Source organism: Mobula birostris, chromosome 1 (assembly GCF_030028105.1).
Source record: "Mobula birostris isolate sMobBir1 chromosome 1, sMobBir1.hap1, whole genome shotgun sequence".
NCBI classification, from domain to species: Eukaryota; Metazoa; Chordata; class Chondrichthyes; order Myliobatiformes; family Myliobatidae; genus Mobula; species Mobula birostris.
The window spans coordinates 75113361-75185449 of record NC_092370.1 but is presented as its reverse complement, the minus strand read 5'-3'; the positions used below and the strand labels follow the sequence as shown (position 1 = coordinate 75185449).

At 43.5% G+C, this 72089-nt stretch overlaps 2 protein-coding genes and 1 pseudogene across 6 annotated transcripts in view; 2 read left to right on the top strand and 1 right to left on the bottom strand.

Annotated features, from left to right (window-relative positions):
* The window catches only part of ttc19 (tetratricopeptide repeat domain 19), a 22182-nt gene extending 11790 nt beyond the window's left edge, over positions 1-10392 (bottom strand). For 2 of the 5 annotated variants that reach the window (XM_072257411.1, XM_072257417.1), the window contains exons 1-8: positions 10189-10392; positions 9313-9401; positions 8511-8621; positions 7790-7828; positions 7200-7256; positions 6552-6613; positions 4559-4653; positions 1175-1297 (exon numbers count right to left, since the gene is read on the bottom strand). In XM_072257411.1, coding sequence (XP_072113512.1) covers positions 1175-1297; positions 4559-4653; positions 6552-6613; positions 7200-7256; positions 7790-7828; positions 8511-8621; positions 9313-9401; positions 10189-10366 — 754 coding nt within the window. In that variant the 5' untranslated portion in view covers positions 10367-10392. Of the gene's footprint in view, positions 1-1174; positions 1298-4558; positions 4654-6551; positions 6614-7199; positions 7257-7789; positions 7829-8510; positions 8622-9238; positions 9402-10188 lie in introns of those variants that run through there. The other 3 variants (XM_072257422.1, XM_072257425.1, XM_072257433.1) reach the window with 2 other exon arrangements.
* Positions 10393-39536: 29144 nt separating this feature from the next.
* LOC140197340 (actin, non-muscle 6.2) lies at positions 39537-50963 on the top strand. Its single transcript, XM_072257295.1, has 3 exons — positions 39537-39626; positions 39819-39967; positions 49655-50963. Exons 2-3 carry the CDS (start codon positions 39842-39844, stop codon positions 50657-50659), a joined length of 1131 nt encoding a protein of 376 aa, XP_072113396.1. The 5' UTR covers positions 39537-39626; positions 39819-39841; the 3' UTR covers positions 50660-50963.
* Positions 50964-59053: 8090 nt separating this feature from the next.
* Positions 59054-71769, top strand: LOC140188866 (actin, cytoplasmic-like; annotated as a pseudogene).
* Positions 71770-72089: the final 320 nt, after the last annotated feature.

Below are 72089 nucleotides of genomic sequence, written 5' to 3'. Positions count from 1 at the left end.
GAGAAGTTAAAGTCAGATGTACCAGTTTTACAGCAGAGTAAAGGGAATTATAAAGGCATGAGAGAGAAGCTGGTGAATGTTGATTGGAAAGGGATGACAACAGAACAGTAATGGCTGGTGTTTACGGGGGAAATTCAGAAAGTGCAGGAAAGATACATCCCAAAGATGAAGATGTATTCTAAAGGGAGGATGAGGCAACCGTGGCTTTCAAGGGAATCAAAAGACAGCATAAGAGCAAAAGGGAGGACATATAATAGAGCAAAAATTAGTGGGAAGGTAGAGGATTGGGAAGCTTTTAAAAACCAACAGAAGACAACTAAAAAAGCCATAGAGAAAAAATACGAAGGTAAGCTAGCCAATAACATAAAAGAGGATATTAAAAGTTTTTTTCAGATATATCAAGAGTAAAAGAGAGAAGAAAGTAGATATTGGATGACTGGAAAATGATGCTGGAGAGGTAGTAATGGGAGACCAAGAAATGGTGGAGGAACTTAATAAGTATTTAACGTTAGTCTTCACTGCGGAAGACACTAGCAGAATGCAAGGATTGCAAGTGTCGGGGGAAGAAATAAGTGCAGCTGCTATTATTAAGGAGAAGGTGCTTGAGAAACTGAAAAGCATGAAGGTAGTTGAATCATCCGGACCAGATGGACTACACTTCAGAGTTCTGAAAGAGGTAGCTGAAGAGATTGTGGAGGAATTAGTCATGATCCTTCAAGGATCATTAGATTCTGGAATGGTTCCTGAGGACTGGAAAATTGCAAATGCCACTCCATTCTTTAAGAAGGGAGGCAGGCAGGCAGAAGGAAATTACAGGTCAGTTAGACTGACTTCAGTGGTTATCATCACTATTATTATTTCTTTTTGCATTTGTACAGGCCATTTTCTTTTGCACATTGGTTGTTTGTCCATCCTGTTGGGGTGATCTTTCATTGTGTTTCCTCTATTTACTGTGAATGCCTGCAAGAAAATGAATCTTAGTGTTGTATATGGTGACATATATGTACTTTGATAACAAATTTACTTTGAGTTTTGAACTTTATAAGGCTTTGGTCAGACTGTGTAGTTTTGGATCTCATATCCAAAAAAGGAAGTCCTGGCATCAGAAAGGGTCCAGAGGAAGTTCATAATTCCAAGAATGAAAGGGTTAATGTATGAGGAGCACTTGACGGACCTTCTTCAAGTACATGGTTGGCAAATGGTGTAGTGGCATCTGCACTGGACTTCAAGGCGAGTGGTCCTGGGTTCCAATCTCGCTGGTTCCTTGCACACTTTCCATCCATGCTGGGTTGGTTTGCTTCATAAAAAAAAACAGACAAATGCCAAATAAATGGCAAGGTCATTGCCCGATGCGCCACAAGGTGCGGAGAGGAACAATGACAACTCCAAGTACATAACGTATATGTCATCATACACAACCCTGAGATTGATTTTCTTGCCTGGATGGTAGGGATCCCTGATGGATGCTGAGTTTATGTGACAGAGTTCCAAGTAGATGTGCTCGGAGGTGGGGAAGGGCTTTATGCATGATGGACCAGCCACATCCACTACTTTTTTTGGAGGCTTTTCTGTTCAAAGGCATTGGTGTTTCCATACTAGATCGTGATGCAACCAGTCAATGTATTCTCCACCATACATCTATAGAAGTTTGTCAAGTTTTAGATGACTTGCCAAATCTTTGCAAACTTCTAAGAAAGTACAAGCGCTGCCACTCTTTCTTTGTAATGGCATTTACGTGATGGGCCCAGGACAGATCCTCTGAAATGATAACACCGAGGAAAGCATAGAGGTGCTGAACCCCTCCACCTCTGATTCCCCCCGACGAGAACTGGCTCACAAACCTCTGGTTTCTTCCTCCTGAAGTCAATAATCAGCTCCTTGGTCTTGCTGACATTGAGTGAGAGGTTGTTCTTATGGCACCACTCAGCCAGATTTTCAGCCTCTCTCCTAAAGGCTGATTTATGATGTCATCAGCAAACTTAAATATGACATTGGAGCTGTACTTAGCCGCACAGTCGTAAGTATAAAAGGAGTACACCAAGTTGCAAAGCACACAGCCTTGTGGTGCACCTGTGCTTGGAGACTGTGGAGATGTTGTTACCAATCTGAAATGACTGGAGTCTTCAAATGAGGAAATCAAGGATTTAGTTGCACAAGGAGGTATTAAGGCCAATGTCCTGAAAATGGACATTAGTTTTGAGGGTATGATAAGATTGAATACAGAGCTGTAGTCGATGAAGAGCATTCTTTTGTATGCATCTTTGCTGTTCAGATGTTCCATCGGTATTACATCCTTGCTTTTATATTCTAGTCTCTCAATGAGAAGGGACCGGAAGCTCAAGATGAATTGAGCATGCATAGCCAGTGAAACAGTCACCTGGTCTATTCTTAACTTCACCAGTATTTCATCAACCCCACGATGTGGTCTCCTCTGCCCAATGTAGACCAGACAACCAGAGTATCTGTCCAAGACTGCCCTCTAGAGCTTCCCTTCTCACCCCCACACCAACCCATCTGTCCTCGTACTTCTCTGTTGCTACAGAGGCCAAATGCAAACTGGTAAAACAACATCTGTTATCCTATTTTGGTAGTCTAAGGGTACAAACACTGAACTGACAGATAGAACACAGTGTAGGGAAGTGCATGATCATACAATACGATAGAAGGATTAAAGGCATAGACTATTTTCTCAAGGGGAAAGGATTTCAGAAATCAAAAGTGCAAAGGGACTTGGGAGTCCTAGTGGAAGATTCTCAAAAGATTAACTTACAGGTTGAGTCAGTAGTAAGGAAGGCAAATGCAATGTTAGCATTCATTTCGAGAGGACTAGAAGTTAAAAGCAAAAATGTAATCTGAGGGTTCATATGATGTAGGTCAGACCACATTTGGATTATTGTGAGCAGTTCTGAGCCCCATATCTATGAAAGAATATACTGGGATTAGAGAGGGTCCTGAGAAAGTTCACAAGAATGAAAGGGTTAACATTTGAGGAGTGTTTGATGGATCTAACCCTGTACTTTCTGGCATTAAGAAAGAGGGGAACGTATTGAAACCTATCAAATATTGAAAGGCCTAGATAGAGTGAACGTGGAGAAGATGTTTCCTAAAGTGGTAGCCTCTAGGACCAGATGGCACAGCCTCAGAATGGAAAGATGTCCCTTTAAAACAGATACGAGAAGGAATTTCTTTAGCAAAGAGGTCATGAATCTGTTAAATTCACTGCCACAGATGGCTGTGAAAGCCAAATCATTGGGTATATTTAAAGCAGAGGTTGGTTAGTAATGGTGTAAACGTTATCGGTAGAAGTCAGGAGAATGGGGTTGAGAGGGAAAATAAATCAGCTGTCATCAAATGGTGGAGAGACTCGATGGGCTGAAAGGAGTAGAATTAGACCAACCTCTTATGGTATTTTCCGATTCTGTTTAACATGAGAAGATATTGAGTTGCCTGGGACTATATTCACTGGAATTTAGAAGAATGGGAGGGGATCTTATAGAAACTTATAAAACTATGAAAGGGATAAATAGGACAGAGGCAGGAAAGTTGCTTCTACTGGCAAGTGAGACCAGAATTAAGGAACATAGCTTTAAGATTTGGGGGAGAGGGATAGATCTGGAACAGAGATGAGGAGAAATTGTTTTTCTCTGTGGAATTTTCCGCCCAGGGAAGGAGTAGAGGTTACCTCATTGAGTCAGTAAGATGTGTTATATTTTACTTAGAGCGCAGAACAGGCCCTACCGGCCCAAAGAGCTGCACAGCCCAGCAACCCATCTATTTAACCCTAGCCTAACCACAGGACAATTTACAATGACCAATTAACCTACTGACCAGTACATCTTTGGATTATGGGAGGAAACAAGAGTACCCAGAGGAAACCCACATACTTACAGGAAGAACATACAAACTTCTAACTGATGGCACCGGAATTGAACACACCCCGAGCTGTAATAGTGTCACTCTAAATGCTACACTATCATGGTACCCCATTTAAGACATAGTTACATAGATTTTTGCACAGCAGGGTTAAGGATTGAGAGGAAAAGGCGGGAGGTGGACCCAAGTCATCACCCATAATCTAGATCAGCCATAATCTTACCAATGACGGAGCATGCTCGATGGACCAGATGGCTGACTCCTGCTAGTTCTGATGTAACTGTTCAAGGACACCTATCCCACTGTTGCAGGGCTCTTGAATGGATGTTATAAGCTCAAATAAGAACTCTTGCTCTCCTCGCTGTGGCCCTTGCACATTGTCTACCTGCACTGCACTTTCTCTGTAACTGTAACACCATATTCTGCCTTTTATTTTCCACTTGTACTACCTTGATGTATTTACACATGGAAATGGACGACACACAAATGTATCTCAGTACATGTAACAATAATAAACAAATTACCAATAGCAGTGCATTCCAGACAGCATATCCTGCCGTCACTGGGGGGGCCTGGTGTGAGTATTTACACAGTGGGGGAGCCAAGTTCATTGTGCTGCAGGAGACACTAAGGCTGACCAGCTGTGGACAAAGCTGCAAATGATCCCACAGACCAACAAACCTACCTGACAAAGCTTCCTCAGGAACTGCTTCCTCATGCTGAACCTTCTCCTCCAGTGTCTCGATGCACCACTTGTATCCTTCAACTGCCAAATAGTGCCTGTGTCAGAAAGTAAAAGAGCACAAACGTCAGCCATTCATCATAGGTAACTGCTTCAAGAGACAGAAGGAACCAGAATTAAATATATTATCACTGACTTAGAATATGTGAAATTTGTTGTTTGGTGGCAGTAGTACAGCGCAGATGTAAAATCACCATAAATTACAAAGATAGTCCATAAAACCAAATTGTTTATGGACTGTTCAGAAATGTGATGGAGGAGGGCAAGAAGCCATTTTTGAATTGTTGAGTGTGGGTCAGGCTCCTGTCCTCCTCCCTGATGATCATAAGGAAAAGAGGACATGTCTTGGATGGTGAGGGCTCGGAGTCTGGAGGTGATAGGAGAAGGAAACGAGGTGGGTAGTGAGAGTGGCACCACCTCTTGAAGATGTCCTCGCTGATGCGGAGTGTTGTGCCTGTGATGGAGCTGGCTGAGTCTTCAACCCTCTGAAGCCTCTTATGATCCTTGTACATCTGTAGTGATGTGCAAGGGTCTTTGGCAACGTATCAAATCTCCCCAAACTCCAAATGAAGTAGAGCTTCTGGTGCCCCCCCCCCTTTCGGACTGCATCATTGTGTTGGGCCCAGAACAGATTTTGGAGATGCTTACACCCAGGAATTTAAAGATGCTCACCCTTTCCACTGCTGACTCTTCCATGAGATCTGACTGCGGCTCAATGAGAATGTCTGACTGAGGGATTAAAATACCAAAAGCAGTTGGTGAACTCGAGGGGAACCCTTTCCTCAGGTAAGAAGGGAAGGAGCCTCAGATAAAGTGGGTGTTAAAACCTGCTTCAAACAGTCAGGGATGGAAGTCAAGAAGCAATTCCTCATGCAAAGGGAGTGAAAATTTGGGACTCTACCCCCTCACACCCTGATCCCTCCTTCCAGTAATTTTATTACAGCAGATTCTGTATTTTTCTGGAAGATTCTGAATTTTTCTGCAGCAGATATCATGCCACTTGAATGTGGCTATTTCATAGGCTACCTCTTATCACAGTAATGTGCTTTATCACTCTAGTAAGCTAATTTTTAGTATAATACACCCATAATTTATTTAGTCTTTTCTTTGTTCATTTTTTCTCTCTTCCTTAAAGTAGTGTGAGTTGGTTACCATTATTTTCCATTGTTATAAACACCTAATAAACTGCTATAATTACAAGATTTACGCCTCATTTTGACTTTTGAAGAAACTCTGGATCAATATCACTGGATCCAAAACCCTCTAAACTTTCTTACACATGTACCCTGTCCAAATATCGTTCAAGTGTCATTATTGCCATTATCTTTGTAGCTAAATTGGAATTGGTTTTTGTTACATGCTTATCTTGCATTCTTTTCATACAGATGAATTAATTACAGTGCATTGAGGTAGAACAAGACCAATTTCTCTGACAGCTTATTCCACAGACCTACCACCCTCTGGGTGAAGAAGTTGCCCCTTTTAAATTTTTTCAAGATGGAGTCAATAGAAACGCAGAAAACTGAGATGGATGAATACTAATAGTTATCAGGGTTCACTGAATCAAAGGGTGCAGAAGGAGATACACCACGTTGATCAAACAGATTTCAGGGACTGAATGGCTTCGCCCTGTTCTAACTCCAGAGGATGCACCTTCCTCCTGTCCCAAAATTAACTTCAAGTTGACCAACAGCAAGTTCTCACCCCTCTCAGTGGAGCTGCTCGGGTTGAAGGTTGGAGCAGCAACTGAACCCTCCCCCCCACCCCCTGCCTCAGATAGAATGCTTGAGTCACTCTCCAATTCTGAAAGTGCCCCTAGGTCCTGTACCTGGTTGCTGGAGGGATTGAGCAGAGGAGCAGCTATAGGGAGGAAGGGGGACCGGTTCTTCAGCTATATCAAGCGGAGATCTGGCAGCTGCCTTTGTTTCACACTCACCGGTCAGTGGTGGCATAGATGTTGCACAACTTGAGGGATATCTCAATGAGGGCGTTGTCATCCTAGAGAGACAAAGAGGGAGGGAGGGAGGGTCAGAGGAGAGGGGAGGGAGTGGGAGGGGTAGGTGGGAGAGGATGGGTGGGGAGGTGGAAGAGGGGAAGGGGTAGAGATGAGTGAAGGGTACAGAGGGGATGAGAAGGTGCAGAAGAGGGAGGCAAGAGACAAATGAAGAGACGAGGAGAAACATAAAGAGATGTGTCAGGACACAAAGTAGCGAGGGCTTTGGGGGGATGGTCAGTGGACGACATTCCAGAAGACAAAACGTCTATCTGGCTCGGCCCCAAGCATTTCATCCCCCACAGTCTACAACACACTCTGTAGTTACTCACCTGGGCTGCTCTGACAGCACCTCCCAAATCCCAGACATCCCCCACACAAGGACGAAGGCAGCAGGCACACGGGCACACCACCACTCACAGGTTCCCTCCACATTCCTGTAACTCCCTCCCCACCAGCGCCTGGGAGCATCTTCCTCAAGGGACAGTTTGATGTGGCACCTCCCCCGACCCTCTCCGGGGTATCACTAGGGATGGACACCCAAACCCAGCTGTGATTCCTGCCATTGAAGACCTGTTAATCGACGCTTACCTGCTGCATTCCCGACCCAAGTAAGTGACTCATTGTTGCTTTGAAGAGACGTTCAGCCTGTGAGGGAGAGAATGAGAAGTGAGCTCAAGTTACCAGCGTAGACCCAAGGAGGGGGATGAGATATAAAGATTTAAAGTTACATTTGTCACATGTGCATGAAAACATTGAAAAATGCGGTGAAAAGCTTTGCCTGCAAACACAACCAACACAGTTTGAGGATGTGCTGGGGGCAGCCCACAAGTGTTGCCATGCCTCCAACGCCAACGTCGCATGCCCACAACTTACTAACCCTAACACTCTTTGGAATGCGGGAGAAAACTAGAGAACCTAGAAGAAAACCACATGGTCATGAGGAGAATCCACAAACTCTTTACATATAGCAACGGGATTTGAACCCGAGACGCAGGGGGCACTGTAAAGCATTTTGCTAGCTGCTACCCAAAGCTGTCCAAAGTTCAGGTTCAGTAGTGATTGGCAAACAGGTGATATCTATATTTGGGAGTCAAGAGGTTTTGGAAGGGTGGGTCAAAGGACTGGAGGAAAAGATAAGATCAAGGATCAGGGAGGCTGCCATTGTTGATCTCACTTACGCTAAGGAGGTCTCCATGAAGGAAGGCCAGGTTCGCCATCTGCACAGAGTATAAGAGGGAGCAGCATTAGAATATAATCATGGTCAACAGTACGCAGGTCACAGTTTCTGGGCAACAAACAGTGTAACGTCCCCGCTCTCGTGTATCCAGCCACAAACAATCTGCTGGAGAAATTCAGTGGCTTGAGCAGCATCTAAGGAAATGCTGACATAGGATGCATTTTTCAACCAAGTGTCGACAATTCCTTTCCCTCACTCCCCCTCCCCAAACAGATGCTGCTTGACACTCGAGTTCCTACAGCACTCTGTGTCTTGCTCCAGATTCCAGCATCCATAGTCTCGTCTCCACTTTATTACTCCATTGCAAAGTCTCGTTAACATGTCATATGTCCACTCTCAGAGATTTTCTCTTCACTCTGATGGGAATTCTCAGATCCTCTCTCACTACTCTTCCTCTGTGATCTCTGCTCTCTTCAGCCCTCAGCTCGTTATACCGTCCATCTCCCATCTACTCTTTCAGCCCAGCTAATGGGTCACAACCCAAAAGGTTAGCTGTCTGTTTCCTTCTACAAATGCTTGTCTGACATGCCAAATTCCTCACCTCTCACTCCTTCACCAACTCGTCTTCCCTCCCCAGATACAGAGCTTCCATTCCACATTGTCTAGGAACTGGTGTCAGGAGTCGGAGTGACCATTGTTGGTGAAGAGCCCTTGCCCCTTACCTGGCAGTAGATATAGCTGATGGCCTGATTGTTCTGTGCCTGTTGGGCCATGTGAAGGGCTTGGTGCAAAATCCGCTCTGCATCCTTCAGCTCTCCCTTGGCTGCACTCAACTACACAGGAAGATACAATGTCACACTCACCCATCAAAGAAACAGATCCCCCAGTAACCGCAGGCTCGAGGAGTCACTGCAACCAGAGTAATTGTGCCCCATTGATGTCTGTCAGCCCTGCCTCTCGTACAGTGTGATGCGCCCTCAGTACAAACCCTCCCACAATGCGACCTTCCCTCAGCTCCACCCTTTAGAGTGACCCTCCCTCAGTACTGCCCCTTTTTTACAAAACTACAGAAGTTCATTTACACAAAAAATACACATTCAGTATTTACAACAGTGAATAAATTCAAATAAAGATATGATTACTACTGTCTATAAAAGTCAATTCCCTGCCCCCCCCACTCCCAGAAAACCCCCATTGTGACTGCATACTCCCTCTCCAAGGACAGCCAGGCACGGATGTATCCTTGGAAGAGGGGCAGGCAGTTAGCCCTGGCTGAAAGTTACTATCTCCACATTGGGGAATTGAACCCTGGTCTCTTGGCATACAGGGTTACTAACAAGAAAGTGTGAGCTTCTTCATGCAGTGTGACCTCCCTCACTACCAACCATCCCTCAGTGAAATGCACAGCCAAAGAAGAATGACAGATGTCCGTCCCATTGTTTGAGAGAACCTGAAATCTGGCTGAGGTGGGAAATCCCATCTTGACCAGGAGAGGAGGTGCCCGAGCTCATAGGAGAAGCAGACCTTTGCGTGTTTGATGAGGAGTATGATCTCATCCTCTGATGCTAACTGTTTCTCACCCCACTGGAAGATGCCGATGGTAGCCAGCAGCGCTAGAGAGGAAACAGAAAGCAGACCATCAGCAAGGAGGGGACAATGGGAAGGGCAGATCATGAAACAGTACTTAAGGAAATGCATGGGGGGGGGTGGATGGAGTAGAAAAGGAAAATTAAACCAGGTTGTAAACAAAAATGACAGAAGTGGGGGACCGACACACTGGGGGGGGGAGGGAGGAATGGGGAGAGTAGACTGAGGGAAATGGGCTGGACTAAACTGGATACATGGTAGAAATAAGGGCTGAAGGGGCAGGTGGTGAATAGGTGGGGTTCAGATGGGGAACAGTGGGTGGTAGATAAGGGAATAGGTCAACTGAGCAAATTGGGAGTCATTCACATGTGATGTGCTGGTTAGTGCGTCAATTTCCCGCTGCAAGTCCCCCCTCCCCACCCCGTGTTCAGCTAAGTGGTAGAATTGGTGGGGGGGGGGCAGTTATGGAATGTAGGAGATGGAATTGCTCCTGTCCAGCATTGACTCAATGGGACAAATGGCCTAGTCCTACGTTGCAAGTGATATGGGCCGGTTAGCCTAGTCTGAGAGCAGTCTGGAACGCGTCGCCTCCAGCCAGCCCAGTGCGGGTGTAGACTGGCTGGGGGCTGGATTCCAGGGTTTGCTCTGCCAGGTGTGGAATCTAGAGGGGCCTGTGAAAGGGGGGAGACGGTGGGGCACCTGGCCTGTCTTGAAGTGGGGTGGGAAGAGAAGGTAGGCGGGCTTTGCCCGGTTGGGGGGAGGGGTTCTATCTGGTGGGGGAGGGGCGAGTCTCTCCGAGGCCCTCCCTCTCACCCAGACTCGTTCCACTCCGGGACCCAAGGCTTCCTCTCCTTGACTGAACATTGGGCCGGGCCAGGCTGCTCCGGAAACCGGAGGCTGGACGCAGCGGCGCCCGACAGGAGCGACCTGAAGCTGGAATCCAGAACCGGCAGCCGGAGCGCAGGCCGCGACTTGCTGCCGTTCGCAACATCACGGAGTCACCAGCAGCCCCGCCCGGACACGTGACTGGCAGCTTAAAGGGGCGGCCCCTGACAATTAAAGGGTCAGGGAGGGGCGAGGCGCGATGGGAAGAGCTGAAGGGCCGTTCACGTTATCCTTGCGCAATATGCCGTTAATTTGAGGCCAATCATAGGGCTCGGAGCCTCTTTACCCGATATCACAAATCATTCATGACCTCTGGCACCATGGACCAGGGCAGCACACACAGGGTCTCCATTTCCGCAGGTTCAAAGTAAATTTATTATCAAAGTACGTATATGTTACCATATACTACCTTAAAAATAATTTTCTTCCAGGCATTTACAGGAAAGAAAAAGATACAATAGAGTTTATGAAAAACTATACGTAAACTGATAGACACTGACAAAGATGTGCAAAAGAAGGCAAACTGCAAGTAAAGAAATACCAAGAACATGAGTTGTAAAGTGTCCCCGAAAATGAGTCTGTACGTCATGGAATCAGTTCAGAGTTGTGGTGAATTAAGTTACCTACTCTGGTTTAGGAGCCTGATAGTTGTAGGGTGATTACAGTTCCTGAACCTGAGTTGTGTACCTCCTGCCCATAAGACATAGGAGCAGAATTCTGCCATTTAGCCCATCAAGTCTACTCCACCATTTTATTATAGCTGATTTATTTTCCCTCTCAACCTCATTCTCCTGACTCCTACCAATAACATTTGACAATGTTACTAATCAACATAATTTCCAAGTCCACTCTATCTAGGCTTTTCAATATTTGATATCTTCAATGAGATCCCCTCCTCATTCTTTTAAACTCCGGTGAGTACAGGTTCAGAGCCATCAAATGATCCTTATACATTAACCCTGCCATTCTTGCGATCATTCTCATGAACCTCCTCTGGACCGTTTCCAAGGCCAGATAAGAGCCCAGAACTGCTCACAATACTCCAAGTGTGGCCTGACCAATGCCTTATAAAGCCTCACTACAGCCCAGTTGTAGTAGTGAGAAGACAGCATGGCCTGGAAGGTGGGGGTCTTTGATGATGGATGCTGCTTTCTTGTGGCATCACTCCATGTAAATGTACTCAATGGTGGGGAGTGCTTTCCCTGTGATGGACTGGGCTGTATCCACCACTTTCTGTAGACGTTTCCATTCCTGGGTATTGGTGTTTCCATACCTGGCCATGATGCAACTAGTAAAGACACTCTCCACTGTACAGCTATAAAAGTTTGCCTAGATTTCCTCACCAAGACATCCACCAGCTATATTTGAAATATTTCACCATCCCTGTAGATGTACTGCTGAACGTGCACTGACTGGTTGCATCACTACCTGGTACAGTAGCTCAATGAGAAGCTGCAGAGATTAGTGGACTCTGCCCACTACACAGGCACATCACTCTGCACCGTCAGTAGTATTTACAGGAGGTTCTGCCTCAAGAAAGAAACAGTCATCATCACTGATCTCCATCATCCAGGCCTTCTCACACATGGACAGAAATTTTAAGTCCCACACCACCAGTTTCAAGGACAACTACTTCCTTTCAATCATTTCGTTCTTGAAGCAAAATGCACAACCCTAATCACTATCTCAGTATCACAATACTATGACGTCCCTGATCACCTTTTTTTGTTTTGTTTTAATTGTTCTTTTTTCTTGTAGAAAATGTGTATAATTACTGTTTTGTCTTTGTTGTGAATGTTGCTTATCTGTTGAAAAACTCACCCAAGTTTTTCATTGCACCTGTGCACACATGTACCTGTATATATGACAATAACGTTTGAATTTGACTTTTGATTTTCTCCTGGGTCCCCAGTTTCCTCCCACTCTCATTGCTGCTCTAAATTACCCCTGGAATGTAGGTGAGTGGTAGAAAGTGGGAAGAAATCAGAAAAAAAGCAATGTAGAATTGGTTGGTTAACAGTTGGCACTGATGCAGTTGACTGAAGGACATGTTCACTGTGCCATATCTCTCTGGTCCTAAAACCTGCTGGAATAGAGTGTGTTCCCTGAGACCCTGGCTTGTGCCATCCACTGGGTACTCAGATAGGACAACACTGATCCAGTGACAGGTGAGTCTGTTTGACTCCTCAGGTGGTGTATTCCGCCCTCTCTTGACAGAGATCGGAATTGCACGAGCTCCTTTTGATGAACACTTGTCCTGTCCGTGCCATTAGCAGATGTCAGCATTGAGATGATCCTGCCATGCTACACTGTGGGCAGATTTCTCAACAATCCATGAACACTACCTCTCTATGCCTCTTTTGCACTATTAATTTATTTGTCTGCTTATTTGTGTTTTCATTGTAACTTTTAATATTCTATGTCTTGCACTGTACTGCTGGGGTCTTCTTCTTCTTCATGTGCCTTGCGCGTTACACACTTGGGCAATCATGGCTTTCCACATCAAATGATCCCACGCAGCGTCAATGATATTTCACACACTTAGATCTGTTAATTCTTTCACGGTGTCCATATATTTTCTTCTTTGCCTTCCTCTTCCACGTTTCCCAGGCATACGGCTTTGTAATGTAAGGCATTCTGTTTCTCCCTTTCTGATGACATGGCCCAGGAATTTAAGTTTTCTCTCATTTAATGTTCTCATTAATGATCTTTTGTATGGACACGTTGGAGTACTGTCTCATTAGTTACCGTATCTCTATATGATATTTTCAGCATTCTTCTAAGAAACCACATTTCTGTTGCTTCTAAGTTTCTTTGGAGTTCTGGTGTTATAGTCCATGTTTTGGAAGCATACAGCAAGATTGACCAGATGTAACATTTTAGTAGCCTAAGCCTTGTTGTTATAGAGATGTGTCTATTGGTAAAAATGGGTTTCTTTTTTTGGAAGTTGGTTTTGGCAATGGCAATTCTTCTTTTTATTTCTACTTTACTTCTAGCATCTTGTGATATAAAGCTACCAAGATAATTAAAGCTGGTCTTTTTTCCAATCTCGTGGTTACCGATGTACAACTGGCAGTTGGGAGTATCCTGCGGTTTTGATATTACCATACATTTGGTTTTTTTACAGTTGATGGTTAGACCAAAATCTGCACTTGTTTGTACTACTTCGTCTAGGAGGATTGGTATTGTCTGCATATCTTATATTGTTGATGTTAACACCTCCAATTTTTATCCTACCTAGGTCTTCTATTTCTCTGAGAATCATTTCACGATAGATATTAAATAATTCCGGTGAGACAACATATCCTTGTCTAACTCCTCTTTGAATTTTAGTCCAACTGCTTATATTACCATCAATTTTTACGGTTGCCATTTGGTTTCAATACAAATTTCAGTGGAAATGATACAAACCCTAGAAGATCTGGGCATAGATATTCTTTTTGAACTGTTTAATGGCATATATGAGTCTGGTGTATTGCCTGACGATCATTTGAAATCAGTATTTATAACTCTGCCAAAAATTCCTGAAACTATTGACTGGGAAAATTATAGAACAATCAGTCTTATGAGTCACATAATAAAGATTTTGTTGAGCGTTGTTCTGACTCGAATTAAAAACAAGTTAAGGCTAGAAACTTCTAAACTGCAATATGGGTTTATTGAGGATAGAGGAACTAGGAATGCAATTTTCATACTATGAGTGCTTTCAGAAAAGGCAATCGAATATCAAAATGATGTCTTTTTATGTTTTATTGATTTCACTAAAGCATTCAACAAAGTGCAACATGAAAAATTATTTCAAATTCGCGCTAAGCATCGACGGAAGGGACCAACAACTGCTGCTATAAAACAACAAATTTCACGATATATTCTGTTTTGTTCTGAATACATGTGTATCTGTATTCCCACTGAGTTCAATGGTCCTACTGTGAACAAGATGAATCAATCCCCAGGGTCTAATGAGATATATCCCAGGATAACATGAAAGCAAGAAGGTGATTGCTGGAGTCATAACAAAGATTAAAAAACTTACTTGTTGCAGATGAGATATGAGATGACTGGAGGACATCAAAGGTCCTTTATTCAAGCCAGCGATTCAAACTTCATTGGCAGAAAAGTTATGGATCAAAATTCTGGGGAACTTAATTAATTCCTAATTACTTGGCAGTGGACTGTTGGAGATAGGCAACATGGCTTAGCTGGGGAGAACTACTGACCAATTTGTCAAAAGGATAACAAATAATTTGAAAGTGAAGTGTTTCTATGCGAGACTCATCTGTGGATCTGAATGAATACAGCATGATTATCACGGACTTTATTAAAACAGTCATAGATGAGTGTGTCCCCACAAAATCATTCAGAATCTTGCCCAACCAGAAGCCCTGAATGAACCGTGAGATCCACAATCTGCTGATGGTCAGATCAGAGGCATTCAAGTCTGACAACCAAGACAGTTACAAGAGGTCCAGGTATGATCTCCAGAAAGCCATCTCATGGACGAAGTGGCAATTCCAGACTAAACTTGAATCAATGAAGGGTGCTCAACAGTTGTGGCAGGGCATGAATGCTGTCACCTCTTATAAAGTTAAATTAAGCAGCATAGGTGACAACAGGGCTTCGCTTCCAGATGAGCTGAATGCCTTCAATGCTTGCTTTGACCGTCAAAACATGGAGGAACCATCCCCATCCCAATGATCATGTGATTTTAGTCTCAGAGGCCGATGTGCGAGCTGCCTTCAGGAGGGTGAACTAAATGACTGTCATCCAGTATCACTTACATCCATGGTGATGAAGTGTTTTCAGAGGTTGGTGGGGAAACATATCAACTCCTGCCTGAGAAGTGACTTGGATCCACTCCAATTTGCCTACAGGAGCAACAGTTGCACAGCAGATGCCATCTCGTTGGCTCTTCACTCAATCCTAGAACCAAAGATACATACATCAGGATGCTCTTTATCGACTACAGCTCAGCATTCAACACCATCATCACCTCAAAACTAATCAATAAGCTTCAAGTCATTGGCCTCTATACCTCCCTGTGCAATTAGATCCTGGATTTCTTCACTCGCAGACCCCAGTCTGTTCAGATTGGCAACAACATCTCTTCCACAATCTCCGTCTGCACAGGTGCACTACAAGGTGCCCCCCCTGCTCTATTTATGACTCTCACTTATGACTGTGTGGCTAAGCACAGCTCCATGCCATATTCAAGTTTGTTCACGATTGTAACTGGGACACACACACACACACACACAGTGCGTGGCCAAGTGGTTAAGGAGTCGGTCTAGTGATCTGAAGGTCGCTAGTTTGAGCCTCAGCTGAGTCAGTGTGTTGTGTCCTTGAGCAAGGCACTTAACCACACATTGCTCTGCAATAACACCGGTGCCAAGCTGTATGGGTCCTAGTGCCCTTCCCTTGGACAACATTGGTGTCGTGGAGAGGGGAGACTTGCAGCATGGGCAACTGCTGGTCTTCCACACAACCTTGCCCAGGCCTCAGTCAACACTGAAAATCGATGGACAGCCGAAGAAGAAAAAATGGGGGAAACATACAGAGTTCACAGCCACCAATATTGAGTTAGGGTTCACTTTAAGAAACTGGTCTGATGTGATGATGTAATTATGTAAAGTAGATTTATCATGCTTTGTGTTCAGTGTTTGGAGTACAATAAATAAATTGTTACTAGATAATTTAAGCATAAAATGCGTCTGCCATTTTTATTTGCGAAAACCTATATTGGTGATCCCAATGCTTGAGGGATGATTCCAGAGTTATTAAACATGTCAGCCAACGCAGTTTCTTTACAACTGCCGGAGTTTGGGGAGCAAAATGCCATTGCTTGGTTCGTACAGGCCAAGGCCCAATTCGTGCTGTGAGAAATCACTGCCCACAACACCAAATATTTCTATATGGTAGCGTCGCTCAGCAATTCCACGGCTGTGAGAGTGGTGAGTTTATTAGAACACCCATCTGAACATGATAAATACTGATTGCTGAAAACTCACCTTTTACAGACTTTTGGACTATCAGAGTCTGAGCACGCCAAATCAGTGGTGCTAAGTCCTCAGAGCTAATGGACCACATGCTGTGTCTTCTGGGAAATCACCATCCTTGTTTTATTTTTTAAAAACTCTTCATGCACCAAATGCCTGATCAAGTTCGTGTTACCCTTGCTAATGCACCTGTGAGGGACTATAGGGAGCTTACTGCAATGGTTGATAGTCTACACTCAGCCAGACAGCAGTGCATCATTCCTCCTCCTTTCTTGACCTCAATAAGGTCAGCAAGGCCCCCAACATAAGAACATCCCTGGCTGCAAAACAGATGGTGCCAGGCCTGTATTTATACCACTCTCGCTTTGGCACAAACACTAGGAAGTGTTGGCCGCCTTGCAGCTTCGACAGTGCCAGCGCATCAGGATGTCAGAGGTCTGTGAACATCGTGGGTTTTCAGCTGCCAGGGTCGTCTACTGTTCATTACGGACAGCCTTTCAGGGCGATGCTTCCTGTGTGACATGGGTGCTCAAGTGAGTGTGCTGCCAGCATCGCCTATTGATCAGAAGGCAAAGAGGCAACAAAACTTCGCTGGAGGCCGCCAACAGCAGCAAGATCCAAACATACAGGACACAACAGGTGACACTATACTTCACTGGGCAACGTTACACATGAGACTTTGTCATGGCTAAAGTGGCTAGACCTCTGCTCGGTGCAGATTTTCTGTGTGTTCAAGAACTACTAGTTGATCTTAGGAACTGCTGGCTTGTGGATTTTAAGGACTTTACCCTGATCCCCCAGTAAGTTTCCCACTAGAGCACATGCATACTGAATGTGAGGTTACTCAACTGCTGGGAGAATTCCCAAACCTCACCAAGCCCAAATTCTCCACTACAGTCACAAAACGTGGGGTCGAGCACCACATTTCTACAACTGGAGTGCCAGTCCATGCCCATGCGCGTAGACTGAACTCAGAAAAGCTGTCAACCACAAAGGCTGAGTTTGCCAACATGGAGAGACTTGGCATTGTACGCTGGTCAAATAGCCCCTGGGCTTCAACCCTACATAAAGTCCTAAAATGGTTACCGCCCATATGGTGATTACTGACACCTTAACAAGGCCACCAACCCTGATTGTTATCTAGTCTCACACAACCAAGACTTCTAGGCACATTTAGCTGGATAGTTAATTTTTTACGAGTTGATCTAGTTAGGGGCCTCCATTAGGTGCCTGTGTGTTCAGAGGACATTCTCAAAATGGCTGTGATAACCCCATTTGACCTCTTTGAGTTTCTGTGCCTGCCATTTGGGGTGAAAAGTAAAGCACAGACTTTCCAACAGCTGGTGGACTCTGTATTAAAAGACGTTGATATTCTTTTTGTTTACCTGGCTGAAATAATTATCATCAGTGCATCAAAGTCTGAACACGTATCTCATTTCCACATACTTTTTGAATGCTTAAGCCAACACAGGTTGATTATTAACCCTGCTAAATGCCAGTTTGGGTTGTCAACCATTGACTTTCTTGGCCACCGTATCACCACAGAAATTGCGACCCCCCCCCCCCCCATCAAAAGTAGCCACTATTATGGATTTCCCAGTGCTCCACACTACTATGGTCAGGTCACTCGTCTGAGTGCTACTGGTACCATGTAACCCAGTACTACCTGTCGCGTGGTCGGGTGGTCGCTAGACACCCTGCAGGATGAAAAACCAGATCTGTCAAAGGGCAGATGAACCCTTTTGTAGGGTCAACGGCCATCTAGCAAACGCGTGCCATGAAGCGCAGAAAGGGTATCCCTTGCATCGAAGCTTGGTCTGGCCATTCACTGCAACAGAACTTCCCCCAGCCGTCTTGGACCCCACCATGCCACTGGATCCAGGAGGGGATGTCGAGAGGGTGGGTCTGGACCTGTGCAACCCCCTAGTCACCTAAAACCCACGCACGCACACGCTGTTCCTTCCTGAGGAGTGGGGTACCACCCCACTAACTGACTGAAAGGAACCATCATCATCCTATGAGATGAATGGCCAGAGAGGAGAGAGACACTACTAAAAAGCTACAGGAGTTTTTAGGCATGGTGAATTTCTGTCACCACTTCATTCTGTGAACTGCTGAACTTATGCTTCCCCTGTAGAGTGAAGTTAAAAGCAATACCCCAAAACATGTGCTTGACTGGTCAGCGGAAAAGACCAGCACATTTGATGATACCAAACCAGCACTTTCCAAGGTGACCCTGCTGGTGCACCTAGTCCCCAACACACCCATAGTCATTACTGCCGACACTTCAGACTATGCTGTGGGTATTATCCCTGATTAATGACATGAATTTTTTTTTGTGTGGCAGCAATACAGTATACGGACATAAAATCAAAAAATTACTGAAGTAAATAAATAGTGTAAAATGGAATAACAAGGTAGTGTTCATGGCCTGTTCAGAAGTTTGATGGTGGAGGGGAAGAAGCTGTGACTGAAAGGTTGAGTGTTCCTGTACAGCCTCCCTGATGAAAAGAGAGCATGTCCCGGGTAGTGAGGGTCCTTAGTGATGGATGCTTCCTTCCTGAGGCACTGCTTCTTAAAGATGTCCTTAGTGGTGGGGAGAGTTGAGCCGTGATGTAGCTGGCTGAGTCTACAACCCACCACAGCCTCCTGCAACCCTGTGTCTTGGAACTTCCATCCCAGGCGGTGATGCAACCAGTCAGAACACTCCCCACCATACATCTGTAGCAGTTTGCAATTTGGCAACATATCAGATTTTCTCAGACTCCTAATGAAGTAGAATCACTTAGTGATTATATCAACATGTTGGGGCCAGGACAGATCCTATAAGAAACTTGGAGCTGCTCACCCAGGAACTTGAAGCTGCCCACTCTTTCCATTGCTGTCTCCTCAATGAGGACTAGTGTATGTTCCCCCAATTTCCCCTTCCTGAAATCCACAATCATTTCCTTGGTCTTGTTGATGTTGAGTCTGAATTTGTTGTTGCAACACCACTCAATCAGCCAATCTATCTTACTCCTGTACATCTCCTTGTCACCATTTAAGATTCTGCCAACAGCGGTGGTGTCGTCAGCAAATATATAGATGGTATTTGGACTGTGCCTAGCCGCGCAGTCATTGGAATTGCAATTGTTTTATAATTATCACATGTACTGAAATACAATGAAAAGCACGTCTTGCATACTGTTCATTCAGATCAAGGTACACAGTGAGGGCAAAACAATAACAGAATGCAAAATAAAGCGTAACAGCTACAGAGCAAGTGCAGTGTAGAAAGAGTTGAGCAGCGGGGGCTAAGCATGCATCCTTCAGGTGTGCCTGTGTTGATTGTCAGCGAGGAGGCACGCAGAAGGTTTGCAGTTAATCCCAACGAGTGTGAGGTGTTGCATTCTGGGAAGTCAAGTAAGGCTAGTGCATGCACAGGAAGTGGAAGGATCCTGATAAGTGGGGGCATCTTGGGGTGTGACCCATAGCTCCCTGAAAATTGCAACCTGAGTCGATGGGGCGGTAAAAAGGCAGGTGACATGCTTGCCATTGGACAAGTAAAGAATATAAGAATTGGACTTTTATGTTGCAATCTCATTAAAAACATGGAGTACTGTGTGCAGTTCTGGTTACCACACTACAGGAAGGATGTGGTTGTGCTGGAGAGGCTGCAGAGGAGATTCACCAGAATGTTAAGCAACAAAAAGAACAAGCAGTTAGAGGAACATAGCATCTCTGAAGGCAGAGGGAAGGTCGATATTTCAGACTGAGACTTGCCATCAGGACTTTACTTCACTAGGATGTTTCCTGACTTGGAAGATTTCAGTTATAGCGAGAGATCAACTCAAATCAAATCAAGTTTAATTGTCATTCAAACCATATATGGATACAGCCGAACAAGACTGCGTTCCTCTAGGGCCAAAGGTGCAAAAACATACACATGAAATCAAAATAGTGAGAAAGGAAACAAAAAGAACATAGTCACTTTAGAAAATCCATTTTTAGTCCAAGACCCTGAGTAACATCCTGCAAAATTGATGGTTCACAGCAGTCCAGCCTGTACTTCCACTGATCTAACACCAGAGGGCACCACTGACACAGAAGACATGGTTGCCATGCTGCATCGCAAGTCGATGGTTTGAGGCCTAGTCCTTGCTACAACTGAGGTGCCACTGCTGCCTTGCCGCCTGTCTCACTCCCCCCCCTCCACCAAACAAGGGAAGTAGGCCTGTGGCAATGTCCAGCAGAGTCTTGTGGTTGCAAAAGAAACATCCAAACCAAAACAGACATGGTTTCACTACACGCCACCTTCGCACCAACTCAAAGGCAACTCTGGTGCCTCCGAGTAACAAGTGGTGGCATGGTCTCCACCCAGGTCAGCTCTTCGAACCAATCCATCTCCTCCTTCAGCCCTAAGGCTCAACTAGCATGACTCCCCTCCCTCATCCCAACCCGACTCTCTCAGCCTGACGACCCAACTCGCCTTCCATGTTCCCATGGCCCAACTCACCTTCCTCAGCTCAGTGGCTCAATATTGGATAGGCTAGGCTTGTTTCCTTTGAAGCATAGTATGAATCGATAAAAGTGTATAAAATTCTGAGAAACATGGATGAGGTAGTTAGATTCTTTTTCCATATCAAAAACAAGGGGGTGTGGACTGAAGGTGAGAGAAAGGAGTTTTAATGGGGATTTGTGGGTATTTGATATTGGGAAAATATTGACAGAAGAGGTAATAGATTCAGAAACAATTACTAAATTGAAGAGGCACTTAAATACTTAACCAGGCAAGGCCTAGAAAGGTATAGTGTACATGTGGTTCAGCAAATGAGATGACTATAGATGGGTATGATTGTTGGCTGGAGAACCTTTTTCTGTGCTGTATGACTGAGTCTGAGGGTGAGAAGGCAGAGTCGATTCACCAGGTATGTGTGGAGAATAAAAGTAGAATTTGTCTAAAGTTGTCCTTGATAGTCAACATGGACCTGGTAGGCCAAGAGACGTTTGTCAAACTGACTTGGGTTACATAAATTACCACAGAAACTTAGTTAATTCAAAATACACATGTTATTGTACCTACACAAATATCCACAGTTATTATGTTGACTCTTGGCTCATAATTTAAATTTCTGAATACTACGTTGCTTTTAGTCCCAGTACACATCATTATGTCAACCCCTGACCAACTAACACAGACATCAAATAGGGTATCTCCCATTAGTCAAATGATTGCTCCTTCTGCTCCCTGCTCCAGGGATGGATGTCTCCCTTGCAATAGTTAGTCTCCAGATTTATTTCTACTTTATTGCACCGTGAAGCATGCAGCAGTGCAGCAGTAGCCGGAATGCACCCGGCACATCTTTAAGAGAAAAGCCGAAATAAACAATCTAATTAATTAGGTGCCGCCTGGCATGTAAATGTTGGCCCAGGTCTATGTGCTGGGTGCGTTTCAGCTACCGCTGCACCCCTGCATGCTTCGCGGCCTGGTATCGGTCCGCGGCCCAGAGGTTGGGGACCACTGCATAAAATACAAAAGCCTGAAAGCACATATCACCAGGCTCGAGGCCAGATTCTACCCCACTGTTATAAGACTACTGAACTAGTATGATAAGATAGACTCGACCTCAATCTACCTCATCTTGACCCTTATTGTCTACCTGCATTATACTTTCTCTGTAACTGCAACACTTGATTCTGCATTCTGTTATTGCTTTCCCTTGTGCTACCTCAGTGCACTGATGTGGTGAATTAATCTATATGGATAAATTCTCTGTATGGACCCGGGAGGCCGCGTCGAGCCAGATGTCACTCCCCACGGGAGGCCGCTTCTTGGTGCATGAAGGCCCCATGGAAGGAGTATGTTCAAGCTATTGCTCTCCTCGATGCAGATGAAGGAGGTTTTCGAAATTCCGAGACATACAGTATGTGATTATCAGTGTGGACTGTAGTTTATATTGGTCTCCTTCAGTTTTTCTGTGCTTTCTTTCTTATTGCCGATTGGTGGGTGGGCGATATGTTAATTTTTTGGGTGAGGGATGGGTTGGTGTTTGATGTGATTGTCACTGATTATTTGCATGGGAGAAGCTTTGGGGTTAGGATTTGATGTTTTAGCTGCCTTGTCCAGGTGGGTGATCTGTTAATTTTTATGTGAGGGAGGGGTTCGGGGATTTGGGGTTTACGAGTTTTGTTTCTTTTTCTTTTTCCTGTGGGAGGGGTGCCTCGACAACTTCCATGGCATTTCTGTATTTTATGGCTATCTAGAGAAGACAAATCTCAGAGATGTATCCTGCCTACATACTTTGATAATAAAATTAACCTTTGAACCTTTGATATGCAAGGCATGTTTTTCACTGCACTTCAGTATACGTGACAATAATAAACCAATTTTATAGCTTTTCTGCTTAGCCTGTGTAAATCTTTCATTAGTTCTGGCCCTGGGCCTAATGCAGCATTACCCTATTGTTCTCTTACCTAATAAGGACTGGCCTCTGTTACACCCCTGCTTCTGATCATTTTCTTTGTTTCTCCCAAAGTCGGGCCCATTTAAACTAATTACAGCCATCTTAGCCCAACACTAGGCTTGGGTTACTTCACCTGACGTACACAAAATACCCTTCCATATATCTGCAATCTTCTACTTCTCCTCCCTGATGGTAGTAATGAGAAGCGGGCATATCCTGAATGGTAAGGGCCTTTAGCAATGGATGCCACCTTTTTAAAGCACTGCCTCTTGAAGATATCCTAGATGATGGGGAGATTCCAGCTTCTGCAGATTTGAGTGTCTCCAATGACATTTGTTTTGTCTCCTTCCACTGTCCTTGACTCATTCCAGCTAGTTGTTTTACATACATATATTCATTTCTTCATGAATAACAGCGAGGACAGAGTACTTGAGCTATGAGAGACCGGGTGTGTTGAGTTTTGTACTGTTCTGTAGATTCTAAAAGCATTGAATCCAGTAACAGTACCTAGCTTTAGGAAAGTTGTTGACATCACAAGGTAAATATGAAGATGTCCCTGTCAGATGACAAAAGATAATTGGGTTTCCATGAGTGCAAGAGTTCACAAAAGATTCTCTGGTTTTAAGTGAGTATCTTTTTTTTTTGTAAACTCAACTTTTGTCTCATTCCTCCATTCTAGGATGTGATGGTGGAAATAGATCAGAAAGATAACCATGTTGATGGTGAATCACAGAGCAAGAGGGGCTTCTTAACCCTGCAATACCCAATTGACCACAGGAATACACACATCATTATTCTGCTCCCCCCCTCCACCACTTCAGTTGGTTACTGTGACACCAAACACCAAATTAGAACAGTTACCTGTCAGAAAGTTAGGCAGGAAGCTGAAAGCAGGACCCCTACGGTAGTAATTTCTGAGTTACTGCCTGTGCCACATGCCAGTGAGGTAAGAATAGGATGACTTGGCAGATGAATGTGTAGCTGAAGAATTGGTGCAGGGTTCAGATTTCTGGATCATTGAGATCTCTTCTGGGGAAGGTATAACCCATATAAATAGGATAGGTTACATGTGAACCCAAGGTGACCAATATTCTTGCAGACAGATATGCTAGAGCTTTGGGAGAGTGTCTAAACTACTTTGGCAAGGAGATGGAAACCAGAATAATAGGGCTGAGGATGGGGAAGTTGGTAATCAAATAGATGCTGTGCATAGTGAGGCTTTGAGGAAGGACACGCTGATGATAGGACAAAATTGCAGTCAGTGGGATGAGTTAAAGTGTAACAGTGGGTCAAAATCAAAAAGGGTGATGAATACAGGACTGAAGATGTTATATTTGAATGCACACAGTATACAGAATAAGGTAGATGATCTTGTAGTGCAGTTAGAGATTGGCAGGTATGATGTTGTGGGCATCTCTGAGTTGTGGCTGAAAGAAGATCAAAGCTGGGAGCTTAACATCCAAGGATACACATTGTATTAAAAGGGCAGGCAGGTAAGCAGGCAGGGTGGTGTGGCTCTATTGGTGAAAAATGAAAACAAATCCTTAGAAAGAGCTGACATAGAATCAGAAGATGTAGAATCCTTGTGGGTAGAGCTAAGAAACTGCAAGTGTAGAAAGACCCTAATGGGAATTACATACAGGGGTCCAACATTAGCCAGGATGTGGGCTACAAATTAAAACAGAAGATAGAAAAGGCATGTAAAAAGGGCAATGTTGTGATAATCATGGGGAATTTCAATATGCAGGTTGATTGGGAAAATGAGGTTGGTGCTGCATCATAAGAAAGGAAATTTGTAGAATGCCTACGAGATGGCTTTTTAGATCTGCTTGTGGTTGAGCCCACTGTAGGGATAGCAATTCTGAATTGGGTGTTATTTAAGACCCAGATTTGATTAGGGTGCTTAAGGTAAAGGAACCCTTAGGAATCAGTGATCATGATATGATAGAATTCACTCTCCAGTTTGAGAAGGAGAAGCTTGTATCAGTATTATAATGGAGTAAAGGGAATTAGAAGCATGAGAGAGGAGCTGGCCAAAGTTGTTCAGAGGTAGGCACTAGCAAGAACAGCATAAAACCAAAAATTGGTGCGAAGACAGAAGACTGGGAAGTGTTTAAAAATCAACAGAAGCCAACTAAAAAGCCATAAAGGGAGAACAGATGAAATATGAATATATGCTAGCCAAAAATACAAAAAAATTCAGATACGTAAAAAAAAGATAGATGAACATGAATGCTAAAAATGATGCTGATGAGGTTGTAATGGGGACCAAGAAATGGCAGACAAACTTAGTAAGTATTTTGCGTCATTCCTCACCGTGGGCAGAAGTGCTATTGTTAATATTCATTACTATTGTTAAGGGGAAGGTGCTTGGGAAGTTGAAAAGTCTGAAGATAGATGAATCACCTGGACCAGATGGACTACACCCCAGGGTTCTAAAGGAGGGAGCTAAAGAGATTGTGGAGGCATTAATAATGATCTTTCAAGAATCACTAGATTCTGGAATGGTTCCAACATACTGCAAAAATTGCAAATGTCACTCCACTCATTAAGAAGAGAGGGAGGGCAGAAGAAAGGAGTTATAGGCCAGTTAGCCTGACCTCAGTGGTTGTGGAAACATTGGAGACTATTATTAAGGAGGAGACCATAAGACATGGGAGCAGAATTAAGTCATTTGGCCCATTGAGTCTGCTCCACTATTCAATCACAGCTGATCCTTTTTCACCTCCCCTCTTCAGACCTACTCCCCGGCCTTCTCTGTAACCTTTGATGCGGTGTCCGATCAAGAACCCATTAACCTCTGCCTTAAGAGCTCTCCACAGCTGCCTATGGTAACAGATTCTACAAATTCACCACCCTCTGGCTAAAGAAATTTTTCTACATCTCTGTTTTAAATGGACGTCCCTCTATCCTGAGGCCATACCCTCTTGTCTTAGACTCCCCTACCCTGGGAAACATCCTTTACACACCTACTCTGTCTAGGCCTTTCAACATTTGAAAGGTTTCAATGAGTTCCCCCCCCATCCCTCTAAATTCCAGCAAGTACAGACCCAAAGCCATCAAATATTCCTCATATGATAACCTTTTCATTCCTTGTGAACCTCCGTTGAAACTTCTCCAATGTCAGCACATCTTTTCTTAGAAGAGGAACCCAAAACTGTCCACAGTACTGAAGGCAAGCCCTCACCCATGCCTTATAAAGCCTCAGCGTCACATCCCTGCGCTTGTAATCTAGACCTCTTGAATTGAATGCTAACATTGCATTTGCCTTCCTCACCACCGACTCTCCCTGCAAGTTAACCTTTAGGATGTTCTGCACAAGGACTCCCAAGCCCCTTTGCATCTCAGATTTTTGGATTTTCTCTTCGTTTAGAGAAGAGTCTGCACACTTATTTCTATTACCAAAGTGCATGACCATACATTTTCCAACATTGTATTTCATTTGCCACTTTATTGCCCATTCTCCTAATCTGTCTAAGTCCTTCTGCATCCTACCTGTTTCCTCAACACTACCTGCCCCTCCACCATTCTTCGTATCATCTGCAAACTTGGCAACAAAGCCATCAATTCCATCATCTAAATCATTGATGTACAGCTTAAAAAGAAGCGGTCCCAACACCGACCCTATGGAACACCACTAGTCACTGGCAGCCGACCAGAAAAGGATCCTTTTATTCCCACAAGCTGCCTCCTACCAATCAGCCAATGCTCTAACCATGCCAGTAACTTCCCTGTGATGCGATGGGCTCTTAACTTGGTAAGCAGACTCATGTGTGACACTTTATCATAGGCCTCTGAAAGTCCAAATATACAACACCCTTTATCTATCCTACTTGTAATCTCAAAGAATTCCAACAGGTTTGTCAGGCAGGATTTTCCCTTAAGGAAACCATGCTGACTTTGTCCTAGCAACACAGACAAAATGCTGGAGGAACTCAGCAGGCCAGGCAGCATCTATGATAAAGAGTACAGTTGATGTTTTGGCTGAGACACTTCAGCAGGACTGGAGAAAATAGGTGGGGGGAGGGGAGGGAGAAACACAAGTTGATAGGTGAAACTGGGAGTGGTAGGGGTGAAATAAAGAACTGGGAAATTGATTGTGAAAGAGATACAGGGCTGGAGAAGGGGGAATCTAATAGGAGAGGACAGAAGGCCATGGAAGAAAGAAAAGGGGGGCAGAGCACCAGAGGGAGGTGCTGGGCAGTTAAGGAGATAAGGTGAGAGAGGGAACAGGGGATGGGGAATGGTGAAGGGGGGGGCATTACTAGAAGTTCAAGAAATTGATGTTCATGCCATCAGGTTGGAGGTTACCCAGATGGAATTTAAGTTGTTTCTCCAACCTGAGTGTGGCTTCATTGCAACAGTGGAGGAGGCCATGGACAGACATATCGGAATGGAAATGGGAAGTGGAATTAAAATGGGTAGCCACTGGAGATCCCGCTTCTTCTGGCAGATGGAGCATAGGTGCTTGGTGAAGCAGTCTCCCAATCTACATCAGGTCTGACTTTGTCCAATGTTCTCCTGTGTCACCAAGTACTCCATAACCTCATCCTTAACAATTGACTCCAACATCTTCTCAACCACTGAGGTCAGGCTAACTGGTCTATAATTTCCTTTCTGCTGCCTTCCTCCTTTCTTAAAGAGTGGACTGACATTTGCAATTTTCCAGTCCTCTGGCACCATGCCAGAATCCAATGATTCTTGAAAGATCATTACTAATGCCTCCGCAATTTCTACTGCTACCTCTTTCAGAACCACCAGGTGCAGTTCATCTGGTCTGAGTGACTTATGTACCCATAGGTCTTTCAGCTTTTTGAGCACCTTCTTCCTTTAAATAGTAACTGCACTCACTTCTCTTCCCTCACACCCTTCAACATCTGACACGCTGCTAGTGTCTTCCACAGTGAAGACTGATGTAAAATACTCATTTAGTTCATCTGCCATCTCCTTGTCCCCCATTATTATTTCTCTGGCCTCACTTTTTAGTGATCCTATATCCAATCTCATCTCTCTTTTATTTTTTACATACCTGAAAAAGCTTTTACTATTAACTTTGATATTGTTTGCTAGCTTGCTTTCATATTCCATCTTTTTCCTCCTAATGATTCTTTTAGTTGCTCTCAGTAGGTTTTTAAAAGCATCCCAATCTTCTCCCTTCCCACTAATTTTTGCTTTGTTGTATGCCATGTATTTTGCTTTTACATAAGCTTTGACTTCCCTTGTCAGCCATGGTTGTACTATTCTGCCATTTGAGTATTTCTTCATTTTTGTAATACATCTATCCTGCATCTTCCTCATTTTCCCCAGAAACTCATGCCATTGCTGCTCTGCTGTCATCCCTCCCAGCATCTCCTTCTCTTTGTCCATCTCCTCTCTCTTACCACTGTAATTTCCTTTACTCCACTGAAATACTGCTACATCAAACTTAACTTCTCCCTATCAAAGTTCAATCGTATTGTGATCAATGACCCCTAAGGGCTCTTTTACCTTAAGCTCCCTAATCACGTCCAGTTCATTACATAACACCCAGTCCTGTATAACTGATCCCCTAGTAGGCTCAATGCCAAACTGCTCTAAAAATTCATCTCATAAGCATTCAACAAACTCACTCTCTTGGGATCCACTATCAACCTGATATGATAGTCAAGGGAGATTTTAACATCAACCCGCATGTTAAAATCTCTCATGCCTATCATAACATTGCCCTTTTGACACATCTTTTCTATTTCCTGTTGTAATCTGTGGTACACATCCCAGCTACTGTTGGTAGGCCTGTATATACTGCTATCAGGGTTCTTTTACCCTTGTAGTTTCTTAACTCAACTTACAAGGATTCAACATCTTCCGATCCTATGTCACATCTTTCTACTGATTTGATGCCATTCTTTACCAGCAGAGCCACGCCACCCCCTCTGCCTGCTTTCCTAGCCATTTGATACAACATGTAACTTGGACATTCAGCTCCCAACTACAACCATCCTTCAGCTACAATTCAGTGATGGCCACAGCGTCATACCTGACTATCTGTAATAGTGCAACAAGATCATCCACATTATTTCTTATACTCTGTGCATTGAGATATAACACTTTGAGTACAGTATTTGCTACCCTTTTTGATTCTGCATTTCTAATGCATTGATACATACCCCACTGGCTGCAATTTTGTCCTATCAGCTGCCTGCCCTTCCTGACAGTCTGAATGCACACTATCTTTGCTTTTTTACCATGGGTCCTATCCTGAGTCCCTTCACTTCGGTTCCCACCCCCTGCCAAATTAGTTTAAACCCTCCCTAATGGCTCTAACATATTTGCCCATGAGAATATTGGTCCCCCTCTGGTTCAGGTGCAACCCGTCACTTTTGTATAGGTCATACCTCCTGCAGAAGAGATCCCAATGATCCAAGAAGCTGAAGCCCTCCCCCCTGCACCAGCTTCTCAGCCAACATTAATCTGCCAAATCATCCTGTTTCTACCCCCACTGGTGTGTGGCACAGGCAGCAATCTAGAAATTACTACCCTGGAGGTCCTGCTTCTCAGCTTTCTACCTAGCTCTCTAAATTCTCTTTTCAGGACTTCTTCGCTTTTCCTTCCTATGTCATTGGTACCAAGACATCTGGCTGCTCTCCCTCCCCCTCCAAAATGCTGTGGATGTGATTTGAGACATCCCTGACCCTGGCAGCTGGGAGGCAACATACCATTCAGGTGTCCTGTTCCCATCCTCTGATGATTGAGACCCCCCATCATTACCGCTCTGCTCTTCTCCCTCTTTACCTTATGCACCATGGACCCATACTCAGTGCCATTAACCTGGTCTCTGTGTCATTCCCCTAGGTGGTCATCTCCCACAACAGTAACCAAAACAGTATACTTATTATTAAGGGAAGTGGCCACAGGGGTGCTCTGTGCTAATTGCCTATTCACTGACCCATTCCTTCTCCTGGCAGTCACCCAGCTACCTGCCTCCTGCAACTTAGGGGTGACTACTTCCCTGTAACTCTGATCAATTATTTCCTCTCTCTCCCATAGAAGCCAAAGGTCATCCAACTGCTGCTCCAGATCCTTAATTCACTCTTCAAGGAGTTGCAGCTGGATGCACTTCACGCAGTTGTAGTTCCCTGGGAGACTCTGGGTCTCCCAGGACTCCAACATCTGGCATGAAGAACACACAACTGCTATTTACTGTACTAGGTACAGTAAGAGAAAAAAAGGGAACCTGAACAGAAACTTACCTAGAACCAATGCTGCTTTCAAGCTGAGGCCTCCTTTGAGCCAAAGCCTGACACTCCTATTCTCACCACTGGCCTACTCCCGACAATGGGTGCCTGTCCTTTCTGTACTTTCATTTAATTTGTTGTGCTCTGTTCTTGCCACTGATTGGGCTGTAGGAATGAACCTGAATGCCTGTGAAACTCTCTTTTTAAACAAGCGTCGCTGACCTACAAGAAACCTTCTCGCTGTGCTTTGCTCACACCACTAATCGGGGTGCTTGAAGGCACATGATAAAACAGCCAAAGTCATCATGGTTTTCTAAAGGGGAAATCTTGCCTGAAAAATCTGTTAGAATTCTTTGCTCAGATTGGATTTTCAGAAGGTCTTTGACAAGGTGCCACACGTGAACCCCATGGTATTATAGAAAAGGTACTAGCATGGGTGGAAGATTTGCTGAGTGGCAGGAGGCAAAGAGTGGGAATAAAGTGTGCCTTTTCTGGTTGGCTGCCAGTGACTAGTGGTGTTCTGCAGGGGTTGGTGTTGGGACCATTTCTTTTCAAGATTCGAGATTCATTCATTATCAAAGAGTGAGCGTTTCAAGTTCTTGGGTGCCAAGATCTCTGAGGATCTAACCTGGTCCCAACACATCGATGCAGTTATAAAGAAGGCAGGACAGCGGCTATACTTCATTAGGAGTTTGTTGGTATGCCAACAAATACACTCAAAAACTTCTACAGATGTACTGTAGAGAGCATTCTGACAGGTTGCATCACTGTCTGGTTTGGTGGGGGTGGGCTACTGCACAGCACCGAAAGAAGCTACAGAGGGCTGTAAATTTAGTCAGCTCCAAAGTACCATCTCCTAGCCTACGAAGTACCCAGAACATCTTCAAGGAGCAGTGTCTCAGAAATGCACTTTTCTCACTGTCACCATCAGGTAGGAGGTACAGAAGCCTGAAGGCACACACTTAGTGATTCAGGAACAGCTTCTTCCCCTCTGCCATCCGTTTCCTAAATTGACATTGAACCCTTGGACACTACCTCACTTTTTTTAATATACTATATAGTATTTCTGTTTTTTGCACAATTTTTAATCCATCCAATATACGTATGCTGTAATTTATTTGTTTATTTATTATTATTTTATTTTGGTTTTTTTCTTCTAGATTATGTATTGCGTTGAACTGCTGCTGTTAAGTTAACAAATTTCATGTCACATGACAGTGATAATAAACCTGATTCTGGTTCTGATAAATTATACAACTCTGAGATTTGCTTGCTCACAGTTAGCCACAAAGCAAGAAACCTGAGAGAACCCAATTAAAGAAAAAAAAGAATAAGGTTAAAAGTAAAAGACCAACACTCAATGCATAAGAGAAAGAAAAAAATACAAATCATGGAAACAACTGAAGTGAACAACAACATTCTGAACCAAAACTGAGTCCTCAGATCTGAACCCAGGAGCAGCCCGGAGTAGGCTCAAAGCCTCGCTTATCATTTCATCATATGAGCGGTCATGGAGCACAGCAACCAGGGCAGTCTTCATAACCTCAGCACCATGGAGAGAGGAGTGACCACCGTGGAGAATGAGCGAAATCGGCTCTCGCCCTGGTTCCCAACACCCTATCTTTCAGCCTATCTGGGCCGGCATTTAAAGTGACCCAACAGCAGAACAGCAAAAGTTTCCATGCCCTGGAGAGAAGAGTGAAAATCGCGGAGAGTGAGCAAAGTTGGCTCTCACCTCCGATCTGGGCTGGCGTCTAAATGGCACATTGTTCCTCGCTCTAGGACCCGGCTACTGTGAAGGGCTCGGGGCCGAGACCCAGCGACCCAGATTCCATCACCCAGCCCAAAGCCACTCTCAAACTCTTTAAATCAGCTTGGCACCCAGAGTGACCCGGCCTCATTCCCAGGCTTGTTGTACAGGCACTGAATCTCCTCTTCCCCAACTTCTCCTCTCAGCACCCAGAGCGACCCAGCCTCATTCCCAGGCTTGTTGTATGGGCATCGAAACTCCATCTGCAAAACACAGCTTCGGCTCATCCCAGAACTCACCCCGCCATCGCTCGCCCCTTCACTGTTTGTGGCGATAAGTTAACACAATTTACCTCAGCAAAAGTATTTTTAATGATTTGTTTGTAGGATTTCTTAGCTTTTTAACTACCAGAAGCTATCACACGCGTTTGCTAGCGCCATCTTCACGCCATATGTCAATGATTTGGATGAAGGAATTGATGGCTTTGTGGCCAAGTTTGCTGATGATATAAAGATAGGTGGAGGGGAAGGTAGTTCAGGAAGCAGGATGTTTGCAGAAGGATTTACACATATAAAGCAAATTGGCAAAATTCAAAAATTCTTGGTAGTCCTTGTGCAGGATTCCCTAAAGTTTAACTTGCAGGTTGAGGTGGTGGTAAGAAAGACAAATGCAATGTTAGCATTCATTTCAAGAGGACTAGAATACAAAAGCAAGTATATAATAGTGAGACTTTATTAAGCATTTGTCAGACTGCATTTGGAGTACTGTGAGCAGTTTTGGGCCCCCTATCTTAGAAAGGACGTGCTGGCGTTGGAGATGGTCCAGAGGAGGTTCATGAGAATGGTCCCTGGAATTAAAGGGTTAACATATGAGGATCATTTGATGGCTTTGAATTGAATTGAATTGAAATTTTATATCTATCCCACAATGTGAGGAAGTAAAAAGCTTTGTGTTATGACTCCATTGCAATGTACGGCCATGTGAATTCATAAGTCTAATAGCTCGTAGAAAGAAGCTGTCCCGTAGCCTGTTGGTCCTGGCTTTTATGCTGCGGTACCATTTGCCAGATGGAAGCAGCTGAAACAGCTTATGGTTGGGGTGACTGGTGGCCACGATGATCTTCCAGGCCTTCTTTGTGCACCTGCTGCTGTACATGTCCTCAATGGAGGGAAGTTCACATCCACAGAGGCGCTGGGCTGTCAGTGCCCAGCGATCAAGGTTGTTCTAGTTCCCGTACCAGGAGGTGATACAGCCAGTCAGTATGCTCCCAATGGTGCCCCTGTAGAAGGTCTTGAGGATTTGGGGGCCCATGTCGAACTTCTTCAGTTGCCTGAGGTAGAAGAGACGCTGTTGTGCTTTTTTTGTCACAAAGACCGTGTGTACAGTCCAGGTGAGATCATTGGTGATGTGTACACCGAGGAACTTGAAACCACTCACCCTCTCAACTGCAGACCCATTGATGTTGATTGGGGCAAGCCTGTCTCTGTTCCTCCTGTCATCCACAATCAGCTCTTTTATTTTTGTACATTGAGGGAGAGATTGTTATCTTGGCACCACTGTGTCAGGGTGTCAACCTCTCCTCTGTAGACTGTCTCGTCACCATTAAAAATAAAGCTGATCAATGTTGTGTCATCTGCAAATTTGATCAGCAGATTGGAGCTGTGTGGTAGCACAGTCGTGGGTGTAAAGGGATTAGAGGAGGGGACTCAGGACACAACCCTTGGGGGCACCTGTGTTGCGGGTCAGAGGGGCAGAGGTGAGAGAGTCAATTCTTACCAACTGTTGGCAATCCAATAGGAAGTCTAGGATCCAGCTGCACAAGATGGGGTGCAGGCCAAGGTCTCTGAGCTTCCTGTCAAGTCTGGAGGGAATTATGGTGTTGAACTGTAGTCCAGGAGCAGCATTCTAACGTATGCATCCCTCTTCTCCAGGTGAGTGAGGATGGGATGTAGTGCTGTGGCTATGGTGTCATCAGTAAACTGGTTCTGTCAGTAGGCAAATTGTAGGGGGTCCAGTGTGGGTGGTAACATGCTGAAGATGTAGTCCTTGACCAGCGTCTCAAAGCATTTGCTTATAATTGAGGTGAGTGTGACAGAGCACCAATCATTCAGGCATGTTACCTTGGTTTTCTTAGGTACAGGAACAATGATGGAGGATATGAAACAGGAGGGCACTACACATCGGGAGAGGGAGAGATTAACAATGTCCATAAACACACCAGCCAGCTGTACTGCACACACTTTGAGGACCCACCCTAGGATGTAGTCCGGCTCTGCTGCCTTGCGGCTGTTGATATGTTGGAATGTTCTACATACTTCAGCCTTGGAGATGATCAAGGAGCAGGTCTCTTAGGCCTGTACTCACTGGAGTTTAGAAGTATGAGGGGAGATCTCATTGAAATGTATTGAATATTAAAAGGTCTCAATAGACTGGATGTGGAGAGGATGTTTCCTACAGTGGTAGAGTCTAAGACCAGAGATCACAGCCTCAGAATTGAGAGACGTCCATTTAGAACAACAGAAATGAAGAAAAGTTTCTTTAGCCAAAGGGTGGTGAATCTATGGAATTCATTGGCACAGACAACCATGTAGGCCGTGTCATTGGGTGAACTTAAGGTGGAGGTTAAGAGGTTCTTGATTAATCAGGGTGACAATGGTTAAGGAGGCAAAGGCAGGAGAATGGCATTGAGAGGGATCAGCCATGATAGAATTGCAGAGCAAACTCGATGGGCTCAATGGCCTAGTTCTGCTCCTATGTCTAATGGTCTTATATTTCCAAGCTGGAATATTGTATGGCTTAGGGAGAAACTTTCTGGTAATAGTGATCCCATGTGAGTTAGAAAAGCTCATGGGGTTGGGAGCTGCTAGCTGAGAGTTTTGATCGTCCTGGCTGTGATCTATTTCTGCTTTTGGGTGTTCCTGAAGGTTCCTCCTGTATGCAGAAGGGGATCTCTGACCCTGGTCCTTGGGCACCATTTTAACTTGACTTCAATTTCCTTCAAAATTGTCGAAAGAAATAGCCCACTTTCCTGAGTCACAATAACACATCATTGAGGTGAGATTCTACCCATTTAGTCCAGTTCCCCCATCTTTCCCCAGAGCTCTGCTGCTCAGTCTTTAAACTGGAGGGAGAAGTGGACTAAATATTTAATGAAACTGCTCAGTTTTCCAGCCATGTGTTCCAGCTTGCAGAGTGATGCTGAGAAATGAAACCTCCTTATTGCCTGTTTGAGCCTTTTGTCAGTCCGCTGGAGTGCTTGTTAGCAAAGCTGAATATCTCGCTGCCTAAATTTGCAGAAACCACAGTAACCAGAGCTAGCACTGACCTGCTGCAATGCTATTCACACTTCCTGGGGGGAGGTGAAAGTAGCAGACACTCACGCATTTGCAGCACCACAATATAGAAAACACTAGTCTGAGACGAGGAAAATTTGTGTGTGTGTGTGTGTGTGTGTGTGTGTGTGTGTGTGTGTGTGTAAGAGGGGCGCTCTTGATGGGGAGGGTGGGCTGAAAGGCTTGTTTCTCTGCTCAGTGAGTCTAATATTTAAACATGGCACTTCCCATAGAACATAGAATTCTACAGCTCATTACAGGCCCATGTAACCTACTCTAGAAACTACCTAGAATTCCCCTACCGCATCGCCATCTATTTTTCTAAGCTCCATGTACCTATCTAAAAAGTCTCTTAAAAGACCTATTGTATCCACCTCCACAATGGTCTCTGGCAGTGCATTCCTCACACTCACCACTCTCTGTGTGAAAAACCTACCCCTGACTTCCCCTCTGAACCTCCTTCCTAGCACCTTAAAACTATGCCCCCTCATTTCAGCCCTGGGGAAAAAGCTTCTGGCTATCCACACGATCAATGCCTCTCATCATCTTATACAGCCCTATCAGGTCATCTCTCATTCCTCCGTCACTCCAAGGGAAAAAGGCCAAGTACACTCAACCTATTCTCATAAGGTAAAACGCCCTTCGATCCAGGCAACATCCTTGTAAATCTCCTCTGTACTCGCTCTATAGTCTCCACATCCTTCCTGTAGTGAGGTGACCAGACTGAACACAGTACTCCAAATGGGGTCAATGGGGTCTAATTAAGTGGGGCCATTGATGATCGAGTTTGAATCCGGTGTTAGGATAGCATCTACTAGGGTATTCAAGGTGATTGCTACTTCCATCCTACAGCACATCAAAGGCAGTTTCTTTTTGATAATTCAGTAGAATGTTAAGTGGATATTTAACATGTTCCCTCATCCTTTAACTCTATATTATGGATGAAAAGATAATGGATCAGCACAATGACACAACTGATAGAGCTGCTGTCCCACAGCTCTAGTGTCCCGGTTCAGTCCACACCTTGGGTGCTGTCGACCTGGAGTTTGCACATTCTCCCTGTGACTGCATGGGTTCTCCCCAGATGCTCCATTTTGCTTACACTCCACAAAGACAGACCACTGAGTTGCCCCTAGTGTGTAGGCAAGTGGGAGAGTCTGAGGGAGTTGACAGGAATGTGGGAGAATACGGATAGTCTACTAGGTAGGTGTTTGATTGTCCGCATGGACTCAGCAGGCTGAACGGCCAATTTCTTTGCTGCATGACTCTATGAATATAACCGCACCCTACAACCATAGGGTATCAATAAAATGCTCTTCAGCTTCTAACCAAAAGATTTTAAAAATTGCCGGTCAGCAAGGGAATTTAATTTCAAATAATTAACTCTGTAGTAAAAATCGAGTCTTGGGAACTGAACCATGAAGCTAACTGATTGTCATTAATAATCTACCTTGTTACTAATATCTGTTAGGACAGGATGATGCAAGGCATATCTTATGATTATTAACTGTTTCTTCAGTTCAGAGTAATTAGGGATGAGCATTTGCAAGTGATGCTCATATCCTGTGAATAAATAAAACTGAGCATTTCCTCTCGCAACATCAGTACTAAATAGTATAGAACACACTATGTATACTATACACACTATACAGGGCCTTTGGCCCACAATGTCTGTGTTGACCACAATGCCATATTAAACTCATCCCATCTTGCCTGCACATGATCCATGCCTCTCCATTCCCCACCGGTCTAAGTGTTTTTTTAAAGGACACTATCATGTCAGCTTCCACCACCAACACTCCTGGAAGGATATTCCAGGCACCCACCAATTTGTGTGTGTGAAAGAAAGCTTGGCTTCCACACCATTACTGTCACACCAGGGGATCAGCACTGGTTCAATGAGGAGTGCAGAAGGGAGTGCTGAGCCTGCTGGAGCCCAAATGAAGGACATGGTGCATCATAAACAGCAAAGAACAGAATGTAACAGACAAAAATTTTCAAAGTGGTGAATGAGATCAACTTCTGTCACCCTGCCACTCTAGCGGTGAATCTGGTGAACAACGAAGGAAACTGCAGCAGCACTCTGATCTTTAAGGTGCATCTCAAAGGTGTGTGCCTTCAAGAACATATTGGACATAACCAAATCAAAAGCCATGGATGAACCAGGAGGTATACAATCTGCTGAGGGCTAGGTCTCTGACATTTGAGGCAAGGATCCAGAACTATACAAGAAGTCCATATTTGGCCTGTGGAAGGCTATTTTTTTAAAGCAATAAAGTTATTCTGATTGAAAGTAATTCTGACAGAATCAGATGCACGTCAGTTCTGGCAGAGCTTGCAGCCATAACTTCCTACAAGGCGAATCCTAACATCATAAATAGTTGTGATGCATGACTCCCAGATGAACTCAATGATTTTTCTGCTTACATTGAAAGGAAGAATAAAAGTACTCCTGTGCAAATCCCTGCAGCATCTGTTGACCCTGTGATATCTGTCTCAGGAGCCAACATCAAAACATCTTTCAAGAAGATGGATTCTCACAAGGTGTCAGGCCCTGATGGTGTACCTGGTATGGCACTGAAAACCTGTGTCACATCTACTGTGATGAAATGTTTTGAGAAGTTGATCGTGGCCAGAGTCAACACTAGACTAAGCAAGAAACTGACCTTGCTGCAATTTGCCTACCAACACAATAGGTCTACATCGGATACAATCTCACTGGCTCTCCACTCAGACTTGGACCAGCTGGACACCAGCGATACCTGTGTCAGGCTGCTGTTTATTGATTTCAGCTCAGCATTCAAAACCATAATACCCTCAGTACTATTCAACAAGCTTCAAAACCTGGGTCTCTGTACCTCCCTCTGCAACTGTATCCTGAATTCCTCATTGGGAGACCACAATCAGTGTAGATCAGAATTAATATCTCCTCCTCGCTGACAATCAGCACTGGTGCTTAGCCCACTGCTCTACTCTCTCTACACCCATGACTGTGTGGCCAGGCACAGCTCAAAATCTATCTATAAATTTGCTGATGATGCAGCTATTGTTGGCAGAATCTAAGATGGTGCCAAGGAGGAGCTTAGGAGTAAGATAGATTGGCTGGTTGAATGGTATTGTAACAGCAACCTTGCATCAGTAAAACCTAGGAATTGATTGTGGATTTCAGGAAGGGGAGGTCGAGGGAACCCTCACCAGTCCTCGTCAAGGGGGCAGCAGTGGAAAGGCTGACCAGTTTTATGTCCTGGGTGTCAACATCGTTGAAGATCTATCCTGGCCCCAACACGTTGATGCAGTTACAAAGAAGAAATGTTAGCGGCTTTATTTCATTAAGAGCTTGAGGAGATTTGGTATGTCACCAAAGATTCTAGCAAATTTCTGCAGATGCCCATGGAAAGCATTGTAACTGGTTGCATCATTGTCTGGTAAGGAAGGGCCACTGTGCAAGATCAGAAAAAGCTGCAGAGGGTTGCAAGCTCAGCTAGCCCCGTCACAGGCACGAACCCCCAAGCACCCTCCCCTAGCTTCAAGCACATCTTCAGAAGGCAGCATCTAATATTAAGGACCTCATTACCCAGGACATACCCTCTTCCCTTTGCCACCATTAGGGAGCTTGAAGACAATGTTTTAAGAATAGCTTCTCTGCTCTGCCATCAGATTTCTGAATGGACAATGAACCAACCCATGAGCACGATCTCAGGTAGTTTTGGCTCCCTTTTCGCATTGCTTATTATATATATATTTATTTGTGTGTGTGTGTGTGTGTGTGTGTGTGTGTGTGTGTGTGTGTGTGTGTGTGTGTTTGTATTTATTTTTTTATATAGTTTTATTTTATGTATTGCACTGTACTGCTGCTGCTGCAAGCCAACAAATTTCACAATATACGTCAGTGATATTAAACCTGATTCTGATACTGATTCTCAGTGAATTGACAACCATATTTGGCCAGAAGTGTTGAGAGGATGCTTTATCTCCACTTCCTCTTGAGAGCTCCAATATCGCAGAAGTTATCTTTGGCCAATATGTTTCAGACTATTTGATCTGCAGAAGTCTGTGAGAGCAGGGAAAGTGTGTGCAGGAAGTGTGTATGGGAAGTGAATGTATAGCATTATGCATGTGCAATGAGCTGGGTGTGTGTGTGTGTGTGTGTGTGTGTGTGTGTGTGTTAGTGCATGCAGTAAAATGTGAACCATGCATTCAAACTGGTGGCTTTGTCAAGTTCTACTTGGAGAACAAGGTGAAGCTGGAGTCTGAGGAATGGTGGCTCCACCTGATGCTGGGTCTTCAGGTTATGGAGAAAAGCGATGGAGGAAATATGGGAAGAGAGAGGGAGAGATGTACTTCCATAGTTAAATTGAACAGAGGCTTTATTGAAAATAGAATGGAAGGTGGAAAATTGTATTAGTATGAACGACAGTATTCAATAAACGAATCAATAAATGAGTGCCATGCGCAGATCAACCCCTGAGAGATACTTCATTGTTGATGGCCCCTCCTCTTGATCCTCATTGGTTGGTAATCCTACGGCGGGATAGAGATGGGTTGGGTACCATATAAAGGAAGTAGGAATAAGCGGTAGTGTTGCAGAGTTCCTTCTTTGTAGTTGGAGTGGAGTTACTGCTCTGTGAGAGGCAGTGAGTGTGAATTAATGAGCATGTAACAGTTTTCGTTTAACCTGTGTGCAGCAAATTTTGTTCGTTTCTGTTTAGTTAGTTTATATTGGGAGTTTACAAAGGAAATGAGACAAGGTGTAGCTTTCTGTGTGGTTTGGGGCTGTACTTGGTATACTTGTCTCCGTGATAATGGTTGATGTACTTTTATTTCAGTCACTTTCCACCTTCTGTAAACCATGGCTGATGATGATATTGCTGCGCTGGTGGTGGACAATGGATCCGGGATGTGCAAGGCTGGGTTTGCGGGCGATGATGCCCCCAGAGCTGTGTTTCCCTCCATTGTGGGGCGGCCTCGACACCAGGTAAGTCCCCTACTTGTATGTTGGAAATCTTTCTTTCTGCTGAGGTTCTGAACCGTTCTCCTGAGCAGTTTGGACTGCAGTTTGTCTTTGAAGTCTGTGTCTATCAGTGTGTACTATTTTCTTTTTCCAGTTCCTTGTCGACTTCTCCCTGGCTTGTAGAAGTTGTTCTTGGGGAGGGGGTTTGTCCTGTGGCTGGACATCGAGGAGGGATCAAGTGGAACCTCTCTTCTCCACTAGAAGAAAGGTTCCACTTGACTGCTTGTAAATGTGTCCAACTACATCCTCTCTGTAACTGGAGCTCTGGGGTTGTTGTGGTGCCTCTGCTCCTATTGGAACTTCTAACTCTTCCTTTATCTGTTTGTTCCCAGTCCTGTCTACTCTTTGCTGTTTGGTGTCTTAACTCTCCTGCTTCTAAGGCATAAATCTGATTATATGGACAAAGAAATAGTTGAACTGTAATTGCTTCAAGACCAAGTTATACTAAGACCACTTAAATTTTACAGGAAAACAATTATTAACTGTTAATATTTTTTAACTTGCTCTTGCTAGCAACTCGCTACATTAAATCATGAAATTTGTGGCTTGATCTTAGAAGCATGAGTTGTACTGACTAGGCTTGCAATCTGATGCTTATAATCTTGAGTTCTGAAATTTGGAATCTTCTACAATAGTTGGTTCTGTGCGGCTGCAGCCCATGTGCTGAATTTCCTCCTTTTGGTTTCACTGAATCTTTTAGTGTACAGGCCCCTTGATTCTCAATTAAGCCAATCAGAGAGTGAAGAAACAGTTATTTCCATATATGGAATAGTTCTGCCGACTTGCCTGGTGGTTTTCTTGCATTTCCTTTATCTCGTGCTGACTTGCAAGTTGCTATCTTGCCTTGACTGTCTTCCTTTGTCTCGAGCAGCAGACTTCAGTCTGTGACTACAGCCATGCTGCTGCCCATGGTTACACAAGACCCAGAACATCAATGATGAGGTCTTAAAAGAATTTATATGTATAAATATATATATTTTTAAAAATATATATAAATAATATATATATAATTTTGAGAGCATTTCTCCAGCAGTAGACTCACTGGAACAGCTGCTCCATTGTGCACTTACCTGGGCTCAATTTAGTCACATTTTGTGACTATAATCTGAATGACACTTAACACTAGACATTTCCCTTTTTAGTCAGTTATGTGGTTTCACTTAATTCTCACAGTAAACTGCTCATGTAAATTTTCGGCTTTTTTCCATCTTGTGGAGGTCCACTTGCAGCCACACTCTGACTGCAGTTTTCTTCCCATTTACTTGCCTTAGGTTGTGACACAACATTTGATCTTATTAAAACTGCCTGCAGCTTCTTTACAGTGTTCCAAGATTTTATAATATTTTCTATCATTGTCCCCTACAGGGCTTGGCCCCAGTTTTGGGTTGATACTCCATTTATTTTCTGAAGTTCTTTCATCTCTCCTCCCCTCCCATTTTCTCAGCCAATGTTCGTATGTCCCAAGGATCTGAAGTTCGAATTCCCTAGATTTCCGACAATGTTTGCAGCTTTTATCACTTTGTACTGTAATGTAGCAGTTGGTGCTGCTGCCCTGATGACTCTGAGGACCTGGCTTTGAATCTAACTTCAGCTTTTGAGTTTGCACAATCTTCCTGTGACCCAAATAGATTTTCTTGTGCTCTCTGCTTTCGTCCCAAACCCAAAGGCATTTTAAAGGGAAATTTACAGTAGCTAATTCCACTTAGTGGAGCCAATTAACCAAAAAAATTCCAGTGCTAATTGATGGGCATGTGCAGGAGAATGAGTGATGGGATTGACCACTGGAAGCTAGCATGGATCAAACGGTCTTGTCGTTTTATCAGGGCTTTCTTTGTTCTAGTGTGACTTTTTTGCAGATTGGAGTGTAGAAAATGTGATGCTGTTAATTAAGAAAGGAGGAAGAGAAAATGGGGAACTACTGAGCTGTTTGCCTGATCTCAGTCATTTGAGCGAAGGGAGGGAGGAAGGGTGGAAACGTTAAGATCTATAATAAGAACGTAATAGACCACAAGACATAGGAGCAGAATTTGGCCATTCAACCCACCATGTCTGCTCTGCCATTCAATCATACCTAAATTATTTTACCCCACTTTCTTTATAATCCTTAATCCCCTTGCCGATCAAGAATTTATTAATCTTTGCCTTAAATACACCCAATGACTTGGCCTCCATAGCCATTCGTGACAATAAATTCCACAGATTCAACACCCTCTGGTTGAAGAAATTCTCCCATCTCAGTTTTAAAGGGACATTCCTTTATTCTGAGGCTGTGTCCTTGGATGCTAGACTCTTACACTATTGGAAACAGCTTCTCCACGTCTATTCTACCCAGTCCTTTCATATGTGCTAGTTTTCAATTAGATCCTCCCTCATCCTTCTGAACTTCATCAAATACAGGCCCAGAGGCATTGAATGCTCCTGTTTGCCTTTAATTCCTGAGATCATTCACATAAACCTCCTCTAGACCTTCTATAGAACCAACTCATTCTTCCTTAGATATGGATCCCAAACTTGCTCACTATGTTCCATTTGTGGTCTGACCAATGCCTTAAACAGCTTCAGCAGTACAGCATCACTTTTATATTCTAATTCACTTAACATTACTTTTACCTTCTTGATTACCAGCTTAACCAGCAATTTAACCATGAGGGTATCCTGAATTATGACTCCCAAGCCCCTTTGCACCTCTGATTTCTGAATTCTCTCCTATTTGGAAAACAGTCTGCACCTATATTCCTCTAACTGAAGTGCATAAGCTCACACTTTCCTATGCTGTATTCCAACTGTCATTTCTTTGCCCACTCTCCCAACCTATCCAAGTCCTTCTACAGAATTCCTCCACTGAAATACTCCACCTTGGTATGGGTGCAATTATAATAATTAAAAGACAGGTACATAGATAGGAAAGGTTTCGAAGGATATGGGCCAAACCCAGGAAATTGGACTAGCTTAAGTGGATAACTGTGTCAGTGTGGATGAATTGGGTTGAAGGGTCAGTTTCTATGCTGTACACACAGTATTTAAGAGCAGAAGTAGGCATAGCCAGTGCATTTTGATTTTCAAAATGTTTTCAGTAAGATCCCACACAGGAGATGGTAAACAAGGTTCCCTTGAAGACTACAGCCCTACTCCCTTTCAATTCCTATATCCCACAGCTTGTTCTCTCCCATATGCCCATACACTTCCTTCTGATTCTTTTCCCTACATTGAGGGGTAACTTAGCATAGATAACCCAGCAGCAGGTTGGGAATCCTCTGCGGTCACTGCAGTGGGGTGGGGGAAGATGAGGCATGTAAACGAGATACAGACAGCACTGCAGGTTGGGAATGAACTGGATGCCTGTAGCTATGAGGCAACAGTACTAACCATTGCAACAGACAGTCACCTATGCTGTATATGGAATTAGGGGTATTGGTGTGGATTTAATAAGTCAATGAGTAAGAGTAAGCAGATCACTCAACATCTGTTATAAATGAAGCAGAGTTAATGTTTCAGACACGGCCCTTTGTCAGAACTGAGAAAGAAAACACAACATGTTTTTTTCCAATCCTGACAAGGGATCTTGTTCTTGAAACATCAACTCTGGTTCTTTCTCGACAGATGCTGAGTACATCCTGAATGAAGGGTTTTGACCTAAAACATCAACTGTTTATTCCCTTCCAACTGTTTATTCTACTGCCTGACTTACCGAGTTCCTCCAGCACTTTTTGTGTGTTGCTACATCTAACTTTTTTGATTTTAGTTTGGATTTCAATCATCTGCAGTTATGACTTTCACTGATGATAGGAATAAACAGTGCTTCCTTGGATTGGCAGGCTGTGACTATTGTGATACTGCAGAACTGGTACTTTGGTTCTGTCTGGTTTCAATTTTGTTTCAGCAACCATTTTCGTGTTTGTTGATAAGACAAACCAGAGTGTGGCAGCACTCTTTGCTGGAGGAACTCAGCATGTTAAGCAGGATTACTGGCAAAAGGAAAGTATTGTCCATGTTTGTGATGGAGACCCTGCATTAGGACTAGAGTAGAGAGGTGAGATGGCCAGTATAAAGAGAAAGGGATACAGAAAAAAGGCCCAGAGTGATCCTAATTTTTTTTCCGGTGGCCCAGTCGAAACATGAGAGGAGGCTACACACAGATCGGGGAGAGAGATTTGAAAAGGAGCATTTGCGGGCTTTTGGCTTTTTCTGGCAGCTCAATCAAATTGTGATTCATTAGCAAGGGCAAATAAAAATAAGGTACGGACAAGCAGTCTGACCATTGATGGGGTGGACCAGTCTTAGAATGGGAAGGCTTTGGCTCAACAGGTTTGGGCAAGAACAGGCTTGGGTGAGCTAAGTTTCTTGTAAGCTTCTTCCTCATTCTTCATCAGTTAGTGCAGTGAGAATGGCACAAGGGGCTGTGTTGTGTTTTTTTTGTGTGAGATGTGGGAATTCTGGGAGACCTCCAGCCTTCTGGATAACCACATCTGCACCAGGTGCACCAAGCTGCAGCTCCTCAGAGAACGTATTAGGGAACTGGGGTTGCAGCTCGATGGCCTTTGTCTCTTATGGGAAAATGAGGAGGTGATAGATCAGAGCTACAGGAAGGTAGTCACCCTTAATTTGCAGGAGGCAGGCAGCTGAGTGACTGTCAGGAGAGGGAAAGGAAATGGGAAGCCAGTGCAGAGGATGCATGTGGCCATTCTGCTCAATAATAAGTATACCATTTTGTTTACTGTTGGGGTGGGGGGAGGTTGACCTACCAGGGTGAGTTGCAGTGACTGGGTCTCTGGCACTGAGTCTGGTGCTGTGGCTCTGAAGAGAAGTGAGGAGAAGGGGACTACAGTAGTGATCGGGAATTCCAATGCTGAAGGGGTAGACATGTGATTCTGTGGACATGAAAGAGGCATGGCATTTTAAAGGAGGAGGGTGAGAAGCCAGAATAGTGAGTACATATTGGCATCAATGACATGGGTAAGGAAAGGGGGGACGTCCTGGAGAGAATTTTGGGAGTTAGATAGAAAACTGAAAAGCAGGACCTCCAGCATTGTAATTTCTAGATTGCTACCAGTGGCATGTGCTAGTGAGGGTAAGAATAGGATGATTTGGCAGATGAATGCCTGGCTGAGAAACTTGTGTAGGAAGCAGAGCTTCAGATTTCTGAATCATTGGGATCTCTTATGGGAAAGGTAAGACCCATACAAAATGGATGGGCTACACCTGAATGCAAGGGGGGGGGGGCAACGTCCTTGCAGGCAAGTTTGCTAAGCTGTTGGGGAGGGCTTGAACTAATTCAGCAGGGGAATGGAAACCAGAGTGAAGGACTGGAGATGGCGCGGTTGGTATAAAACCAGATGCAGTGTACCCTGAGACTGTGAGGAAGGACGGGCAGATGATAGGGGAAAATTCAGTCAGTGGGATGAGTTGCAATGTAACACGGGGACAAAATCAAAATGGGTGATTAATACAGGACTAAAGGTGTGAAACTTACATATAAATAGTATACAGAATAAGATAGCTGATCTTATAGTGCAGTTAGAGATTGGTGGGTATGATGTTGTGGACATCATTGAGTTGTGGTCGAAAGAGGATCATAGTTGGGAGCTTAGGAATAAACACTGTATTGAAAAGTCAGGCAGGTAGGCAGAATCAGTGGGGCTGCTCTATTGGAAAAAAGTTAAATTAAATCCTTAGCGAGAGGTTACATAGCATCAGAAGATACAGAATCCTTGTGGGTAGAGTTAAGAAACTGCAAGGGTAAAAAGACCCTGATGGGAGTTAGATACAGACTCCCAAACAGTAGCCAGGATGTAAGGTACAAATTACAAAGGGAGGGAGAAAAGACATTTAAAAAGGGCAATGTTACAATAGTAAGGTAGATAGGGAAAATCAGGTTGGTGCTGGATCCCAAGAGAGAATTGGTAAAATGCTATGAGATTACATTTTTAGATTAGCTTGTGGTTGAACCCACTAGGGGAAAGGCCATTCTGGATTGAGTGTTATGCAATGCACTGGATTTGATTTGTGAACTAAAGGTAAAGGAACCCTTAGGAGATAATGATCATAATATGATAGACTTCACCCTGAAATTTAAGAGGGAGAAATTAAAGTCAGAAGTACCCATATTACAATTGAAAAAAATGGAGTTATAGAGGCATGAGAAAGGAGCAGGTCAAAGGCTAGCAGGCATGATGGCTGGAGTTTCTGGCAGTGATGCAGAAGGCGCAGGATAGACACATCCCAAAGGAGAAGAATTCTAAAGGCAGGATGAGGTAATCGTGGCTGACAATAGAAGTTAAAAACAACATAAAAGCAAAAGAGAGGGCATATAATACAGCAAAAATTAGTGGAAAGTTAGGAGGATTGGGAAGCTTTTAAAAGCCAACAGGTGGCAACTAAAAAAGCTAAAAGGAAGGAAAAGATGAAGTATGAAAGTAAGATGGCTAATCACACCAAGGAGGATCCCAAAGGTTTTTTCAGATAAATAAAGAGAAAAAGAGGTGAGAGTAGATAATGGACCACTGGAAAATGATGCTAGAGAGGTAGTAATGGGGGTCAAGGAAATGGCAGATGAACTAAATAAGTATTTTGCATTAGTCTTCACTGTCTTGTGGAAAACACAAGCAGGATGCCAGAAGTTTGAGAATGTCAAGGGGCAGAAGTGAGCGCAACTACTAGGGAGAAGGTGCCTGGGAAGCTGAAAGGTCTGAAGGTACAGATAGACTACACTCCAGGGTTCTGAAAGAGGTAGTTGAAGAGATTGTGGAGGTATCAGTTGTGATATTTCCAGAATCTCTAGAATCTGGCATGGTTCCAAAGTACTGGAAAATTGCAAATGTCACTCCACTCCTCAAGAAGAGACATAGGCAGAAGGAATAAATTATGGGCCACTTAGCCTGAATTGAGTGGTTGGGAAGATGCTGGATTTGATTGCTAAGGGTGATGTCTCAGGGTACTTGGAGGCACATGATAAAATAGGCCAAAATCAGTATAGTTTTTTTAAGGGAAAGTCTTAGCTGAAAAGTCTGTTAAAATTTTTTGAGAAAATAACAAGCAAGGTAGACAAAGGAGAATTGGTGGATGTTGTGTACTTGGGCTTTCAGAAGGCCTCTGATGAGGTGCCCCACATGAGGCTGCTTAACAAAGTAAGAGCCCATGGTATTATAGGAAAGAACTAACATAGATAGAGTATTGGCTGTTTGGCAGGAGGCAGAGTAGAAATAAAGGGAGCCTTTTCTGGTTGGTTGCCAGTGACTTGTGGTGTTCTGCAAAGGTTGGTGTTAGGACAGCTTCTTTTTACGTTAAATGTCAGTAATTTTGGATGATGAAATTAATGGCTTTGTGGCCAAGTTTGTAAACAATATGAAGATAGGTGGAGGAACAGGTAGTGTTGGGGAAGCAAAGAGGCTGCAGGAGGACAGATTAGGACAATGGGCAAAGAAGTGTCAGTTGGAATACATTGTCGGGAAGTGTATGGTCATGCACATTGGCAGACGAAATAAAAGTAAAGACTATTTTCTAAATGGAGAGAAAATTCAAATATCTGAGGTGCTAAGGGACTTGGGAGTCCTTGGGTAGGATTCCCTAAAGGTTAATTTGCAGGTTGAGTCAGTGGTGAGGAAAGAAAATGCGATATCATTCATTTCGAGAAGACTAGAAAAGGTTATAATGCTGAGGTGTTATAAGGCACTGATGAGGCCTCATGGAGTATTGTGACCAGTTTCGGGCCTTTTAGCTAAGAAGGGATGTGCAGACATTGGAGAGGGTCCAGAGGAGGCTCACAAGAATGAGTCCGGGAATGGAAGGGTTATCATATGAGGAGTCTTTGATGGCTCTAGGCCTGTACTCACTGGATTTCAGAAGAATAAGAGGGGATCTCATTGAAACCTATCAAATTTTGAAAGGCCCAGATTGAATGGATGTGGAGAGGGTGTTTCATATAGTGGAAGGGTCTAGGACCAGAGGGCACTGCCTCAGAGTAGAGGATGTCCAGTTTGAACAGAGATGAGGAGGAATTTCTTTAGCCAAATGGTGGTGAATCTGTGGAATTCATTGCCAAAGGTGGCTATGGAAGCCATGTCATTGAGTGTATTTAAGGCAGAGCTTGAGAGGGACAATGGATTTGCCATGATGAAATAGTGGAGCCAACTCAGTGGGTTGAATGGCCTGATTCTGCTCCTATCTCTTATTGTCTTATGAATTATGGAAAGGATTCAGGCAATTGGTGAGCTGAGGAGGGGTGTAAGATGGCAGAACAGTGGTGGAGATGAGCAGAAGTGGAGTCCGAACCTTGAGTGGATGGAGTGTGTGAATGCAAAGAGGTTTCATGGTAATATAGACAACTAGTGAGTGGGGAACACAGCAGATAGAGTAGTATTGGAGGAGGAGAGGCAGGTAAATGAGGTGCTGAACATATTTTTAAAGTAGTGTGAAATTGTGAAATGTTGATGTTCAAAATGATAGGGGCGTCCTTGTATAGTCACTGAAAGCTCACCCACACAGTTTACAGGTAATTGAGAAATGCAGCAAGTGTGCTGCCTTCATTTCAAGAAAAAGTGGGGGATGGATGTGATCAGAAACCACACCTTGTGTACTGTGTACAATTTCCACCTTGCATAAAAATAACTTGCCTAGATTGGGTCATAGAGTCATGGAGCAATACAGTGCAGATACAGACCCTTCAGCCCAACCAGTTGATACCAACCATGATCCTTCTCTGCTAATCCCAATTCACTGCGTAAAAACCTACCCTGCATGGAACAGGTCCTGGGTTTCTCCTCCTGTCATACTAAGAGATGTTTAGTAGCTTACTCTTCTGTTGAAAAAAATGAACAGGGATCCCAATGAGAAATACAAAATGCTTAATGATCTAATCCCACTATTCATGTTTGTAATTTTGTTTCAGTGAGTCTGCATTGCCAAGCCTTTTGCACAATGGAACACAAAATGTCCATTGGATATTGATTAAGGTCTTAGGATGCTCATTGTTCCATTAGCCTTCCAGTGTATATGGAAGCTTGATGTTTCCTCATCCTAATTATTAATCTTCCTTTATAGAGCTGCTTTGCTGCTCTGGGTCATTAGTGCTGCTGATGTCAATCACATGGCACAGAAAAGAGCCCTTTTGGTCCAATGGCTCTGTGCTCAATATCAAGCACTCAATTGGCATACTCCATTTATGTAGTCATCACATATTACCTCTGGAAATGTGCCAGTGTGGGTGGATCCAACTTTGATAGTGATTAGCCTTCATCCATGCCTCATGTTGCAACAGTATCTCTACATTCCAGGGATTTTGAATGCAATGCCTCATGCTCTATTATGTTTGATGTAAACCGAAGGGACTTGGACATCATTTTGCTTCCCTCTCAATGAAAATCATACAGAAAAAGGGATAAATTCCTTACACAGTTGAATTCAACATGGCAATTGTCAGATCACCCTCCAATCCCAGATCTGGTGCAGGGAAAGCAACAGCATTGTATTGAGGATAAATCATGATCATATTGAATGACAGACGTGGTATGAAGGGCTGAATGGCCTACATGTTTTTGTTTGTCTTGCTACAACAATACCATTAATATTGTCATAAACTTTTGTGGGAGATGAGACACAAGATCCTCTTGCTCTTAAGTAAATAGTTTTATCCTTTGTCCATTTTCTCCACTCTAGGGTGTGATGGTGGGAATGGGTCAGAAAGACAGCTACGTTGGTGATGAAGCCCAGAGCAAGAGAGGCATCCTGACCCTGAAATACCCAATTGAGCACGGCATTGTAACCAACTGGGACGACATGGAGAAGATTTGGCACCACACCTTCTACAACGAGCTGCGAGTGGCCCCAGAGGAACACCCTGTCCTCCTCACAGAGGCTCCCCTCAATCCCAAAGCCAACCGTGAGAAGATGACCCAGATCATGTTTGAGACCTTCAACACTCCAGCCATGTACGTTGCCATCCAAGCTGTGCTGTCCCTGTACGCCTCTGGCCGTACCACTGGTATTGTGCTAGATTCTGGAGACGGTGTGAGTCACACCGTGCCAATCTACGAAGGCTATGCCTTGCCACATGCCATCCTGCGTCTGGACCTGGCTGGCCGGGATCTCACTGACTACATGATGAAGATCCTGACCGAGCGTGGGTACTCTTTCACAACCACAGCTGAGAGGGAAATTGTCCGTGATATTAAAGAGAAGCTTGCTTATGTGGCCCTAGATTTTGAATCTGAGATGCAAACGGCCAGCTCGTCCTCATCCTTGGAGAAAAGCTACGAGCTTCCTGATGGCCAGGTCATCACCATTGGCAATGAGCGTTTTAGGTGCCCAGAAACCCTCTTCCAACCCTCCTTCATTGGGATGGAATCTGCTGGTATTCATGAGACCACTTTCAATAGCATAATGAAATGTGATGTAGACATCAGGAAGGATCTGTACGCCAACACGGTCATGTCTGGTGGAACCACCATGTTCCCAGGGATTGCTGACCGAATGCAGAAGGAAATCACAGCCTTGGCTCCAAGCACCATGAAGGTTAAGATCATTGCTCCACCAGAGAGGAAGTACTCAGTATGGATCGGAGGCTCCATTCTGGCTTCTCTCTCCACCTTCCAGCAGATGTGGATCAGTAAGCAGGAGTATGATGAGTCTGGTCCCTCCATTGTCCATCGCAAGTGCTTCTAATGGCATCATGTCATGTGTACTTGCTGTGACCATCAGCCTTGACCCACTTGCAGCTCTTGCCAATCCTGCCTTTGAATTATTGCACACACCATTACTGCCCTCCACCCCTTTTGCCATCGGTTACTGTGACTCCAAATTAGAACAATTGCCTGTCAAAATGTTTACAGCGTCCCTCCCATTATGAGTTTGAATAGGCACTGTTGGTTGAGCTATCAATGTCTGTTGGTACTTGCATTTGACGTCTACTTTGTACTTTGCAATTGTCAAATTAACTAACATTTTGAATAAAGTGCTTTACCAATAATTCTCCCTCGTTTAGTATTTGACCTTGATATTGTTAGTGGAAATAAGTTACACCTCTGTTTTACCTGTTCTCTAGAAGGGTAAGTCAGCCAGGGTCTGCACCACAGATCAAAGTGATGTCAACCTACTACTTCCCACATCCTAAAACTTTCACTACAGCTGTGGCCACGTGGATACCAGGAGAAAGAACAAGATCAGGGATGGCAGGGATGTAAGATCAGTTGGACATTGTCCCTGAAGATCATGGCATGCTGGATTCCTCTCCAGTACAAAGTGATCAGACATGCTGTCCTGTAGTGTAGAAATGCCTATAACTGATTCCTGGCAAATCCAATGAATTGGTGACCAGGAAGGAAACTGCTGAAAACTAGTTCTGACTGTGCTCAGAATAGTCCTGGGTGAGGGTTGTGGCTTTTTTTGAATTGGAGCTTCATATTCCAGACCTCTATAACTTTCATATGGCTTCAATCTGCCTGCTAGTGATCTAGTTCTGGTTTGATGTCTTTGAGTAAGATCCAGTAGTCTCAGGGCCCTAAGACAGAAGTGGATCTCTGACTGCCAGCCCCTGGGCCATTTTAACTTGATTTCAGTTTCCTTCAAAATGAACTTGATGCTAATGTAATGGTCTACTTCATTATTTATTATGACAACTGGTTTTTGAGGTAAGATACTATCAGTCTACGTTCCCCAGCCTTCCCCAGATTTCTGCAGATCACTCTTTTAACTGAAGGGATGGGAGTGGGTCAAAGGTGCAAAAGTGAAATAATTAGATAGATTTGCTATCTGGAAGATGTCGCCCAAGGAAACATTATTTGCTGGTGCCACCTGGACCAGAAGTTTGTTTTTTGTTATACAGTCCCTATAAAAAGTATCTACCCCCAGGGAAGTTTTCATGTTTTATTGTTTTACACCATTGAATCACGGTGGATGTAATTTGGCTTTTTTTGACACTGATCAACAGGAAGATTCTTTTGTGTCAAAGTGAAAATAGATCCCTACCAAATGATCTAAATAAATTACAAATATAAAACACAAAGTAATTGATTGCGCAAGTATTCACCCCCTTTAATATGACACACCAAATCACCACTAGTGCGGCCAATTGGTTTTAGAAGTCATATAACTGGTTAAATAGACCTGTGCAACACACACACACACACACACACACAACGCTGAGGGAACTCAGCAGGCCAGGCAGCATCTATGGAAAAGAGTATAGTACAGTCGACATTTTGGGCTGAGACCCTTCAGTCCAGGAGAAAAAAGATGAGGAGTCAGAGTAGAAGGTTGGGGGGGGGGGGGCAGGGAAGGAAGAAAAGTGAGTCAGAGGGCAGCAGAGATCACAGAGGGGGAGTAATGAGAGAGGGTTTCACTGAACTCCCATCGAAGGGAAGATTTAGACTTCTTCAGGGTAGGTATTCCTGGAAGAGACTTTGCAGTGCAGTAGTTCAATCACAAACAAGAGAAAATCTGCAGACGCTGGAAATCCAAGCAACACACACAAAATGCAGGCCAGACATTGTCTATAGGAAAGAGTATAACAGTAGTTGATGTTTTGAGCCAAGACCCTCTATCAGGACTGGAGAAAAAAAATTCCAAGTCACTGAGTATCTCTTGTAGTACAGTTATGTCAATTATCAAGAAATGGAAAGAATATGGCACAGTTGTAAATCTGCATAGAGCAGGCCGTCCTCAAATTCTGCAGGAGTTACAAGCTTCTGTGGCTAAGATGGGAGAGACTGCACATACAGCTGTTGTCCGGGTATTTTACCAGTCACGGCTTTATGGGAGAGTGGCAAAGAGTAAGCCACTGTTTAAAAAAACTCACAAGAAATCTCGGCTAGAGTTTGCCACAAGGCATGTGGAAAACTCTGAAGTCAACTGGAAGAAGGTCCTATGGTCTGATGAAACCAAGACAGAGCTTTATGGCCATCAGACTAAATGCTAGGATTGGCATAAACCAAACACCGCATATCAAAAACACACCATCCCTACTGTGAAGAATGGTGGTGGCTGCATCATGCTGTGGGGATTCTTCACTGCAGCAGATTATGGAAGGCTTGTTAAGGTAGAGGGTAAAATGAATGCAGCAAAATACTGGGAATTCCTGGAGGAAAACCTGATACAGTCTGCAAGAAAACTGTGTCATAGGAGAAGATTTGTTTTCCAGCAAAACAATGACCCCAAGCATAAAGCCAAAGCTACACAGAAATGGCTTAAAAACCACAAAGTTAATATCCTGGAGTGGCCAAGTCAGAGTCCAGACCTGAATTCAATTGAGTATTTGTGGCTGGACTTAAAAAAGTTCACTCATGATCCCCATTCAATCTAACAGAGCTTGAGCAGTTTTGTAAATAAGAATGGGGAAAAATTGCAGCATCCAGATATGCAAAGCTGATCGAGACTTATTCACACATACTCAAGGCTGTAATTGCTGCCAAAGGTGCTTCTACTAAATAATGGCTTGAAAAGGATGAGTAATTATGCAACCAATGATTTTGTGTTTAATAATTGTAATAAATTTAGACCAATTTGTAAGAACTTGTTTCCACTTTGAAACAAGTGTCTTTTCTGTTGATCAGTGTCAAAAAAGCCAAATTAAATCCACTGTGATTCAATGTCGTAAAACAATAAAACTTGAAAACATCCAAGACAGGAGACTGATTTTTATAGGCATTGTGTGTGTGTGTGTATATATATATAGTGCATCACCTCACACTTACCAGGATTAAATTCCATCTTCTCCCCTATTTTAATATCATTCTGTAGCCTAAGGCTATCTTTCTCAAAATCAAGAATGCCACAAATTTACTAATCTTACCTCCTACATTTGCATCCAAATTGTAATGTCCAAGCAACAATCCCTGTTTACACCACTGTTCATGTTTCAAATCACAAAAATAACTCTCCACCATCATTCACAAACATAAGAAAATTTGCAGACACAAAATGATTGAGGAACTCAGCAGGCCAGGCAGCATCTAGGAAAAGAGTACAGTTGACGTTTCCCACAAGGATCTTGTCAAAAGCCTTATCGAAATTCCTGTCAACTGAATAAATCACACTGCTCTCATTGGTGCATGTTGTATGTCTCTTCAGAAAGTTCACCTAATTTGATCAGACAGGATCATCCCTTAAAGTTGTGCTGACTATCAAAGTCTTGTCCCTCAGAACTTCTTCCAGTAATTTCCTTACCACTGAAGACACAAGAGACTGCAGATAGTGGAATCTGAATCACCAAACAATCTGCTTGAGGGATTCAGTGGTTTGGCCAATACCTGTGGGGGAAGGGAATTGAACACTTTTTGATCAAGGCTCAGTCCTAATGCAGGAGTTGACCTGAAACAGCAACAATTCATCCCTTACACTGATGCTTCTAGTCCTTTTACAGATTGTTTGCTGTACCCTACCCTTGACATTAGATTCACAGTTCAATTGTTGCCAAGAAGCATAAGAACTTAAATTCAAATTATTAGATCTGGAATTAATATTGTTCTTGAGAACAGTAACATTTGATTATAAATAAAATCCTGTTTGATTTATTAATCTCCACTAGAAAAAGATCAATTTTTCACCTAACCCACTTGTTTTTCTATAGTAGTTTTTTGTCTGTGGCTTAGGCTTCAAGTTGGGAGACATGGTCACAGTTATATACCTTACAGGCAATGTCACACAGACTCTTCCATCACATTCCCTGCTACACTTCACCCATGGTCAAGACAGACCCACTAGAAAGAATGGCATGACAAGGTGAGAGAGGATCACCCTGGGATCTCAGTATTGTTTCTAAACCCAGGGCTGATGGCAGTAGGTCAGACATGGGCCAGGAACCTTGTCTTGATTACCACTTGCTGTCCACTCTCAGCTGATGAATCAATTTGAGAAGAGGAGTGTGAATACAGGACAAAAAGTGTTATATTTCATTGCATGTGGAATACAAAACAAGGTGGATGAGCTTATTGTGCAGTTGGAAATTGGCAGATACAAAGTTGTGGGTGTCTCAGAATCATGGCTGAAAGAAGACCACAGCCTGGAGCTAAACATACAAATCCTACTGAAAAGCCAGGCAGGTAGGTGGAGGGGTGGGGTGGCTCTGTTGGTAAAATAAAATGAAATCAAATCCTTAGCAAAAAGTGACATAGGTTCCTTGTGGGTAGATTTAAGAACTACAAAGATAAAAAGATCCTGATGGAGGTTATATATAGGCCTCCAAATACAAATTACAATGGGTGATATAAGCATATTAAAGGGACAGTCTTATGATGGTCATGAGGGATTTCAATTATGTAGACAGATTGGGAAAATCAGATTGGTGCTTGAGCCCAGGAGAAAGAATTTATAGAATGCCTGTGAGATGACTTTTTCAAGTAGTTTGAAAGGCAATTCTGGATTTGGTGTCATGCCATAAATCATATTTGATTAGGGAGCTTAAAGTAAGGGAACCTTTTGGAGACTGAGATCATAAAATGATAGAATTCACCCTACAGTTTAAGAGGATGTCAGCAGGTTGGGCAGCATCCGTGGAAAAGATCGGTCAATGTTCCGGCCCGAAACGTTGACCGATCTTTTCCACGGATGCTGCCCGACCTGCTGAGTTCCTACAGCGTGTTGTGAGTGTTGCTTTGAGCCCAGCATCTGCAGATTATTTTGAGTTTGAGAGGATGTGTCAGTGCTGCAGTTAATTATAGAGGTATAAGAGAGGAACTGGCCAAAGTTGATTGGAAGGGGATCCCAGCAGCGATAATGGTAGGATAGCATAGACAGGAGTTTCTACTAGTAATTCAGCGGGCACAGGATCATTTAATACCAAAGAAGAAGAAGTATTATAAAGGAAGGATGAAGCAACTATGACTGTCAAGGGACATCAACAACAGCATAAAAGTATAAGAGAGGGCATTTACTACTGCAGAAAATAGCAGGAAGCTAATTGAAAACAAACAGAAGACAAAGTTTAAAAAAGCAGTAAGGGGAAAAAAGGTGAAATATGGAGGTAAACTAGTAAAAGATGGCAAGAAATTCACATTGGACCACTGGAAAGTTATGCCAGAGAAGAAGTAATAGGAAGCAAAGAGATGGCAGATAAATTGACTAAGTACTTTGCATCAGTCTTCATCATGGAAGACACCTGCAACATGCCAGAAATTTGAGAGAGTCAGGGGATAGAAGTGAATGTAGTTGTTATGACTAAAGGAAGGTGCTTGGGAAGCTGAAAGGGCTGAAGGTACAGTAGATAAGTCACCTGGACCAAATGGAGTACACTCCAGGGTTCTGAATGAGATAGCTGAAGAGATTGTAGAGGCATTAGTAATGATCTTTCAAGAATTAGTAAATCAAGAGACAACTTTAGCCACTCTCCAGTTTTCCAATACTTCACTGTGGCTCACAATGTGCAAAAAAAAAGACTTGAATGAAGACAAGAGTTGGCTGAGTGAACTCGGCCTTTTCTCCTTGGAGCGACAGAGGTGTATAAGATGATGAGAGGCATTGATCATGTGGATAGTCAGAGCCTTTTCCCCAGGGCTGAAATGGCTAGCATGAGAGGGCACAGTTTTAAGGTGCTTGGAAGCTGGTACAGAGGAGACGTCAGGGGTAAGTTTTTTACACAGAGTGGTAAGTGTGTGGAATGGGCTGCTGGTGATGGTGGTGGAGGCGGATACGATAGGGTCTTTTAAGAGACTCCTGGATAGATACATGGAGCTTAGAAAAATAGAAGGCTATGGGTAACCCTAGGTAATTTCTGAGGTAAGGACATGTTCAGCACAGCATTGTGGGCTGAAGGGCCTGTATAGTGGTGTAGGTTTTCTATGTTTCTATGTTCTAAGAATTGGTAAATTAGTAAACTTGCAGATGACATAAAGATTGGTGGCATGTGGATCATGTAGAAGGTTGCCAAAGGATACAGCAGGATATAGATGAGTTGCAGATGGGCAGAGAAATGACAGATGGAGTTCACTACAGCTACATGTGAGGTGTTAGTTACACTTTTGGAAGTCGAATGAAAGGAGAAAGTATACAGTTAATGGTAGGCCCTAAATAGCACTGAGGTACGGAGGGAACTTGGGGATCTAAGTCCAGGTGGTAAAGAAGGCGAATGGCATCTTTGCCTTTAATAGTGGAGGCACTGAGTTCAAGGGTCAGGAAGTTATGTTGCAACTTTATAAAACTCTGGTTAGCCTGGATCTGGAATACTACATTCAGTTCCAGTTGCCCTGTTATAGGAAGGATGTAGAGGCTATAGAGAGGGTGCAGAAGAGATTCAACAAGATACTACTTGGATTGAAGGGCATGTGCCATGAGGGGAGGTTGGACAAACTTGAGTTGTTTTCTCTTCAGCAGCTAAGGCTGAGGGGAGACCTGATAGATGTTTATAAAATTATGAGAGGCATAGATACAGTAGTTAGTTGGTATCTTTTTCCCAGGGGCAAAATGTCTAATACAAGAGGGTGAGCATTCAAGGTGAGAAGGGAAAAGTTCATAAGGAGATGTATGAAGCAAGATTTTTACACAGAGTTGTGGTTGCCTAGAGTGTGCTGTCAGCTTTGGTACTGGAGGCGTTTAAGAAGGTTTACATGAATACTGTATGTGGAAAAAGACCGTATGACCATAAGACATAGAAACAGAAATAGGCCATTTGGCTCATCAAGTCTGCTCTGATCCATTTCCCTCTCAACCCCATTTTCCTGCCTTCTCCCTGTAACCTTTCATGCCTTGAGTAATCAAGAACCTATCAACCTCCACCTTAAATTCACCCATTGACTTGGCCTCCACAGCCACCTGTGGCAACAAATTCCACTGATTCACCATCCCCAGCTAAAGAAACTTTTCTTCATCTCAGTATTATTCATTTACTTATTTTATTCTATTTTCACAGCTTGTCTTCTTTATCACATAGGTTGTTTTTCAGTTTTTGTGTATAGTTTTTCATTGATTCTATTGTATTTCATTGTTCTACTGTGAATTGTGAGAAAATGGATCTTAGGGTAGTGTGTAGTGTCACATAAATTTACATTGAACTTTGTTTTTCACTCTAACAGCTAATCTAGTGGAGCTGAAATAAGGACTTTATGCATCATAAACAGAGAAGGGCTGAAAGAGTCAGGCAATGATAACCCAAGCCACAAACAATGTTTCAGGTCATCACTCTAGTTATGAATGGTGCTAGACTACAAACAAGCTAACAGGAGAAGGAGTCTCCAGGATCAGACTGATCCTCAAAGGATTGGCATCATGCTTGACCGGGAGTGTTGCGTGGTTACTCTGTCTGCACTTTCTCCTAAGATCCCCAATAACACAATTACCACTACTGGTAGCAAGAAAGAGTTGAGAAGATTTGATCTACAAAGGCCTGTGAGAAGAGTGTCCACCCTGTGAGTGTCTGCAGTGAGCGTGTACAAGCTGTGAGTAGCAAGCAGTACATATAGTACGTAAAATGTGCAGTGTGAGCATGTGTGTGTGTGTGTGTGTGTGTGTGCCTGTGGTGGAATGTGAACCATATGTTTATACCAGTGGCTTTGTAGAATTCCACTTGGAGAGCAGGGAGATGCTAGACTCTGTGGAATGATGGTCACATCTGAAACAGGGACTTGAAGAATTGGGTGAAAGTGGGGGTGGGAAGAGAATGCAAGAGATAAACACACGCTTCCATAGCTAAAACAGACAGTGTTTTTGAAATAAACATTATTAAAAACAACAAATAAATGACTAGCGTTCTCAGTTCCATACCCTCAGAGTAATTTTCTGCTCTTGGCTCATTGACTCGTTATCCAAAGATGGTGCAGAGATGGGTTGGGTAATATATTAAAAAATATGAGTAAGACCGTATTGTTGTAGTGCTCTCTTTGAAACTGGAGTAGAGTTAATGCTCTGTGAGAAGCACTTAGTGTGGTTTAATGTGTGTGCAATAGTTCAGGGCTAACTTTGAGCAGTAAATTTTGCTGTGAGCTTACATAGTGAGATTATGAAGGAAAAGAGACTTTGTCTGGTTTTCTGTATGGTTTGAGGCTGTTCTTGGTGTTCTTATGTCAGTGATAAAGCTTTTTTTTCCCCTTCTATTTCTCTCACTTCTCACCTTCTGTAAGCCATGGATGAATGTGATATTGCATCACTGTGGTGGACAATGGACCTGGACGTGCAGGGTTGGGTTTGCGGGGGATACTGTCCCCAAAGCTGTGTTTCCCTACACATGAGGTGAGTCTTCCACTGGTATGCTTCCTTCCACTTATCCTACTTTGTTCTTAGTGAAGTATTCAGTTGAATTGCAGTCTGTCTTTTGTAGTTTGTGTGGTACAGGAGACCATACACATGTGCTTTGTAATTTACCCTGTTAATTTCTTTTTCACTTTCTATGTTTGTAAAAGTGGGAGAGTTGAGCCTCTGAACTTGAGCTGTGGTGGGATTCATTCCGGAAGGTCCAGGGAAGCTGCCAAATTCCTTCCCAAGCTGCTAAATAAATTTGGCAAGTCTGTATCATTTTTGTTTTACCTTGTTGCCAACCTGACTCGCTTAGGCCCATCTAATCCATATCAAACCATTTAAACGGCCTACTCCTATCGACCTGCATCAACACAATAGCCCCCCCATACCCCTACCGCATCCATGTACCTATCCAAACTTCTCTTAAACATTGAAATTGAACTCGCATGTGCCACTTGTGCTGGCAGTTCGGTCCACACTCTCACAACCTTCTGAGTGAAGAAGTTTCTCCTCGTGTTCCCCTTAAACCTTTCAGCTTTCATCTTTCACCCTAAACACATGACTTCTAGTTGTAGTCCCACCCAACCTTAGTGGAAAAAGCCTGCTTGCATTTACCCTATCTGCACCCCTCAAAATTTTGTATCGCTCTGTCAAATCTCCTCTCAATCTTCTACATTCCAAGGAATAAAGTCCAAAACAATTTAATCATTCCTTGTAACTCAGGTCCTCCAGACCTGGCAACATCCTTTTAAGTATTCTCTGTACTGTTCAGCCTTATCTACATCTTTCCTGTAGGCAGGTGACCAAAACTGCACATAATTCTTCAAATTAGGCCTCAACAATGTCTTATACAACATCAACATAACATCCCATCTACTGCACTGAATACTTTGATCTGTGAAGGCCAATGTGCCAAAAGCCTTCTGTATGACCCTATCTACCTGTGACGCCACTTTCAATGAATTATGTACCTGTATCCCTAGATCCCTTTGTTCTTCTGCACTCCTCAGTGATCTTCCGTCCATATGTAACCTATGCTGGTTGGTCCTACCGAAGTGTAACACCTTGCACTTGTCTGCATTAAATTCCATCTGCCATGTCTCAGCCCATTTTTCCATCTGGTCCAGATCCCACTGAAAGCCATGATAGCCTTCCTTGCTGTCTACTGCATAGAAACATAGAAAACATACAGCACAATACAGGCCCTGCAGCTCACAAAGCTGTGCTGAACATGTCCCTACCTTAGAACCCCCTAGGCTTACCCATAGCCCTCTATTTTTCTAAGCTCCATGTATCCATCCAGGAGTCTCTTAAAACACCCTATTGTTTCCGCCTCCACCGCCGCCGCCGGCAGCCCACTCCACGCACTCACCACTCTCTCAGTAAAAAGCATACCCCTGACATCTCCTCTGTACCTACTTTCAAATGTCTTAAAACTATGCCCTCTCGTGCTAGCCATTTCAGCCCTGGGAAAAAGCCTCTGACTATCTACACGATCAATGCCTCTCATTATCTTGTACACCTCTGTCAGGTCCCCTCTCATCCTCCATCGCTCCAAAGAGAAAAGGCCGAGTTCACTCAACCTTTTCTCATAAGGCATGCTCCCCAATCCAGGCAACATCCTTGTAAATCTTCTCTGCACCCTTCCTATGGTTTCCACATCCTTCCTGTAGTGAGGCGACCAGAATTGAGCATAGAACTCCAAGTGGGGTCTGACCAGGGTCCTATATAGCTGCAACATTACCTCTTGGCTCTTAAACTCAATCTCACGATTGATGAAGGCCAATGCTCCGAATGCCTTCTTAACCACAGAGTCAACCTGCTTAGCAGCTTTAAGCGTCCTATGGACTCGGACCCCAAGATCCCTCTGATCCTCCAAACCGCCAAGAGTCTTGCCATATTCTGCCATCATATTTGACCTACCAAAATGAACCACCTCACACTTATCTGGGTTGAACTCCATCTGCCACTTCTCAGCCCAGTTTTACATCCTATCGATGTCCCGCTGTAACCTCTGACAGCTCTCGACACTATCCACAACAACCCCTAACCTTTGTGTCACCAGCAAATTTGCTAATCCATCCCTCCACTTCCTCATCCAGGTCATTTATAAAAATCACGAAGAGAACGGGGTCCCAGAACAGATCCCTGAGGCACACCACTGGTCACCGGCCTCCATACAGAATATAACCCTTCTGCAACCACTCTTTGCCTTCTGTGGGCAAGCCAGTTCTAGATCCACAAAGCAATGTCCTCTTGGGTCCCATGTCTCCTTACTTTCTCAAAAAGCCTTGCATGGGATACCTTATCAAATGCCTTGCTAAAATCCATATACAGTACATCTACGGCTCTACCATCATCAATGTGTTTTGTCACATCCTCAAAAAATTCAATCAGGCTTATAAGGCACGACCTGCCTTTGACAAAACCATGCTGACTATTCCCAATCATATTATGCCTCTCCAAATGTTCATAATTCCTGCCTCTCAGGATCTTCTCCATCAACTTACCAACCACTGAAGTAAGACTCACAGGTCTATAATTTCCTGGGCTATCCCTACTCCCTTTCTTGAATAAGGGAACAACATCTGCAACCCTCCAGTCCTCCAGAACCTCTCCCGTCCTCATTGATGATGCAAAGATCATCGCCAGAGGCTCAGGAATCCCTCACTTCCCACAGTAGCCTGGGGTACATCCTGTCCGGTCCCAGTGGCTTATCCAACTTGATGCTTTCCAAAAGCTTCAACACATCCTCTTTCTTAATATCTACATGCTCAAACTTTTCAGTCCGCTGCAAGTCATCCCTACAATCACCAAGATCCTTTTCGGTAGTGGATACTGAAGCAAAGTATTCATTAAGTACCTCTGCCATCTCCTCCGGTTCCATATTTCCACTGTCACACCTGATTAGTCCTATTCTCTCACGTCTTATCCTCTTGCTCATCATGTGAATTCTACTTGTAGAATGCCTTGGGGTTTTCCTTAATCCTGTCCACCAAGGCCTTCTCATGGCCCCTTCTGGCTCTCCTAATTTCTTTCTTCAGCTCCTTCCTGCTAGCCTTATAATCTACTAGAGCTTGATCATTACCTAGTTTTTGAACCTTTTGTAAGCTCTTCTTTTCTTCTTGACTAGATTTACAACAGCCTTTGTACACCACGATTCCTGTACACTACCATCCTTTCCCTGTCTCCTTGGAACGTATACACACAGAACCCCATGCAAATATCCCCAGAACATTTGCCACATTTCTTCCTCATGTTTCCCTGAGAACATTTGTTTCCAAGTTCCTGCCTGATAGCCTCACATTTCCCCTTACTCCAATTAAACGTTTCCCTAACTTGTCTGTTCCTATCCATTTCCAATGCTATGGTAAAGGAGATAGAATTGTGATCACTATCTCTAAAATGCTCTCCCACTGAGAGACCTGACACCTGACCAGGTTCATTTCCCAATACCAGATCAAGTACAGCCTCTTCTCTTATAGGCCTATCTACATATTGTGTCAAAAAAACTTCTTGAACACACCTAACAAACTCTACCCCATCTAAACCCCTCACTCTAGGGAGATGCCAGTCAATATTTGGGAAATTAAAATCTCCCACCACAACATATTACTCCTTTCCAGAATCTGTCTCCATATCTACTCCTCGATGTCCTTGTTATTATTGGATGGTCTATAAAAAACACCCAGTAGAGTTATTGACCCCTTCCTATTCCTAACTTCCACCCACAGAGACTCCGTAGACAACCCCTCCATGACTTCCTCCTTTTCTGCAGCCGTGACACTACATCTGATCAACAGTGCCACTCCAATCCAGTACATCTCCAATCTTGATGTCATCTGTAAATTTTCTGATCCAATTAATCACATTATCAACCAGATTGTTGATGTAGATGACAAACAACAATGGACCTCCTCGCAGCACTTCACTAGTCACAGTCCTCCAATCAGAGAAGCAATCAGTCACTACCAATCTCTGGCTTCTCCCACTAAGTCAATGTCTAATCCAATTCATTATCTCATCTTGAATGCCAAGTGACTGAACCTTCTTGACCAACCTCCCATGCGGAACTTTATCAAATACATTGCTAAAGTCCCTGTAGACAACATCCACTGCCTTGCCTTCATCAACTTTCCCAGCAACTTCCTCAAAAAACATTATAAGATTGGTTAGACATGACCTACCACACACAAAGTCATGCTGACTAACCTTAAACTGTCCATGTCTATCCAAATACTTATGTATATATGCGGTCCCTTAGAATACCTTCTAATAACTTTTCCACTACTGATGTCAGGCTCACTTCCCTATAATTTCCTGGTTAATGTTTAAAGCATTTCTTAAACAGCATAACAACACTGGCTATCCTCCAATCATCCGGTACCTCACGTACCGCTAAGGCTAAGGTGCCCTGGTAATTTCTGCACTTGCCTCCTGTAAGGTCCATGGAAACACCTTGTCAGGCCCTGGGGATTTATTCACCTTAGTTTGCCTCCAGACAGCAAATATGTCTTCCTCTGCAATCTGTATAAGGTTCATAAAGAATTCTCAGCTTTAAGGATTGGGTTTGAATTAAACCTGGGGTTGCATATTCTAACTGACTGTATGGAAATTCCCTGAGTGCTCTGGTTTCCCCTCTCTCATCCTGGTTGGGTAATTTATTGTAAGATCCCAACAAGACATAGAGAACATCATAAACACAGGAGCAGAATTAGATCATTGAGTCTACTTTGCCATTCGATCATGGCTGATTAAGGATCATCAATACAGAGGTCAATAAATGAAATTAAATCTTAAATGTCAATCAAAAGAAGCCACTCCAATGGATGATCAATGTGTCAAGTTGAAAATCTTCCATCAGAACTGTGAGTGTGTGAAGATCAACACGTTCTGATGTGCAGGGGAGAAGAATGGGGATTTGTGACTGGTAGAACCTCCAACCTCCACCCATCTGAGCACAGGTTGTCCTCTTTGCATGGACATATTCTTGAGGAGAGCAGGAATCTGTGACTGGTGGGAAGAAGGGGGCTTGATGAGATGCCCTCCTACCTTAGACTGGTCCTGGACTTATTTTCCATCTGGCATAGTTTGCATTTTGTTGTTTGATTGTTGGGGTTTTTTGTATTGCTATATTTACGCTCTATTCTTGGTTGGTGCGGCTGTAACAAAACCAAATTTCCCTCGGGGTTAATAAAGTATATCTGTCTATATATCTTCCTCCTATCACTCCCTCCAACCTTCACCGCTGAGCACCAGTTGTACACGTTGCCCATGGACACGTTCATGAGAATGGGAGTCTGTGACTGTAGATGATGTTCCCTTGGTGGAGTCATTTGGCAAAAGAATTGAACATACAAGAATATTTTTATAAACAAAATAATCTTTATTCATAATAAAAAATACTTACAAGAATAAACCATGCAATGCCTTTTCATTCTTTCCATTCATAGTCAATGCTTTCCCTACTGTTCTATTGCATTTCTACAGATCAACAGCACTGCTCTCCGTTCATGTGGCTCTCTGAGGTGGTAAATGACTACTATAATTGAGTAGCTTCATCACCCAGCCCGGCTGCTCCCTCTCCAGTAGCAGGAGAACCCTACATGGTGGTCCTTCCCCACTGAGCCCTTGCGGTGGCTTCAGTGTGTTCCTTGGCACGTACTCCTGCAGCCTGGACTCTGCCCGTTGATATGGTGGCAGTCCAACAACATTCAGGCAGACCAAAGGGAAGCTTTCACTGAGTTGGTGATCTGCCAGCAGAACCTGATGTTCAGCGTGTGTCCCCGGGAACAGCTTGTAAATCAGAAAGTCCTCTGTCACGCAGCAGCTCGGAATAGGCTGCAACACAGGCTCTTGCGTCTTCACGTAAGGGATTTGATTGGAAAGGGCTTAAAGAAATGAGTGTGAATGGGCCTAGTGGATTGCTCTCTGGAACTTGTAGTTCTAGTCTCACCCAACCTCAGTGGAAAAAGACTGTTTCTATGTATACCCTTATAATTTTGTATCCCTCAATAAATCTCCCCTCATTTTCCTGTGCTCCAGGGAATAAATTCCTTATCTATGCAACCTTTCCCTTTAACACAGGTTCTCAATTCTTGGCAAAATCCTTGTAAATTTTTTCTGCACTCTTGCAATCTTATCATCTTTCTTGTCAGTAGGTGGGCAGAACTGCACACAATACTCCATATTAAGGTCCTCCATTTCCTAGGTTCCTCTGTGTCCTCTAGTTTTACCTCCCCTGCCGGGGAAAAGACTCTGAGAATTTGCTGTATCTATGCCCATCACCTCATGACTTTAGCAACCTCTACAGCCACCCCTCAGCCTCCTACATTCTGGGAACAGGGGCGGGGGAGAATGGTGGAAAGCCACAGACCATCCAGTCTCTTCATAACTCATGCTCCAATCCTGACAACAGCCTTGTGAATCTTTTCTGTACCCTTACCAGCTTAACTACATCCTTCTGACTGCTAGGCAATCAGAACTGCACACAATACTCCGAGTGTGGTCTCACCAATGTCCTATACAGATGTAGCATGGCATTCCAACTTTTGTATTCAATTACCTGTCCGATGAAGGCAAGCATATATCATTTACCCTAGCTATGTCAATGTTATCGGGGAACTACAGAAAAAGTTTGTGAATCCTTTGCAATTACCTGGTTTTCTGCGTTAATTACTCATAAAATGTGGTCTGACCTTCATCTAAGTCACAATACTAGACAAGCACAATCTCCCTAAGCTAATAACATACAAACAATTGTACTTATTCTTGTCATTACTGAGTACGCCATTTAAACTATCACAGTCTAGGTTCAAAAAAAGTATGTGAATCTCTGGGGTAATGCCTTTTACAAAAGCTATTTGGAGTCAGGTGTTCCAACGAATGAATTGAGATTAGAGGTGTGGGTTATAGAGGTGCCCTGCCCTCTACAAAAGACACACAATGTCAGGTTACTGTCAGAGCCTGCACTTCTCAAAAAAGATCTCTTAATGTGCTTCAATCAAAACAACTTACAGAAGAATTGTAGAGATGCATGAAGCTAGAAAAGCTACAAAATCATTTTTAAAGACCTGAGTGTTTATCAGTCCACAGTAAGAGAAATTGTTTACAAGTGGAGGAAATTCAGTACTGTAGCTACTCTCCCTAGGAGTAGGCATCCTGCAAAAATTGCACCAATGTACATGCTGAAGGACATGAGAAAGAACCCAAGGGTAACAGCAAAAGACCTGCAGAAATCTCTAGAACTTGCTAAAGGCTCTGTTCATGCATTGACTATAAGAAGAACACTGAATGAGAATGGTGTTCGTGGAAGGACACCATGGAGGAAACCACTGCTCTCCAAAAAATAACATTATGGCACAACTCGAGTTTGCAAAGACCACCTAGATGTTCCACAATACTTCTGGGACAATATTCTGTGGACAGATGAAACAAAAGTTGAACTTGTTGGCAGAAATACACACTGCTATGTTTGAAGGGAAAAAGGCATTGCATACTAACACCAAAACCTCATCCCAACTGTGAAGCATGATGGAAGGAGCATCATGGTTTGGGACTGCTTTGCTGCCTCCTGGCCTGCACAGTTTACAATCATTGAGGGAACAATGAATTCAAAATTGTATCAAGACATTTTACAGGAGAATTTTAGGGTAGTGGTCCATCATCTGAAGCTTAATAGAAGTAGGCTGATGCAACAAGACAACAATCCGAAAGACAAATCAACAACAGAATGGTTTAAAAAGAAGAAAATTTGTTTTTGGAATGGCCAAGTCAAAGTCCTGACCTTGATCCCTTAAAATTGCTGTGGAAGGACCTGCAGCAAACAGTTCTTGCAAGGAAGCCCACCAACATCCCAGAGTCAAAGCAGTTTTGTAAGGAGGAATGGCCTAAAATTTCTCCAAGCTGATGTACAGGATTGATCAACAGTTACCAGAAATGTTTGGTTGAAGTTACTGGTGTACAAGGGGGTCACACCAGTTACAGAAAGCAAAAGTTCACATACTTTTTGCAACAGCTATATGTAATATTGGATCATTTTTCTCAATAAATAAATGAACAAGTATAATATTTTTGTGTTATTTATTTAATTGGGTTCTCTTTATCTAGTTTTAGAACTTATGTGAAGATCTAACCACATTTTAGGTCATAGTTATGCAGAAATAGAGAAAATTCTACAGGGTTCACAAACTTTCTGGCACTACTGTAAGTACTTGTATTGCTATGTCTCTCTGCAACACTCCTCAAAGCCCTGACATTTTCCTTGTAATTAATACCCTGGCTTAACTTTCCAAGATCCAAGATGCTGTACTTTCCTTAGTAAACTTCCATCTGCTATTCCTTGGTCTATTTTCTCAGTTTTTGACTAACCTAATGAAACTGTTTTGGGGGATTTATTTTGAAGAGTAGATGAAGGCAGAACCAGTGATTTTGGATTTGCAGGATGCTTTTAATAAAATACCATATGGGAGAATGGTGAACAAAGTTCCTGTCACTGAACAAGACTGTAAACACTGGTCCATGACAGCATCCCATCAGTCCCATTCTGACTCATGCCCCAGCAACTTGTTCTTTCTTAAGCCCATCAACTCCTCCTTGCTTCTAAACACACTAAGAGGCAATGTACAGCAGTCATTGAACCTATGTGCACATCTCAGATGTGGGATGAAGCCAAAGTACCTGACAGGAACCCACAGACACAGGAAACCTGCAAACTCCACACAAGCAGCAGTGGAAACTGAGATCAGACTGGGATCTCTGGACCTATGAGGCATCAGCACTGCATGCTACACCACTAAGCCATCACTATACAATACATAGAATTGATGGTAATATAATACTGTAGTGTAGATTCAGTTGGTTAACACAGTAAGTGTAGGGGAAAAGTTCAGAATCAGGTTTATCATCACTGATATTCATTGTGAAATTTAGTGTTTAGCAGTAGCAGTACAGTGCAATACATAAAAGAATTACTATAAGTTACAGTAAGTATAAATTTAATGAATTAGCATGCAGTGTAAAGAGAGCAAAAAAGTGAGGTAGTTTTCATGGACTGAGAGGAAGAAGCTGTTCTTAAAACTTTGTATGTTCAGGTTTCTGTACCTCCTCTCTGATGGTAGCAATAAGAAGAGGTCATGTACTGTTGGGCGAGGGTCCTTAATGAGGCATTGCCTTTTAAAGATGTCCTCAGTGTTGGGGAGGCTAGCGTCCATGGTGGAGCTAGCTGAGTTTCCAACCCTCTGCAGCTTTTTCTGATCTTGTGCATTGGCCTCTCCATACCAGATAGCGATGCCACCAGTCAGAATACTCTTCACGGTACACCTGTAGAAATTTACTAGTGTCATTGATGACATACCAAATCCTCTAAGACTACTAATGAAATACTGTCACTGGTGTGCCTTCTTCGTAATTACATTAATTGTTGGTCCACAATCGATATTCAGAGAACTTGAAACTGTTCTTTCTTTCCTCTGCTAATCCATCAAAGAGGACTAGTGTGCATTCTCCACACTTCCCCTTCCTGAAGTCCATAATCAATTCCTTGGTCTAACTGATGTTGAGTGCAAGGTTGTTGTGATACCAGTCAATCAGATGATCTACTTTACTTCTGTACGTCTCCTTGTCACCTTCTGAAATACTTCCTACAACTGTTGTGGCGTCAGCAAATTTATAGATGGTGTTTGAGCTGTGCCTCGCCACACAATCATGGGTTTAGAAAGAGTAGAGCTGTGGGCTTGAGGTGTGCCATTGTTGATTGTCAGTGAAGACGAGATGTTATTTCCTACCCTCACAGACTGTGCGGTCTCCCGGTAAGGAAGTCAAGGATCCAGTTGCAGAGGCCCAAGTTTTGGACCTTGTTGATTAGAACTGAGGGTATGATTGTGCTGAATGCTGTTTATCTCCTCGTCGCCATTTGAAATTCTGCCAGTTGTATCATTAGTGAATTTATAGATGGTGTTTGAACTATGCCTAACCACAGTCTTTATTGGGTTACCAGGCTGTGACTGTTGTACTGCAGAGATTGGTATCTCAATTTGGCAGAAAGAAACAAACGTATCATTTTTCATGTGTACAGATGAGATAACCCTAAGTGGGAATGTGAGGGATGAGGATACAAAGAGGTTTTCTGGGAATGCAAACTAGTGGTAAATGAGTAACATAACAGTAGTATTGTGGACTATCAAGGAAATAATGTCAAGTCTAACAGTGTTGAACATTTTTAAGTGTAGGACTGAGAAATGTTGCTCAAAGGGACCTGGGTAACCTTGTCTCGTCACCAAAAGCTCGTCTGCATGTATAGTAGGCAATTGAGAAGTGCAATGTATGTGCTATCTTTAATCCAAAAAAGTTTTAAATGCAAGTTATCTTCTGACTATTTATATGAAGCCCTGGGGAGTTCTGTATGATTTCCCTCTTGCATGAGGATGTATCTGGTCTAGAGTGCAGCAACGATTGATTTGCGAGACTGGGGTTCTGGGATGGTTGATTTATCAAACATGTAGGTGTTTGATAACTTTAGTCTCCCCAGTTTGGAAGAACAATAAACTTATTGAGATGCAAAAGTACCTGCTGCCTTATCTGGGTAAATAGTGGGGAGGGTTTCCTTGTGGCTAAGGAGACTAGAGCCGTTTAATCCTATCATAAAGGTAGTATACTTAAGACTGAAATGAGAGAAATTCCTTTGTTCAAATTAATCATTTGGAAATATTTCCAAGAGGCATGAGTCATATCTGATATTAATCAGTTGTTGGACTGCTGAATATAAAGATTGTAGGGATTTTCACTTTGAAGCTGAACTACGTTGAAATATCATGCAGGCTTGGGCTGTATGGTTCTTGACTTACAATATTTAATTTTATCCAGGTATTTTGACAGTTTTGCCCCAGAGTCAGTCTTGAGATATTACAAAACCCAACCCAGAATGAATGCTATTCATTGGGTCAGACCAAAGGCTTAGGAGCCAAGTATTTAGGACTCTTGAGATATAAATGGAACCTCTCATTATTCTGTCAATTTCAGTTTCCAGAGCCTGTCTGCAGCTTTGATTGGTCCAATTAAAGTGTTGCCCTTTCACCAGAGGCAATACTTGGTGGCTGGGTAGTGGACAGTACTGAATGGCTTGTATGCTTCATCACCTTACATCATGGATTTTGGGGGTTGGAGGAATGGGAGGGAGCAACTGGGAAGTTCAGGAATGTGCTGTTGTAGATTAGCAATGATTCTGAAGGACTGAATGGCCTTTTTCTATTTGCTGCCATAACACCTACGAAATATTACCATAAAAGGTCTGGGAGATGAGAAACAGACTAAGATCCTCTGGTCTTTATTAGGTCTTTTTTATCCTATATATTATAGGTTCATACTTCATCCATTGTTTTCAATTCTAGGATATGATGGTGGAAATGGGTCAGAAAGACAGCTATGTTGGTGATGAAGCCCAAAGCAGGAGGGACATCCTCACCCTGAAATACCAATTGAGTACGGGATTGTGACCAACTGGGATGATCTGGAGAAGATTTGGCACCACATCTTTTATGAGTTGTGAGTGGTCCCAGACAAGCAACCTGTCCTCCTCTCAAAGGCTCCCCTCAATCTCAAAGCCAACCTCGAGAAGATGACCAAATCATATTTGAGAACATTAACACTCCAGCAATTATGTTGCCATTCAAGCACGTACACCTCTGGCCGTACCACTGGCATTGTGCTAGATTCTGGGGATGGTATGACTCACACTGTGCCAACCTACGAAGGCTATACCCTGCCACACGCCATCCTGCATCTGGACCTGGCTGACCAGAATCCCAATGGTTGAGTACGGGTACTCCTTCACAACCACAGCTGAGAGGGAGATTGTCCTTGACATCAAGGAAAGCCTCACTTATGTTGCCCTAGATTTTGAATCTGAGATGCAAACAGCCATCTCATCCTTATCCTTGGAGAAAAGCTATGAGCTTCCTGATGGCCAAGTTATCACCATTGACAGATGGTTGAATATTCGGTGTGCATCTTATTTTTATTGCAGATGGTGGCATTATTGTTCCAGGTAGCAGCAGCCCAGAAGAGAGCTTACCCAGTCAAGACAGATGACAAAGGAAAACTTGACTTGGTTCGTAACGTACAGAGAAGGCTGGAGCTCAAAACATAGGACACACTGGGATAGGAAACACACACACAAAATGCTGGAGGAATTCAGCAGGCCAGGCAGCATCTATGGAAAAAAAGTAGTCGACGTTTTGGGCCAAGACCCTTTGGTAGGACTGGGGGCTAGTTCTGACGAAGGGTCTCGGCCCGAAACATCGACTGTACTCTTCCATTGATGCTGCATGGCCTGCTGAGTTCCTCCAGCATTTTGTGTGTGTTTCCTGTCCCACTGTGTCTTACACTTTGAGCATCTCCATAGCACTATAGCCCATCTCCAGCATCTCTTATAGCTGGCTGTCCAGGAACAAATTTGCGGCAAGCAAGAGATGTGCACACCAGGCAGTGAATTTTTGGTGCCAGAGACAAAGTCTACACATGCATCTCACAGGAAGAAAACGGGCTACCAGTTGTCATCTAGCATTGTCAGTCAAGTAGCAGGACTTGAGCTGACAGATGGACGAATTGTTAAGTGACATTTGGATCATATATACCAATGAACTGACAGGGGACCTAGGGAAGCATCCTCTGCTGATGAAGCTAGTCTCCCAACAGAAGAACCAATAGAGGCTTCATCAAAAGAAGAAGAGATTCACAGTCCACTGCCCTTGACATTCATCAGCTAACCAGGGAAGCACAGAGTGGGAAGCGAACCCCTGCGGCAGTCCATAAGCATGTGCCAGCCAGTTGACTGCAACCAAGCGGGGTAGACATTTCATTATATTTCTCAGTTTACCTAATTTATTCCCATCCTCTGCCGTTCCCATCTATGTAGGGTGAGGGATGTACCATATCA

What these genes read in the sequence shown, in the direction of transcription:
- LOC140197340 (XM_072257295.1), top strand. Translation starts at nt 39,842, where the DNA reads ATGGCTGATGATGATATTGCTGCGCTGGTGGTGGACAATGGATCCGGG. An exon ending in TGGGGCGGCCTCGACACCAG is followed by an intron (nt 39,968 to 49,654) that starts GTAAGTCCCCTA and finishes TCTCCACTCTAG; the next exon opens with GGTGTGATGGTGGGAATGGG.